Source organism: Lolium perenne, chromosome 6, assembly GCF_019359855.2.
Source record: "Lolium perenne isolate Kyuss_39 chromosome 6, Kyuss_2.0, whole genome shotgun sequence".
In the NCBI taxonomy this organism is placed as follows: Eukaryota; Viridiplantae; Streptophyta; class Magnoliopsida; order Poales; family Poaceae; genus Lolium; species Lolium perenne.
Window position 1 is genome coordinate 139,705,537 of NC_067249.2, and position 71,257 is coordinate 139,776,793.

General features: G+C 44.0%; 2 protein-coding genes and 3 long non-coding RNA genes across 50 annotated transcripts; 3 read left to right on the forward strand and 2 right to left on the reverse strand.

Moving 5' to 3' along the window:
• Positions 1–4,783: 4,783 nt before the first annotated feature.
• On the reverse strand, positions 4,784–10,809 carry LOC127326505 (uncharacterized). Of its 23 annotated transcripts, XM_071822705.1 has the most exons (10): positions 10,310–10,807; positions 10,110–10,218; positions 9,959–10,022; positions 9,715–9,775; positions 8,775–9,207; positions 8,100–8,421; positions 6,054–6,476; positions 5,822–5,964; positions 5,644–5,720; positions 4,784–5,176 (listed from the first exon to the last, which is right to left on the reverse strand). In XM_071822705.1, exons 1-5 carry the CDS (start codon positions 10,614–10,616, stop codon positions 9,167–9,169), a joined length of 582 nt encoding a protein of 193 aa, XP_071678806.1. In that variant the 5' UTR covers positions 10,617–10,807; the 3' UTR covers positions 4,784–5,176; positions 5,644–5,720; positions 5,822–5,964; positions 6,054–6,476; positions 8,100–8,421; positions 8,775–9,166. The 23 variants fall into 23 exon arrangements, 22 of the variants coding, with proteins under 22 accessions (XP_071678806.1, XP_071678811.1, XP_071678813.1 ...); XM_071822710.1 differs by having other exon boundaries at positions 4,784–5,964; positions 8,775–9,057; positions 9,144–9,202; positions 9,963–10,022; XM_071822712.1 differs by having other exon boundaries at positions 4,784–5,964; positions 8,775–9,057; positions 9,144–9,207; positions 9,963–10,022.
• An 11,376-nt stretch (positions 10,810–22,185) lies between these two features.
• Positions 22,186–26,963, forward strand: LOC127326487 (uncharacterized). Of its 4 annotated transcripts, XR_011747287.1 has the most exons (8): positions 22,186–22,479; positions 22,569–22,665; positions 22,831–22,907; positions 23,791–23,866; positions 24,033–24,149; positions 25,911–26,076; positions 26,301–26,403; positions 26,513–26,963. It is a non-coding gene; the product is annotated as an uncharacterized lncRNA (long non-coding RNA). The 4 variants fall into 4 exon arrangements; XR_011747286.1 differs by having other exon boundaries at positions 26,301–26,963; XR_011747285.1 differs by lacking the exons at positions 26,301–26,403; positions 26,513–26,963 and having other exon boundaries at positions 25,911–26,158.
• A 56-nt stretch (positions 26,964–27,019) lies between these two features.
• On the forward strand, positions 27,020–27,639 carry LOC127326488 (uncharacterized). The gene is made up of 2 exons (XR_007867899.2): positions 27,020–27,164; positions 27,382–27,639. It is a non-coding gene; the product is annotated as an uncharacterized lncRNA (long non-coding RNA).
• An 11,238-nt stretch (positions 27,640–38,877) lies between these two features.
• Positions 38,878–42,552, reverse strand: LOC127326410 (uncharacterized). Of its 2 annotated transcripts, none has more exons than XM_051353269.2 (8): positions 42,435–42,552; positions 41,976–42,207; positions 41,257–41,328; positions 40,627–40,691; positions 40,337–40,493; positions 40,008–40,088; positions 39,764–39,853; positions 38,878–39,173 (listed from the first exon to the last, which is right to left on the reverse strand). In XM_051353269.2, the coding sequence occupies exons 2-8, from the start codon at positions 42,159–42,161 to the stop codon at positions 39,057–39,059; spliced, it is 768 nt and encodes a 255-aa protein (XP_051209229.1). In that variant the 5' UTR covers positions 42,162–42,207; positions 42,435–42,552; the 3' UTR covers positions 38,878–39,056. The 2 variants fall into 2 exon arrangements, with proteins under 2 accessions (XP_051209229.1, XP_051209230.1); XM_051353270.2 differs by having other exon boundaries at positions 42,387–42,446.
• Positions 42,553–43,770: 1,218 nt separating this feature from the next.
• On the forward strand, positions 43,771–51,298 carry LOC127326417 (uncharacterized). 20 transcript variants are annotated; one of them, XR_007867809.2, is made up of 7 exons: positions 43,771–44,246; positions 45,531–46,411; positions 46,537–46,607; positions 47,873–47,935; positions 48,039–48,130; positions 48,500–49,087; positions 49,246–51,293. It is a non-coding gene; the product is annotated as an uncharacterized lncRNA (long non-coding RNA). The 20 variants fall into 20 exon arrangements; XR_007867805.2 differs by having other exon boundaries at positions 45,531–45,637; positions 45,848–45,961; positions 46,295–47,935; XR_007867810.2 differs by having other exon boundaries at positions 45,531–45,637; positions 46,295–46,411; positions 46,537–47,935.
• Positions 51,299–71,257: the final 19,959 nt, after the last annotated feature.

Sequence of the window (71,257 nt, forward strand, 5' to 3'; positions counted from 1 at the left end):
GGTTTTTAATGAGGCGGGCTCGCAGTGCTGCAATATAGTAAAAGATATTGGTGATATACATCTTTTTCGTCGACAGGCTCGGGGGCTCATAACCCATGACAGCAAAATATATATATTCTCGCAAAAACAGTAAATTCATCGAGACGAAAAAACAAGTATAAAGCTCCGGCCAAAGGCTCAGGGGCTTTACAATATAGATTATACTTCACAATATAGACAACTTCATTAATACAAAGACTTCGACAAAAAATACAGACATGAATTTTCGCAATATAGTACAACTCAGTCAATGCCTAATCTATACCTAATAATAAAAGCAAAAGGGTTTCTCCCTCGGTCGTTCGTCTAATTTAAAACTACCCTAAAAATTGATATAAATTACCCACCACTGCCACCCGTAAGTTAGTACAAATTTCGTCAGTCCCTCAATACCCCGGAAGCCGCACGTAGTCGCTCGCGAAGTTCCAATCCTATACGTTATCCACCAGTGCGTTCTGTTCGACTCGTACACGTTAGGTGTGGTGGCTCCTTTATTTATAGGTGGTGGCTCTACGCATACAGGCGTAATAGGAGTTGTCTCATACTGAAGAGGCCAGGAGAGCCGGCTCTAGAATATCGATCAATTGATCCATCGATCATGCAGACGAAAGGACGAAAGAATTAATCGGCCGCGCGTGGTTGACTGGTGTAGTCGACGCGACGGCGCCTTAGATCCAGTCATCTCCGTCATACGTCGGCTATACGGGTCCTTCTGGAAGAAAAAGAAGGTGCAGCCCAGTGCTCCGCCATTGCTATCTCGTGCCGCCGATCCAATCTGGTCGAACGTATCCCTGGCCTCATGTTCCTCCCTATCTAAGAGCATCTCCACTCGTCCCCCCGAACAAGCCTCCGGCGAGCGTTTTTTCCATCCGGACGGCGTAATTCGGCCCAGTCGCGTCCCCGGTTCCTCGTTTTCGTCCGGATTTGGCCCTCCATCCATCCGGCGAGCCCACGCCATCCCCGGCCCCCCGGGGAGCGCTCGGGGACTCTGGACGAAACGAAAGCGCGGGAAACACCGAGGAAACTTCCCGCGCGTCTGGTGGCCCCAACTTGTCGGCGAGAGAAACCAATCGTCGTCCTCATCGCATCGTCTTCCGCGCGCTGTAAAAGCCTGCCGCCGGTCTGCATTCGCCGGCCACGCGGCGAGTTAATGTCGTCGTCTTCCGCGCACGCATCGTCTTCCGCGCGCACTAAAGGCTGCCGCCGGTCAGCTCGCCGCGGACGCGTCGCATTCCACGCGGCATTAATCACCAGCACCAGCCGCGCCTATATACGCCGGTCCGCTCGCCGCGAGGCGTACCCCGTGCTCCACTCTCCCTCCACTCTCCCTCTACTCTCCCGATGGCGTTCTACGACGACGACGGCGCAGCCAACAACGGCTTCCCCCGCCGGTCGCTCCACGCGTGGGAGGGGCACCTCCTCCACCAGGCGGGGTACCCCTGCCCGCCGGACACGAGGCCTCCCGGCGGCGGATGGCGGCTTAGTGCTGGCGGCGTACCAATCCCGCCGCCGCCTCATGGCCACGCCCTCGACGTCGCCATCGAGGAGGCGCGGATGACCTTGACGGATGAGGAGCGCGCCGAGCCACGCCACCACCCCGACAACTACACGGCATGGAACTCGTACTTCCTGCGGCGGTGGGAGCGGGAGCTCGCCTCCTACGACGGCCCGCCGCCTCCGCCTCCGCGCAACAACGCCGCGGGCCGCCGACGTTGGTGGAGCGCGCCGGGCCGGACACTCGAGGCCGTCCTCGATGACATCGAGGGCGGAAACTTCCCGGTGCTCACGATGCCCCCTCCATCGAGGGCATCGGCGAGCCGCCGCTGGAAACGTCTGGCAGCCACGGCGCATGGCTGCCAGCTCGTCGTCTTCCGGATCGGCGCCGAGGTCATCCTTGGCACCGGTGAAGAGGGAGGAGGCGACGTCGCCTTCGACGCCGGTGCGCGTCAAGAAGGAGCCGGCGTCTCCGCCGCCGACCAGAGGGCGCAGCAGCGGCGCCCTCGTCATCCGCGACCAACCCTCCCGGCTGGGCGGAAGAGGAAGGCGGCGAAAAGGAGGACGCCGCGGCCGCCGCCGCAAACAGGCTCGCCGAGGAGGAGGCGAAGCGCGCGGAGGACGCCGCCGTGGCGGAGGCGATCGCCAGGTCGCTCAACGACCTGGTGCCCGCCGACAACGCCCTCCCCGAGGACGCCGCCCTGGCGTGGTCCAGGCGCGAGTGGGAGCGCGAGAGGCGGAGCGGCGGCGGCGGCCGATGGACCCGGCAGCCGCACGCCGACTCGCCGCGCGCGCCGCTCCAACCGCCGCCGCCGCCGACGCCGCGCGCTACCGCCGTCCTGCGACGCCTCCATCCGGCATCGTTGCCCCCGTCGTCGACCTCGAGTCCTCGGACGACGAATGGTACAAGCCATCCCCGGGGTGGGGAGACGCCGGCCGGGCGACAAAGGCCGGGCGCGCCGCCGAAGGTGCCGAAGGTCGAGGACGACGGCTCCGACGACGGCGGCGACGACTACACGGTGTTCTACCGCCGTTTGGGCATGTAGAGCGCCGTGTTTTAAAATTAGCATTTGAATTCCCCTAGCCGAATTCGAAATATAGTCGAATTCGGCCTCTATGTATTAACTCCGCCCGTTTTAGTCTAAATATCATTAAATTTAGTCTATATTTGCCCGAAATTAGCCGAAGTTTATCAAGTTTTCGTTTTTCAAACTCGCATCGTCGTCTTCGCCTGGGCACGCGGCTGGGAAACTACTCCTCCCCACGCCAAATGTTTCTCCAATCCGGACGAAAATTTCGCCGGATTTGGGCGTGGAGAGCGCCAACGAGTGGGGATGCTCTAACTCCCTGGCCGGCAACGCTTAATAAAATACAATCGGTTCCAAAACACGGGAGTACAGAGTTTCATACGAACTCTAGCCAGGTCTTGTCTGTACTAGATTTAGATGTGCGCCTTGGCGCACGATCCCGTGGAGATCATGCCAATGTTCATTTCGTATAACAACGATAAAAAAATAGCGGCCAATATGACAACACATTTCTTAGATTTCACTGGAAGCAATTAAGATAGAAATCATGAATCTCATACTCTTAGTTATTGAAAACAATAAAAAAGTTCTTATGATGTAAGTTGGAACATTTTTTGATCTCCTGATACTCAATTATTTGTTTCGTTGTTGGTCTCGCTGCTTCTGGTGTTGGTTGCTGATAGAAGAAGAGAAATTGAGGAGTCGGAGATGGAAGGGGCTGACAGGAAGGTTGCGCATTGGCGCACGATCATGGAACTCGTGCCGATAAACAATATGTATAACGACAATAAAATTAAGTGAAAATTTGATAATGTGGTCCTAATGTTTCACAAAATGAAGTCAATAGGATGAAGTTAGGATAAAGCACATGAAATTACAGACATAGTAGGAAACACATATTATAGTAGCAAACACTCGATCGCTATGCAAAGAGCAATAAAAGTAAGCAAGGAACAACAAAAGCATCTTCTACATATGCATAATCCAGATGTGGTACGTGCTCGAGGGTGTCGCTAGCAACCCGAGCAATGTGTTTCTCGTTCTAGTAGGGTATTTAGTTGTACAATGTAAACGTAAGCTCTAACAGACGTATGCGGAAGCAATATTGCAATAAGCTGTCTCAGCCGTACCTATATTCGGCATTTTCAATTGCTATGTTGTCCGATGGGCCTCATGTTGGACGGGCTAGCCCACGAATGTTTTCCCATGCGTGTGATATGCATTCCGAGCGCTTAATCGTTTTTCTCTCCAAGCTTTCCTTTGTTTTTTAACTAAGAGTGACCAAGACGCAACATAGAACTGAGAGAAAGAGTCAATGCAAAGCAAGCTATAGATGAAAGGTATTCCATCGATGTCTGTAACTTCACATCGAAGTAAAATCAGAGATTTCAACGTAGCAGATGATGAAGGTCCGGACGCTAGCTAACCGACACACAATTATATGAAAAGTCAGCCTTGGAATCAACCATTCAAGTCAAAAATGCGAGCTGACCTTCTGCTAAAAGGTATGTTCCTCTTCAATGAGTAAGAAAAGGCATATTTTATCTACATGCCCCAGTTAATTATATCAGTTAACTCAAAATTCTTATTTCTGAGTAAAAGAAAATAACTATGATGTTTCCAATTTGATGGAGAACGTTTTTATCTCTGACACAATTTTCTAGCACACATTTCCTCCTATGTCTCCCTGTAGAATTTACCCTAGCCGTATTGGCAAGAAAGTCGTGCCAAAATACACCCCCCTGCAGCCTTCCTCTAGTATGCAATTTCTAAATATATACATGAATCATCCCATGATAGGTTTACATGGGATTACCAGTTTCTCAATCCAAATTTATTTATGCATCAGAAAACTTTGACTGTTGAAGAATGACAGACACGGGCAAAATCTCCTGATTGACAATGGTACAATCAATCTATCCTTTTGCGGGTCTTCAAGCCAGGACAACTATTCTTCCAGACGCGATTGTCTTCATAAAGTCAGGCCTGCATCATCAAGGAGCAACCAGAAGGGCCATTCCAATTTTCTAAGCAAATAGATAAAATCTTTGAATAGATTATAGTTTAAAATTTATTGAGAACAGTCATGCATTAATTTTATTTTCAGAAGATCCTGGGGAGAAAAGATACCTGGAATTTGTGGTCTGAGTAATTCAAACTTTCAAACTTCAAATTCACAAAAGCAGGCAGTGCAATCCATTGAGATTTTCTGTATGCTCTCATATAACTAAGTCAAACAGTTAATTTCTTCTGAAGCAGGAAATCAATCCATTGAGATTTTCTGTATGCGCTCATATAACTAAATCAAAACCACCAAAAGAAAGCAGAAATTTAGCACATAGAGGTCATGGCTTATTACTAAGTGAGCCGGTCACAGCCATCAGATGTAACATAAAGGTGCGCAAGACTTAGGGTGCCATTCAGGACATTGATTGCAACAATACAGAGTGACAAACTGACAACACAGAGCCTAACATGATATAGCAGTAGTTGAGTCTAATTCGCAAAAGCATCTCTGCACTTCATTGACTGTTGTAGGAGGTAGAAAACTAAATATCTACAGTCAAACGTCTGCAAATATAATTGAATCAAATTCTCTCGGCTCAACCTTGTACCTGCAATGCAGATTAGACGATTAGGCAGTATAGTGTCCAAAGTAGAAGAATCAGTTTTCTAAAAAGTTTATACGTAAGCAGAATTAGTCTATACTCACTGTAGTGCAGAATAAGAAATCTGAATACAGAAAAAAATCATTTACTGTACAATATACTTACAAAGGTGCAAAGCACAAATAAGACTAAAGAAAACTACCTACATATTATATGATCCAGAGAAACACTGACATATACATCACTTAGATGTGGCTAACTTGACATAACAGCAGTAGCATATATATTGCATCAAAGAACAAAAAGAACATCAAGCAGCACATTTCAGTTTCTTCACAGCCTGATTACAAAATCGCATTTCTAGGACCTTGCTTAACATTTAATAAAAGAAAAGTTGGCCAATTTAATTTAATGATCATGAATAATAAACAAGTAGCTATAAATACAGAGGTTATGAATAATTTAGACCTCACCTCAGCTTTCTGACACTTGAACTGCACCCTAGATACATATCATTAGTCATAAGGCAAGAAATCATCACTTCTTAGTCCTTGTAGATAATCGCAAGGGTAAAGTAGAAATAAAGAGGGGACCTATGAGTAGATAATCCCAATGGTAAAGTAGAAATAAAAAGGGGACGTGTGAGCATACCTATGAACAAGAAAATAACCATATAGAAATCTTAGACATAAAAAATACACCACTGGGGGTTGGCATCAAGGAGGACAAAGGACATAGGGTCCACCATTTCTATTGATTCAAAACACCTTAATGAAGGATAGCGAATACGTAAACTGCAAAAGCGAGAATATCCGGGTTCAGTTAAAGCTAAACAAACGATTGTACAACCCTGCTTATCTACCTAAATGCTAAGTAGTTGTACCTCTGAGAAAAATGATGATGCAAGGCAGAGACCGTATCTTTTTCATACGAAGGACATGAAGCATAATAAGGATGCAGAAACCATTATCACCCTCTTAAAGGAACTATTTTTTCAGATCCAACCTGCAATACAAATTCAGCCTGTACAATTCCTAGGATTCTTTATCCTTAACTAATCATGTTCCTATTCCTATAAAAACATAGACCTGTTAATCCTAACAAACAAACAAAAAAGTGAAAATCCTATATCTAAAGGTTGTTACTTGAGGCCCTAGCTAGGCTGGATAATTTTAAATTGAGATAAATCTAGAGTTCTATTATTAACAGAACAATAGTAAAAATAAAGCACATACCATGAGTTCTTTGCCATCAAGGACGGATGCTCTTTCTCCGTGTACACAATATTGCATTGTTGTACTTCCCACTGGTCAAAGCAAAACAAAATAAATTAAAATAATACATGAAGGAAAATAATAGAGCTGAAAAGTCACCACCATGGCAATAGTTAGGAAATAATTCTCTTTGTACAGTTATATGTTAATTCTCTCAATACAGTTATATGTCTAGCCCAACGGCATCCTTTGAAAGGTCTTTATTTTTCTCCTTTGCAAGTAGCCAAGTAGACTTTCTATTGGCCTGATTGTGAAACCAGTCCAAATGAATTGTATGGATTGCTTCTAGCCTAGATCCAGCGTTGTAAAATAGGACTTGCAGAGATGTCCTTACAACTGAGGCTGCTAGCCCCATTTACAGTATAGAGTAATAGCTGCTCTGTTTCACCGGCTGAACAAACGATTGGAAAGGTTAATAATTATTCTCGTTATATATTTAAAATTATGCCAAAGTTCACAGGAAATGAGGCGGTTAGCCCAATTTACAGTATAGAGTAATAGCTGCTCTGCTTCACCGGCTGAACAAACGATCGAGAAGGATAATAATTATGCTCATTATATATTTAAAATTATGCCAAAGTTCACAGGCAAAGTATAAGCATTTTCCATAATGCAAAATTTACAGGATTACACTTTCCAGGATGGACAATAATTGGTGATCCTCTCAGATTATTGTCTGACTTCCTCTAAGACAAACTAAGACATTCATCACAACTATCAATAGAGGAATCCTTCAATTCTAGGCTTTCCCATTGTCCATTTTATTTTATGAACAATGCATATGTAAGAACAGCATGGAGGTGTAGATAAACCAACGTGGAAAGAACATCAGTATAACTATTTTTTGAAGGAAAATATCAGTTAACCAAAGAACACCAAAGACTTAAAGAAGCAACTGTTTTTAGAGGAAAGAAGTAACAAATGTATGCCATGGAAATGGTAAAGAAACTACTAACAAAACTGTCATATATGGCTGGCCAGTAGGATTGAAGCATTCAAGTTCAGGAAATTCACATGCCTGCCTAATAATCAGCGCAATTTGCCCAGGCTCAGATCCTTCCATATATCCAGGATCCAGCCCCAGTTCCCATAAACTTAACCTAGGGTACCAATCTCTATTCAGTGTAAAAAAACTAAAATACACACCATTCACTTCCCTTTATACGTCCTAGACAATGCATAATGCTCTCCATACTCTAAGTTACGTTTATCTTGTTTTAAGCACATAATTTATGGGTTACCACCTTGTTAGCTTTGTTGTTTGCATTAAATAACAGTGTCTCTCAAAATAACCTTGTTTTATAAGATTAGTATTCGATAACCTTACATGATATATAGAGATTTATCATCTTCAATACAAGAAGTACATTCAGCCATAACACCTGGGCGAACCAGTGAGTTTACGTAAAAGAATTAGCAGATAAAATATTAACAGATGTCAAAACTGCATTAAGTGAGATGTTATAACATGTGAATGAACGAAAAAAGACAGGTACAGAATAAACATGCTTAGGTGTGCCATCCTTAGTCAACTCAAATAGGCTGACATGCCTTACTATCCAATGAGAGGCTATCTTGATACACGTAACTGTTCAATAAAAGATAATAAAAGCTAAAAACAAAGCTGCAAAAAATAACAGGTAACCATTGCTTACCTGCATCTTTAGTGGAGGAGTGGGCGTTGAGCCATGCCACAAACGCAGAGCCGCAGATGAAGGCGCAATCCATGGCTGTGCTCGAGCAGTAAGCTCATGATGCTGCATCCATACACAAGTTTAGAGTCGTGTTATTACCTCATCAAGACTCTGAAGCGTATTACACTCCCACGAGCAACGAAGCATCCTAAATGACACATCCACGTCTTCTAGAGGGTTCCCAGTAAATCATGGATGTGTCGTTCAATTTACCAGGAACCCTCTAGAAGCTCCAGGTCAAGGCCAATGTGTTTTACATCTCTTGTAGCTATAATATGAGCATCTGAAATTTAAAATCAAGCAACACGTTAACATAAATATCCAGATGTTTCAGCCATGGGCCTTGACTGACATGGTATATAAGCAAAACATAAGTGGGCCAAGACAATGAACACATTCAGATGTAAAAATTCTAATCTTCAGAATAGACAAATTGGAATATAACATTTAAGATAGCATGTACAATCTCCAGAAAATAGCCGTTTATTCATATATCTGAGTTGAGATAAAAGGTCCTACTCAAACACCAACACATATTAGATTTGGTTGCGATCTCACAAAAAGCAATTTAGATGAAGTGGATACAGGGATAATAAATACTGAGGAAGCACATGTGAGAGACATTTATAAACTAACCTTAACTGTCTGAATTTTCTGTAGTGGAAAATATTCAGTGTCCAAAATATTTGAGCCAGTCCAGTCCTGCAATTTTCCAATTGTGTGCTTGGAGTCACCGCCAAGAGCTTTTGTGTACTTGGAGTCACCGCAAAGAGCAAACCATCAAACCCAATCATGTAGGTATAAACAAAAGAATCTGACATGCACAAATTAATTTATGTACGGAACTGTTGTCTCTGGCATCACTAGGAGAGGCAAGAAGAAACCTGAATCTTTATTAAATGCAAGGACCTCTTCACCTCTGCTCAATACAAATATCAAAAGCATCACTGTCATCAGGTAGAAGAAAGCGCCAGTGTCATTAGGTACAAAAAATGTGTGCCTTACTCTCCCTTGCTCTGCATCCTCTTCTACATCTTTCTTAATCGTTTCTTGTACCTAGAACACTGCACTAAATCCAGATTAGTGAGACAAAATAAAATAGACCAAACCTACAGAGAAGGCACAACCAGCGGCAAACATTCACCTAAATAAAATTAGAGAACAATAATTGATTTAAGTTGTATTTTTTAAACCATATCTACTTGGAATCTATTCGAAAGACAAGAACGCACGCCAACAAACTATGACAGGTCAAGAAAACCAAGAATCATGAAATAATTTTCATCTTCCCTGTTTAACAGGCCTAGGGAGTAAATCCAAAAGAAAACTTCTTCTGTTTGAAAAATACATGATCCCCGAACCAATTACTAAGAAACCCTTACATATATGATAGGAGCAGACACTACATAATTAGGAGAGATTTGTGGTTACTCTGCTTTACCTCCATTAAGGTATTTTTTGTATTGTTGTCATATGCATTATATGATCTTAATCTCTCTCACACTCGCTAAAATCTTGTATGTCGACAGAAGTAAGAACAAATGATGTATGTCGACAGAATATCAAGTGAGCCTACCTGTGGGGAAATAACGGAATGCAAACGGATAGAATTTCTGGAAATTAGAAGGCCTTGTAACCTGGATTGTGAAGATCACATTATTAGCAAGCAGTTACAGTACAACTGAATATCATCATTTAGTTGTAGCTTGTTGTTCCATTCAATCACAAGACTTTGGCAATTGAATTCTGTTCAAGTGAGGGTTCACCACAGGTTATTTCACCCTTGACAAATACGATCATTTCAAATATAATTAACTTACATACTCAATTCTTCTTCCCCTTCCAATCTCCCTCACTATCAGCAGCCAATCACCCGAACAAGAACTGGATGCACAAGCTAAAAAGGTAAGAGAAATTTGCCTCAAAATCTAGGAAAAAATGTCCCAAAAAATTATTCGGGAAAGGAAATACCTCACAAGGTGCAGTGGCCATGCTTCTCTTGTTGGATTAGATCTGAGTTCTTTCTTGCATCCTCTTCCATCTCCCTGACCCTTTGTTTTTTCCTTTTCCATCTCCCTCACTAGCAACAACAAAGAACCCAGACAACTAAATTCACAAGGAGAAAAAGCAAGAGAGGCAGAGAAAGGGAGAGGCAGAGAAACCTGGCTCACCTCGTCTCACTCTGGTAGGGGTTTGGCGGCTGCTCGTTTTCCTCCCGTTGAGCAAGGAGATGAGGAAGAAGCAGAGTGGGGTGAGCAGCGTGATGTGCTCTCCCGTCGGCCAACAACCAGTCCTATTGGCGAGGGCACGGCGCATGGTCGTGGGCTGCGCTGCTCTTGAGGCCTGCTCCTGGTCTCCGCCCCACCGCTGCACCTCCATCCGCAACCAGCTCTGGTTGCCAAGGGACGAGCACTGCCTGCCTTCTCCGTCCCTCCGCCTCCCGCATACCAACGAACAAGGACGGGGACGCTGTGCCATGGAGTGGTAGGAGAGAGCACGGAGCTGCCGACGCAAAGAGGGAGGAGAGCATGAGCGATTGGTGGAGCGGAAGGAGGGGGATTGGGGAGGACGAAGCGTGCGAGGTGATTGGGGTCTGGCGCCGCCATTGGCCAGGACCAAGCTCGCGTGGGGATTGGGGGAAATGGGCTAGGGTTTCTGTCCCTGGGATGTCCCTTTTTATACCCCCACGGTAAAAAAACGAACGGCCAAGATGCACATCAGACAAGATCCGACGGCCCACAAGCGTTAATCGCTGTGAGGCCCCCTATGGGGGGCATCTATTATATCTCTTAATAGATGTGCCCGGCGTCCCGTCCCTAATCAGCTGGTTTTCCAGCCGAAATAGATCTCGACAGAATCGATAACAGCTCTTTGCGGAATTCATTTATTAGGTTTTTACCATGAGATAACTTTCGATGCAGCGACAATCGAGGCGCAGGTGAGGATCGCTGGCTCCCGCAGTGTGCAGGTTGGCGCTGCAAGGTCACCATGCCTGGTGGCGGGAGCTTGGGGCCACGTCCATGGTAGTCCAGGACGAGCAAGCGCTAGCTCCGGGAGGGGCCATGACGGGAGTCGGCGCACTGCCAGATCTGCTCAAGTTCGATGTGACTGTGGCTCAGGTTGGCACGTATAATTGATGACGATCAATCTAGCAGTGGCAAAAATTTGCGCCTCCCGAATCTTTTTGCAATTGTTTCATGATACACAGCGCAAGGAACTCCCATTGCCATCTTTGCAGGCGAGGAGTAGCTGGTGCCAGACAAAATCGAAGGATGCGGTGCCAGCAATACCCTCGAGGGCGGCAGCAACAATCGCTGCGAAAAACATGTGGTTGTGCATTCCCTTTGAAAGATGGGGTACTCGTAATCGCAGTTTAATCTAGAGCGTGGTGTTACGTGAACTGAACGGCCACACCGGTAGACTGTTCTCATCATACGTTCTTTCGTAAATAGATTCGCATCTTCATCCTACAGGTTCTATGAAGAAAGTACACTTGGCCAGGAGCCGAATGCCGGCTAGCTTCTACCTTACTAATACAACCCAAGAATCATATTTTGGAGCATAAGGGCTTAGTATACCCTTTGCATAACTATCCCCACGTTAATGTGTACACTTACAGCTAATTTTGGTATGCAATAAAAATCTTTGGCTTATTCAGATTTCTCGTCAAAAAATTGAAGTCTTCATACTTCTTCCATTGATCAACGTAGAGAACTTCAGATATCTTGGTTAGGCTATATGCCTTCTTCGGTTCCATTGGATGGATAAAAGTATTTTAAAAAATTAACCCTATGCATGGATTGTATTTTCAAATACTTTACTAAGATGGATGTCTTCAATATTTATTTTGGTTCGAGTTATGCATGAGCTTACTTAATACGCATTTAAATTTCTCTACAATGTTATTCTTATAATGGAATACATTATAAGATCCGCTAAACACAAATTGTATTGTTGGATTAATATTTTAATAATTTATGGGTGACACCCACCTTTATTACAAGCTGGTACATCGAGGGCTTAAAATCTTACCTTCTTAGAACTAATTATGTTTATGAATAAGAGAAATGTGACCACCATTACTGATGGTGACAAAGGGAGGTGTTAACACGGGTGATTTATGGAGTGTATTTATTTCTCCCGGTGCAAGGCACGGGCACTTTTGCTAGTATACTATCTATGGATAGACCTTTGTTATTTGCAGCAGTCGTCGTATGCTCAACATAGCTCCCCTTGACAAAGAATTCGGACTCCATCCGAAGAAGTTCATCCATCATTTCTTCGGCTACAGGAGTCACAACGTCATTGATTTTATCAACATTACTTTTTCGCTTCGATTGCTTGGCCAGGCATTTGGAGACAATTGTCGTCAGATCTAATTTTGGATGACAGATCTGTATCATGATCATGGAGAATCTTGCTCCAGCAGACAACTGAGCTCGTAGAAAGTTATGAATACGAGGGGCATCCCAAAATTTTTCCATCAACCCGAGAAGAGTGTCGGGAGCCTCATCTCGAGGAAACATCGTCTTGTAAATAAGGGACAATGTTCTAGTGCAGAAATCAAGGAACTCGCGAACCTGACAGGCGCGGTCTTGAAACCTGACAATTTGTCGGGTCCGCTCTGGAGTGGCCCAGAATAGAGAACCACGGTCAAGAGAAAGGTTAACGAGAAGATTTGTCCTCACGTTTACCCTTTCATCTTCAGCAGCAGCGTCGAGAAAGGAACCTATTCGGCGGCGGCACGAGAAATTCAAAAAAGGATACAGCACAAAGATGGAAGAAGCTTTTGGTTGAAAAAACATACCTGACATATCCACACTGGCTTCATTCATTAGCTCGAGCATACTATTCTCTCGAGTGGTTGCCTTTTCAGCTTCAGAAACAGCAGCTTCCTTGGCAGCTATGGCTTCTCGAGCTTGTTGAAGGGCAATTTTCTCTCTTTCGGATGCTTTGCGGGATTGTTCCATCATCACAAGTGTTTGCTTCTTCGCATGTTGAAGTTGTTGACGAAGTTCTTTCAAGTCTTGCGATAATGTTTTACTCAAGGAATCTTCATTAGGGACATTAGTCACCAGCGCTTTCTTCGAGCGAGGAGAAGTGGGCAAAACGTCGGAAGGACCAGGAGTTGGAGTATAGTTATCGAACGTCAACTGAAAGAAAAGGCTCGACATCAATCATCAAGCAAGATAGAATTCCATTGATTTTTTGGAGTGCTTACAAGATATTACAATGGAGAAAGCCCTAACAAACTAATGTGGTAGGCGTCGCCAAAGCTACTTTGGCGACAGCATCAAAAGAAACAAGAAAAGAAAGAAAGGATGGTCTACTTGACCTTCGGCTTCGATGCGCTTGGAGCAGGAGTTGGTTTAACGCCAAGATAGGCGAGGATCGGCTTTGAGGAAGGTTTTGGAGCTCTAATGAGAGATTGCCACTTCTTCGTTTCCATCTGCCCTATGTCGCCAACCTTGGTCCAGTCGACATTTTCCTTGCTATCAGCAATCAGCGCGATGGTGCCCTCTACGCCAACCTTCAGGCCTTCTTGACGAAGTTTAAGCCCAAGATCTTTTGGCACGTTGAAGCTTTTGGCAAGAGCAACAAAAGTGTCGGGCTCCTCTTTCTTCGGGAAGAAGTAGGGGAAAAGCTTCGACAGACCTGCTTCAGCATCAGCAAGGCCTTCGCGTGCTTCATCCCCATGGATTTCGAGAAGGCTCAGCGCGTCAAGAAGCTCGTCGCCTTCAGGACCATCCACCACGTACTCTTGATGAGTTCTCCCTGAAAATAAGTAAAGGGTAGTTCGTCGATAAGGAATGCTTGGAAAATGTGAAGTAACCCGAGGATATGCACAAGGATTCGAGTACTTACTAACAAAACGTCGACTCTGTGACTCCAAGCGATTAAGGATCTTTCCCTCTCGAGCAGCTTGCTCAGCTATTTTGTCGCTTAAAGCAGTTTCGGCGTCGTGAAGCCTCTTCCGAAGATCTTCAACACCAGCAGCATCTGCCTTGGCCTTGTTAGCATCTGATTCGGCCTTCTTACGAGCCTTTTCACTTTGCTCCAATTTTTGAGCAAGTGTATCGGCACGTTTGTTGGCTTCCGCCAGTTTTTCTGCCAAAATAGTCAAACCAGTCAAAAACACGACGAGAAAGGACTGAGAAATCATGGGCTAGGAGAAGCAGAAAAATATTACCTTCAACTTTGCTAGCATATTCACGGTACCCGATGAATTGGGCACCGAAGCGGATGAATTCTTTAATCAAAGGCTGATAAAGAAAGATAAAGAAAGAAGGCATCAATATAATCAAAAGTTCGACAGCGCAGAGGAAAAAAGAAGCAAACAATGAAAAAAAATCGACAGCATTGGAAAGGACTTACATCATCTAAAAGAGGAGTCGAGGAACTACTCAATTGTAAGGTAGGCTCCGCGATTGACTCCACCCTTGTCCTCTTTGGCGAAGGGGCAAGGGGGCTTGCAGGAGGAGTTGGCTGATCGGTGTTTTGCTGAGGAGGCGATGATTCTTCTCCTTCAACTTGCACCTCAGACACAACTAGAGTACGCGACGTACTCGTTCGAGCAGTCGCGTCAATAGCTTGCGCCTCTTCCTCATCATCACTGCAGTAAAAATGATGACAATATAAGAATCAATATGGACAAAAATGTCAAGAGCAAAACAGTATGAAGCAAGAGATAACTTACGAGCTGATGAGGGCGTCATCGTATGGGTTAAAAGTTGTCTTCTTATCCGAAGGATCAACTTCTTCGGCTTTGGAGGTGCCGGAATCTTCGACTTCATTCCTCTTCCTCTTGTTCCTTGGAGAAACAGCAGGAGGAAGGGAGTGTGTTGAAGCGGTGGCCTCAGAATCAGCATCTTTCTCAGAAGAAGCCGCGGATTTGTGAGAACCCGCGACTTCACTTTGAGGATGCGAAGTGCCTTGGTTGTCATCGTCGACAACAGCACGGTCTTCAACTTCTCCACCCTCAGGAAGAGGAGGAAGAGAAGCGAGAACAGGGTGGTTCTGAGAAAAGTGTCGATAAAAAAAGAAGTTATGCAAAAGTAGCAAGACAGTGGTCGATAAAATATTAAAACTTGACGAGACAATATAGCAACTAAAGAGGAAAAAATACCTCGGGAAGAGGATTGGCGCTACTATATGGCGTAATGCGGCAAGAAGATGGAATTGGATCCTTCTTGTTGAGCGATGAGATTTTGCGGATAAGCTTCTCAAAATCCTTCAAAGGAAGGTCTTTTGAGAGCCTGTCGACATCTTCTTCACCAGCATACTTCCAGAGGGGATTTTTGCGAGCCTGAAGAGGCTGCACTCTAATCCTAAGGAAATAGGCAGTAATCTCAATGCCCGAAAGTTCCTTGCCGCGGGTGTTCTGGAGCTCGTGGATGCGAGTCATCAGCGCTTCTGTCACCAACTTCTCAGCTTCAGTGGCTTCAGCATCCCAAGAACGGCGGCGAAGGATCTTGGCTTCTCCGTCAAAAGGGGCGATGTTGTCCTCCACTGGATTGGAGCTTTCTTCTTGGATATACAGCCACTTCTTTCGCCAACCTTGGACAGATTCGGGGAATTTGACGTCGAAATACTCGACGTCAGAACGAACACAGATAACAACGCCGCCAATATTGTAGGCGACGTTGTGGGAGCCATTACGGTGGAGGCAAAAGATGCGCTTCCACAGAGCCCAGTTAGGTTGGACCCCGAGGAAGCACTCACACAATGTGATAAAAATAGATACATGGAGGATGGAATTGGGCGTCAACTGATGCAGTTGAAGCCCATAGACAAACAAAAGACCCCGAAGAAACTCGTGGATTGGGGGAGAAAGACCTCGGATGAGGTGGTCAACGAAACTGACCCGATACTCGATTGGAGGCTTGGGATAGCTCTCCTCCTTGGGGAAGTGGAGCGAGCTCTCCTTCTTGTTGAACCCCATCTTCTTCAGAAGATTGATGTCTTGGGCAGAGATCTTGGATCTTTCCCACTCCGCGCTTCCCAGATCTGCCGTCGCCATTCTTGACTCTGGAGTGCTGTGTCTTGTCAAACGGATGCGAGGCGGCATCAATGAACTTGGCGACGAAAGGTGTGAGTGTGGTTGCGAGCTTGAAGCAATGGGAGCAATGGAGGATTTGGCAGAGGAGAAGCAGAGGTGCGGCGCGTGCGAAAAGACTGAAGGAGGAAGATGATACCTTTATATAGAGGTGCGGTGAATCGATGCGCCGTTGGATTGAGAGATTACGGGACAGGTGGTATACACGTGGACAAGGGGTAAAAGGTAATTTCATACAGACGAGAAAGAACAGGAGCTACAGTACGTGCGCCAGAAAAAGCGGAGGACGTGTGTCCCCCACTTGCACGATGTGTCAATACGGTGAGTAATTTGGGCCCGCAAGGCAGCGAGAGAGAACTTCTCGCGTTTTCCAGGAACAGCGGTCGTGGTTATCGTCAGCAGTGATGTCACCTTAGCAAGAGAAAATTTCGACTCAGCAGTTGCATAAAAATGATGACAGCAGAAGATTATGGAGCCTTTGATCAAATACAAGTTTTTGATCAAATGCTCGGGGGCTACTTTGGAAAAATGAAAAAATCCGAGAAAGATAAAATAGAAATGGTGAGAGCCTATGATCAAATACAAGTATTTGCTCATAGCCTCGGGGGCTACTCCCATCAGGAGCGCTGTTCGCGCACCCGAGAGATTTGAAAAATTATTCGACAGGTGAAAAATATAGCGACATAAGGCGTGGAGCCTACACCCAAGCACAAGTCCTTGGCTGTAGCCTCGGGGGCTACTCCCATCGGGAACGCTGTTCGCGTGCCCGATGAAATTATAATAAAGAGAGAGAAAAAGAAGAATAAAAAGTGAGCATATTTCGAGTTATATAAATAACTCGACATATACTCCCATCGGGAAAGCAATATAAGTCATCCGTTGACTCAATAAAATGTGCTATTCCAACAGCCGAATAAGCACTCGACAATATATTCTCAGAACGCCAAAGTTGCGAACAATTTCTGAATGCCGCAAAACTTTACGAAGGTAAGACCCCAGATCCGTTCTGTGTGGCGTGGCGCCGTCTCTGACGTCGGTTTGCTACTTTTATCCGTATCAACAGATACGAAGAAAAATCCTAACGGACGCGTTAGGTACCCGATAAATATGACTGGGACTCGACAGAATGGTAAGACCTTAAGCGGCACCTGTCGAAGTTTACACCAGTATCCCGTGATCATGTACAGGGACGTGATCTTGAAGTAGGTTTTTGCGGATTGCCACTAGAGCAGTTAACTAGTACATGATCCGTCAGATGAACTAGCCCCAATTACCATTATCCCTGTACAATATAGAAATTCGTATGCAAACATATGTGGTAAAGTTCAGAGTTATCGAATAAATATAAAGGTAGAGATTTTCCTTGACTCTGCGATTCAAGCAAAATCTCGGGGGCTACTGACATAGGCATCCCCAATGGGCCTGCCGAAGATGATACCCGGAGTTTACTGAAAGCCCACGACCCGAAGGATAAGAAGAATCAGAAGCCCAAGTTGCTAGTTAAGGAAAGCTAGAGTTGTATTAGGAGAGAACACTTGTAATATTGCGGGATGAGTTGGAAACCCTCCCGAACTCTGTAACTTGTGTATCACGAATCCCTCGGCTCCACCTCCTATATAAGGGGGAGCCGAGGGACAAAGAAAGCATCGAATCATTGTCTCACAAACCCTAGTTTTCATATCGTCGAGTACTTTTTGGCTGAAACCTTCGAGATCTACTTGCCCTCTACTTCTAACTAAACCCTAGTCTACAACCCGTAGGCATTGATAAGTTAATCCCTTGTCAACATGTCCTTCGAGTCATCTGCGGACTCCAGTATAAGCAGCGACTCAGACAGCATCGACAGCCTCGACTTCATCGACAAGTCTACTTCTGTTCGGGAGGTCTTCGCCGATCTATACGATGGTGTCACCAACCTCGACAAAAGTCAAACTCTAAAAAATCACCAAGTCTGTGTAATTGGAGAAACAAGTCGCCCACAAGAGGAGACATCAGAGGCTTTCGATGATGTGGGTAATCCATACATCGATCCCGCTGATCTTACGCGAGGTTTAGGCACCAAGTATGTGGGACCTGCAACACGGCAGGTGGTGCAGCTTCCGCAAGCAGCTTGGGATAGAGCTGCAAAAGCTATCGATGGCACGGAGCCAATAACTACGACTGCCACAGCTGAAGAGTTGCAAGCATACCAATATAAACTCGCCCGTGCTAGACGAGAACTTGAAAAACAGAGAGCCGAGCTTGATAGGAGAAGGGTCGCAGCTTCCGCGTCAAGCAGGCGAAGAGCTGAGCTAAGTCAACAATCAGGTGCTTTGGGAGGAGATAGTCACAGAGCAGCTTGCAACAGGGCAAGATCTCGATTGCAGCATATACCTGAAGCCGAGAGGGAGAATCTAGTCCAGAACCTCGACATGTCATTTATGTCGATAAACACAAGGGGAAATATTATTCCCAAAACACCGGAGGCAGGATATATGGCGACTCAAGCTTTCATACTAGCATCCAGGCCACCTCCTGGAGATCCGAGAGAAGCATTGTACAATATGGCTATGGCAGGAGTTGGAGCCATGGGAACAGCGTTTGCAAGTACAAGCACACCTCCCGAAGGTGCGCCAAGACAAAATAGTCCACGACCCACAGTGGTAGTACAAGATCCTCCGAGAACAAGTGGGGCAAGAGATACAACAACATAGGCGCGAGTCGATAGAGCGCGACAAGAAAGGAGGGAACGTCGCCATTCACCTGAGGTTGAGGAGGAGGATATGTGCGGACTCCCTTGCTTTACCCGGCGAGTTCGTAAGGGTTCCATCTGGGTTTAAATTGCCTGACAACTACAAGAAGTTTGACGGCCTGCAAGATCCCGAAGATTGGCTAGTCGATTACCTGGAGACGGTGAAGTTGATAGGTGGAACTAAATCAACGGCAATGCAAAGCATCCAGGTGCACTTGAGTGGATCAGCAAGATCATGGATAAAAAATCTGCCACCTGGATCCATCGACAACTGGGAAACTTTCGAGGAGATATTTGTGAAGAATTTTCTATCCACATGCAAGAAACCTGCATCATTGGAGCAACTAAGGGCTTGCAGACAGAAGTATGATGAATCTATGAGGACATATATCCAGAGGTGGAACATCATCAAAAACTCGGCAGAAAACATATCTGACGAGAGAGCAATAGATGTGTTTGTTGACGGAATCTGAAGAAAGGACTTAGTCGAAGATTTGGAAAGGACCAATCCAAAAACAATAGCAGCACTTATGAAAATAGTGAATCGCTTGGCGGATGGAGAAGATGATGTTCATAACAAGCGGCATAGGTCGCGTGAGGAGGACCGCAACCGAAATAATCAAAATAGACGATGTTTCTCTCGATAGTTTTCTGACTATGACGCTCCTGGCCAAATATCGGCTGGTTTCCGAACAACTGGTGGAAATAACAATAGAGATGATTACCAGCGAAGTAATGAGCAATGAAGCGATCAGCGGGACGGTCCCTGTCCAAATAGACAAAATAATGGGCCTAGGTTCCAGAGGCCATATGTATCACCCGAGGATCTCCTAAACGGACCATGCCAAATGCACTTTTTCCTTGATAATAACGGGAAGAGGCAGTCAGGACATCTGCAGAAGGACTGTCGAACTTTCTTAGCATTACATAGACATGCAGGGCATACCAGCACGCAGGCAGTACACAGGAACCCTCAAGGGCCGAGGAGTGAAATTCACCTTCCACCTCCATCCGCATTTACGGACGAAAATCGACACCAGTTGTAAATAGCGGCACCTCCAAGCAAATCCTAATAGAGTTTGGATCATAATCAAGTAGACAAAGGGGATCGTCGATGGAGACGTTGTTGTTTATGATGATGATAATGAAGGAGACCGATGCGTTGCCCTTCAAGATCCTCGCCCCCTCTTCCTCTTGTGTGTTGGTGGAGCTGGTGATGGAGGTGGCGGCTGAGGAGAGGCGGCAACTATGGAGGCGACGGTAGGGCTCCGCCTGTAACACCCCAACTTTTGCAACCTTGATTAGTTGTCCTTATTGCAAAAATTAGGGGGAACAAAAACTTTTTCTAAAGACTAATTAGATGAATTGCCTTGATCTGTCTGTTAATATGAATTGCTTTGATCTGTTGGTAGATGTATTGTCTTGTTTTGCTTGTTGAGTTTTGTCTTGAGCTACTTCAAAGAACAACACCTCTAGTGGTAAAACAAACAACTCACCTAATAAAACACATGTGTGTCCTAGGAAAAGTTGTTTTCCTTTTTTCTACATCAAACTCTTCTCCTCATGGCTACATGAGTGTGCCATCTTGATTTTTCTCTTGGTGGTACAAGATAGCTCAATCATCCTTAATTCAAAACTTGGGATCATCTACCCCTAGCTACATCCCTCTCTTATACCCACTCATCCTTGATGGTTTTGAGGCCATGTCGACCATCTGTGTTGACAAGCTTAAAATGTCTAGACTTTGGCAGTTAATCTCTATGCAACCACAACTGTTATTGGTGATCTCAAAGCATGGATCCCATCTATGCAACACCTTCTTTGACCTCCACGTCCTGCATATCTCATTAAATCCTTGCAACTCATATATTCAACTTGATCTTGTACCCTATTCAATGATTCAACACTAGATCACTTCCTTCAATTTTACCTCTTGTTTTTATTCAAGTTTAATCTTCACAAAACCAAGAGTGGGAATGGTGGGTACATTTTGTAGCCATCATCTACCCTTGAGAACACTTCTCCCTAAATTAGTTTTCTCTCTCAAAAATCCTATTGATTTTCCTTCTCTAGTTTTGATCACAAAACTACTTCTAGTTTTACTAGAGCTTTTCAAAATATTTCTTCAAGGAAAACAAGGAACTGGAATGGGTTTTGTTTTCTCATCCCATTTCTACCTAGTACTGATTTCTAAAAACATTATTTTCTATCTTGCCTTCTTTTTAACAAAAGGCTTGTTTAGGGTACCTATACCATTTCTTGTTTGCTTTAAATTTGAGAAAACTCTACTTCACTTGAGAAAGTAAGTAGAACATTTTGAACTCCTATGTTCCAACTAGTTCTCTCAACATTTTCAAACTCCATTCCACTTGAGTTCATTCCCTATTGTCCCTAGACAATTGAGGTGTTTCAAATACTTTTCAATTGAGTTCTATTTCAAATGGAAACTCTTGCACATCTTGTGTATCTCTCTGATCTACCACATTGTATTCCCTCATCCTCCAATTCTTGGTCATATAGATGATCATTTGATACTTTCAAATCACTTCCCAATTGACCTCTTATTTGAAGAGCAACTTATATTCAATCATACCCATCCCAATCCTCTATTCTTTTCCATCATCACCTTGACCTCATAAGTTGATGATTTATGTCAATATATTCATCTTTGTGAATGTATGAATACTTCACTCACCATCTCTCTTAATCTGGCTCTATCATTGACTAAGCCACCATCACCATTCCCTCTATCTTGACATACTCATGCATTGTTGCATGTGGTCAAGCTCAATCTTTTCAATTCTAAATTCAAATGAGAACTTTTATTCATCAACTATACCTTGGGAACTCTCTTCATCATAAGTTGGTCTCAACCAAAGTGGTGGAGACTATTCTCATGGCACATGGCACATGCCACCCTCATACCCCTTTCTATCTTTAGATATTTACTCCTAATCTTATCATCATCAAAATCACTCATTGACATTACCTCCTCAACATCATGCCTTGATCTATTCACATGAATGTTGTGCATCTCTCTCACATTTCTCACTTGCTCATGACAAGAAAGGAGCCGGCCATGACTTGAAATTCGGCCAGCCCCTCCTCCTAATTTCCTTCTCTTGCAAGCATTGCCTCCCAACTACCCCAACAATTAAATGGGCAGCCACCCACCTTAGCCAATCAAAATGGAGGCAGCCACCATCCTCCCTCTATATAAGAGCTTGGCCGGCCACCTCCACTCCTCTTGCCTCATTTCTTTCACACTCCACTCCCTCATACCTTCCTCCCCCTTCCTCCCCACGAGCTGCTGCTTCTCCTTAGCTCCATGGCCGGCCATGTCCATGGAAAGCCACCAAGATGAAGCTCCCCTCCTTCCTCAAGCTTCCCCTCACCATGAGAGCTTCCCTCTCACTCTCTTCTCCCCTAATCTTTGATGAATCCAGCTCTCTTTCTCCTTTCTCCTCTCACTAGATTGGATCTTGATGCAGGTGCATGTTGGTCCAAGCATGGAGAAGGTTGAGCTATCCTCAGATCTGAAGTTCTTGAGCAAAGTTCGTCCAAAACCTTGCAGTAATTTCTGTAATCTTGCTGTTTCAGATTCTGGTACGAACTTGTAAAATCCGCCAAATCTCGTGTGCAGATCCAAATCGAGTGATTCAAAGTTCCACAGATAGGTATTGAAAAGATCTACAACTTGGCGCTGGTCTCATGCTCAAATTCTTTAAGGATTTTGCATGGTAAATAAAGTTCTGCAAACATGCAGAATCACTGTTTGTTAGATTTCTTCCATTTTACAAATCCTTTTTGAGCAAACTCAACTGTGGGTGAAAGCCCTCTCCAGTACCTTCATTTTGGCGTTGGTTTCAATTCAAATGACTTCCTGAAATTGAAATGGTTCACAGATCAAGATCTGGTCAGATCTGACTTTGTTGAATTAAACCAGGAGCTTGGAAACGAATTTTTCGATGAAACCAAGTGGGTAAGAAACACCTATTCTATACCTTTCAGATGCAGCTGACCTCATATTTTTATGACTTATGTACGATTTGTGGTGAATTAAACTTATTCTATGTGTTCTGCAGACATGGCTGTTGGCTTTTAATTCATCAAAAATCCATTTTTGAACCTAATTGAGTGATTCCAATTCTGTAGGATTACTGATTGTTTTCTTAACCATCTAAAACAAGTTTCAAACTTTTATCTGTTCTTCAACTCCATAGTTAAAGCAAATGGTGAAAACATGCAGTAAACTTGTCAATCCATTTGTGAGAGTTTCAGAAACAATTTGAACCCAAATCCAATTGTGTATGCTTCTCTGTTTTAATATCTTTCAAATGCCGGTGGTCCCATATTTTTAGGATTTTTCTACGATTTATGGCTTACAGATCTTGTTTTCTGTACAGTCAGATTCAAAGAAATTCCTAAAATAGTAGGATTAACCTTTTTGGGTGATTCCAATTGGGTTAGTCTTGTATTAGTACTGGCCATCTAGGAAAAATATTATTAGCCTCTGTTCATACATATTTGTTGCTGTTAGTAATGTATATGTGTGACATGCATTGTTGAAGCAAAACTTTTCGGTTTATTTAAAACCCTTGACCAACTCTTTTTAGTAGAGATGGGCAACCTTTGTTTTATGCTTGCAAAACAAAACCTCTGCCATTTAACATTAGCTCTTTTGTTTTGCTTAAGTCTTCAAATGGTGGGGCATATCATTTGCTCATATTCTTGTGTAGTGTTATGTAAGCTTTTTAAAATAGGGAGAATGATTGCCCGCTTTTCCAAAAATGTTTCAAATTATATTGTGAATGTTTTTGATGCCAAACTAATGCACTTGTCATCTTTATGATGTTATCTACCAGGGGATATTTGGTTTATACCATGGTGATAACCGAGAGAGGCAATTGCTAAGTTGTGATGCACTCATACCTTTACTAGGTAAATAAATGGGGTTTTCTAAATTAAAACTCTTAAACTTGTTTTGTGGTATCTATAGGCCCTTAGCATGTTATACCTTGGATGCATGGTTAGTTTTTGATTGTTGAATGTTGTCTTGTTGATGCAATGTGATTGATTGTGTTCCTTTTATATTTTCCGGCGATAGATGCGAACAATTCCGGAGAAGAAGAAGAAGAAGTGGAATCGGATGAGAAGATTATTTATATTGTTGGAATTCTTATAATTGATGGAGTTGAAGAAGTACATGGACAAATAAGCCAAGGCAAGCCATCTTTTGATCTCTGATTCGGTGTCTAGTTGGATGTCATTTGTTGATATCCAAAGCACCTTGATTCTATGTGTGTTGTTCTCTTTATTATTGTCATCTATGTATGGTTGCTAGTGGGGTACTCCCTAGTGGTGATACTCCACTATTGTCTTTATGATTATGGGATGCATGGTATCATGGCCGTGCTATTCCTCTTGGTTATCTTGTATGCTCGACTTGAGCATGTTCCATCTCAAGATAATGACTTACGCCACACCCACCACTTTTGTAGTATAGAGGTATCAATGCCATGATCTTGGTGTATTCTCAACTTGATAGGAGTATGCCGTGTACCCATTGGAGAGTATGTTTGATAGTGTTACTCCACTATCTAAGTTGTATTTTTTTTGCACCACAAATATGAAAGAATAATCCTCCTTATGTTGTCCCTATACATGCTTATCCTAAGCATGTATGATCCCCTTAACACCTCAATTATCATCCCCTTGTGGTATGATGGCTAGCATCATGTCATTGTGACTCTTAGTCCTTCATAAAACTATAGGTTGGGAACCCCCTTGGAAAAATACCTTGTTGAAAAGAATTTTTGAAAACCTTGAGTGAGTTGGACTTACCCAAGCGTGTGTTTATGAAAGGAAAGGATCTTGGCAAAGATGGTTGGAAAGAAAATCTTGTTTTCGAAAACTTTGGCGCCTAAGTATTCACCCGTGACAATTAACCCGCGCAACCATATTACCCTGGGGTGGGACGGGGCTTAGCTCGTAGTTTGTTCTTCTTAACATGGGACACCGCACAACTATATAAGGGTAAGGTTACCCCTGAATCCGGATTGTCGTTGGTGGAGACAATATTATAACGGGAGGCCTTCGGGGCTGACCCGTCCGGAAGACACTATGGGTCTCCTGGCTTGGCGATGGAGCCACGCTCAAAGTGAGGTGAGCTGCCACGGTGCCGGGGAGGTACATACTCCATAGGGTAGGATCCCGTGCTAAGACGAATAGGCGAAAGGCTATGTCCGAGTTTTTGTCATGGCATAGTTGATATGCAGGGATGATGCCCACATGATAAACTCGCGGATCTTGTGGGGAAAGTGTGCAAACTCTGCAGAGTCAAATCTATTCGAATAGCCGTGTCCGCAGTCATGGACGGTTGAAATGGCTGTTGCTTAGCCTGATGAGTTTTGTTTGAGAAAGTGTTTACCAAAGGAAAAAGGAACTTGTTTTCGGAGTACCGGAAGGGTACTAGAATGGTTGGGTTGACCATATGGATATGGTCGGAAAGGAAATAAACTGGGTTACTCCCTTCCTAGTGTTTTATGTTGTAGAACTCTTTTGAAGTATCTTCTTTAACAAAGATATAGAGATGTCATAAGTATCTTTTGAAGTATCTTCTTCAATAAAGATATAGGTATGTCATAGGAATCCTCTAGCATTTCCATCAACTGAGATGGACTTATGCTACCTCATCTCCAATAAAGATATAGATATGTCATAGAACTTCCTTAGCGTCCCCATCAATTGAGATGGCGGCATGCTATATCCACGAGAGAAACTATGTCTCTTCCACATGCTATATCCACAAGAGAAACTGATTCTCTTCCCCCTGCTATTTCCACTAGTGAAATTAGCTCTTCCCTCTTGTCATCGTAGATTAGCACTTGTTATCTTGCACTCTTGCAAAGTACCTTTCTTGATGGTTTGCGAGTACAATTCCAAATGTACTCATGGCTTTGTCCCTGGCTATTTACTTGGCCAGACTTGGAGGAACACGACGGATGAAGAAGGAGTTGGCGACGTCTATGCGAGCTAGGAACGTCTTCCCAGTCAGTTGCCTGTAGGGTTATGGCAGATGACTTGGGTACTGCGCTGCTGAAGTGATGATGCTACTCTGATGTTTAGTTTAGGCCCTTCGAGGCTATTATGTAAGTATTGGTCATGTGACCATGTTGTAATTTTCTTATTCCGCTTTGTAATGGATGGTGTAATTTGATATCAGTTCGGTTATGTGTTCACGGCGCACTGATCATGGGATCGTGAACTGTATGCATAACAGGGAATTTCGGACAGCTGGTCCGGGGTCCCCACACCGCCCTTAAGGACGTGTATGGATGTTGTCTCCTCATTGGCTTCTCCCCTCTTTATATAGGCACTCTGGAGGTCGGTTTCGCAAATCGACGGAGCTCAGGGCCGAATATGCACATCGGACCTTCACAAATGTTGTTCCGTTTGAAGAAACAGAGTCGACGGAGGTTCGTACGGCCGTACGGTACGGGCGGGGTCTGTCCGTACCGATGGTCGCTATTCCCTCTGATGCTTTCATATTTTGTTAGTCGTTTCTTCATACATACTATGATTTAGGTGTTCTTCGGCTCATTGGGATCGTATGGACGAGGGCTATAATACCATGGCCTTGGATATTAAATATAAGATGTTGGAAAAATATCACTTTTCCCACACCTCATATGGCTAAGTTAGGTTCTTGTAACTCTCCCATATTGTATCCTCTTTGTACCTTTTGCCTTTCTTTATCCATGATTGACCATAACACCTACACACATGTCAAAGACAAGGGCAACATAGTAAAATCCTACTAAAACTACTAAATGTGCAAAGCTCATATGAAAGTGAACAAGAACTCGTAAGTACACAAAATAGGCATGGTTGTAGCTAGATGGAGCATGTAATGAGTGACAATATGAGTAATTGTATACTTTAAAACCTCTGTAGAAAGTGTTAAAAATTGGAGCTATCACAGCCATATCTTGAATTTTTCTACTCCACAGATGTTTGGGCCATATATCATCTATGCTTATGTATGTTTTTGAAATTTCCTTATTTCTCTTAACATTTCTGTCTATGGAGACATTTAATCTCCATGATGATTCTATTTTTGTGGAATTATTCATGTTTTCTATTTTCTACTGATTTGTTCAAGAATTATAATTATAGGCATTTTCTGTCGGGATTATGGCGAGGAAAAAATCCAGTCTAAGATATCTACTTTTCCTTGGTAAGAATTATCAAAGAGTTCCAACTTTGATGAGTTCCCAAATTTACTAATAAGAAAGAAGGGCATGCCATCAAGGCTAGGGGCTCCATAGAATAAGAGTAAAAAAACTTTTTTTACTTATTTTTCATTGAAAGGGGCTTGAAGGATATCATTTTGTGCATTAGAAACTTTGTTCTCCTTGCAAAATGAAATCTTGATTAAGAGTTGTTATCACCAGAATTTGACCGAGTCAGAGGTGGGCCGCGATCAAGATGGACTTGAAGAATATACATGGAAGAAATACGTGAATCGGCCTGTTATGCAAAGTTTGGGCTAGTTTGCCCGTGTATCTGTAACATAGTAGATCGCATCTTAGATTGAAAGATAGAGTTTAACCCGTGCACGGTTAGGTGCACGCCTAAATTAGAAAGTCCCCCGGACTATAAATATGTACCTAGGGTTTATGAAATAAACAACAATCATCGTTCACCACAAATCAATCTAGGCGCATCGCCAACTCCTTCGTCTCGAGGGTTTCTTCCGGGTAAGCATCATGCTGCCTAGATCGCATCTTGCGATCTAGGCAGTACAAGTTTATTCGTTGCCATGTGTTGCTCGTACTGAAGCCTTTTTGATGGCGAGCAACGTAGTTATCTTAGATGTGTTAGGGTTAGCATTGTTCTTCGTATCATATGCTGTCGTAGTGCAACCCTTAGACATCTAGCCGCCCTTACACCTATCTTAGGTGTAGGGGCGGCACCCCGCTTGATCATTATTTAGTAGATCCGATCCGTTACGGTTGCTCCTTGTTCTTCAAGGATTAGTTTAATATCTGCAATAGTTAGGCCTTACAAAGGGTTGGAGGATCCAGCGACGCGTAGGGTGTAGTTTGCTAGCCCTAGACAGGACGTTCCGGGGATCAACCTCGTGTTGGTTTTTAGGCCTTGTCTAGGATCGGCTTACGATCACCGTACGTGACCGCGAGGCCCAATCGTGAGTAGGATGATCCGATTATGCGGTGAAAACCCTAAATCGTCGTAGATCGTTTTAGCTTTATCTTGATCAAGCAGGACCACCATATATTCGTACACCTCGTACGAATCATGGGTGGATCGGCTCTTTGGGCCGATTCACAGGATAACCTGAGAGCCGATCGAGGCTCGTATTTAATGTTTACGTGTATGCCATGCAGGAAACTAAGCGAGGCATCTCCATCACCTTCCCCGACCAGGTATAGGTCGTGGCACGCCTGCACCAGCATCGGACGTGCGTGCCGGAGGCTTTGCGGGCCGTCGCTCGGAGGGACCAGGGCCAGCCGCAGCCCTAAGTTGTTCCCGGCTCTATCGTGTTGCCCGTCGCTGCTCGCCGGTGGGTTTCGACCGCAACACATTCTGGCACGCCCGGTGGGACAATCTTCGACATCAACCACATCGCCATCTACATCTGAGATGGCGGACGGCACTCCAGTCACGTACGAGGATCTGACCGACGAGCTCAAGAAGAAGTATGATGAGGTCAAAGCTATCCTCGAAGCCGACCTTATCGGCTCTTTTCACAGGACCCGTTCACATGGCATCAGGTGGAAAGGGTTCTCGCCTGATGGTGCGCTCGATGGAATAGACCTGTCCGCCCCGTCAGAAGAACGCACCAGGTCCCTGCGTCAGGAGATTAACTACCTGGTGGCTCACTCGCTGCACCGCCACTCTGAGAACCTGGTGAACACTTTGGAGCGTGTCGCTCTTCGGGTGATCCAGGAGATCATGAGGCACCAGTACTCTCCATCAGGACCAGCTCTCGGGACACACCAAGGAGAGATGCCACTCCAGTCCCGTCCACCGCTGCCATTTGCGTTGGCAGCACCAGAAGTGCCGAATTCACCGGCATTCGTCGTCTACAAGATCGGTGGTGACCCTAGTGACTGCCAGTTCTTGCATGAGGCGCCTAAGGAGATCCCTCACGGGTACATGTGCACATACGTGCCAGACTGCGGTAACTGGGCGCTCACAAACCAGCCGCAACAGCAGGGACTTCTGGGAAAGCAGGAGGAACTTCAGCGACAGATCTTGAGAAGCAGACGTGGCTAGCTAAGTACGCCACTCCAACAAACCTCCAGAGCGCAGCTCCTGCAGTTGGCTCAGAGCTGGAAAAGCAAGCATGGCTGGCTAAGTATGCCACTCCGGCGAATCTTCAGAGTTCGACTCCTGCAGCCAGCACCGCGGATCAAATCAGTACGATCCTGAGGGACCAGTTCGGCATGGTGCCGAAAAGGAGGACAATCGGCTATTCCAAGCCGTACCCCGATGAATACGAGTTGGTCCCGCTACCACCCAAATATCGGCTCCCTGACTTCTCCAAGTTCAGTGGATCAGATGGTTCCAGCTCCATCGAGCATGTGAGCCGATATTTGGCACAGCTAGGAACGGCCTCAGCGTCGGATCCACTACGCGTGAGGTTCTTCGCACAGTCCCTCACGGGATCGGCTTTCGGGTGGTACACTTCGTTGCCACCGGACTCGATCCGGACTTGGAAGCAGTTGGAAGAACAGTTCCACATGCAGTTTCACTCAGAAGCTTCCGAGGCCGGCATTGCCGATCTAGCTCAAATACGTCAGAAGCGTGGAGAAACTGTGGCGGAATACATCCAGCGCTTCAGAAATCTGAGGAACCGATGTTATTCGGCTCGTGTGACTGAAAAAGAAGCAGTCGAGTTGGCAGTGGTGGGCCTTGCATCACCAATCAAGGACATGGCCTCCCAAGCAGACTACCCTTCACTGGCGCACATGGTTCAGAAACTGTCAGCATATGAACAGCGCCATCCGGACTTGTACCAGGACAAATTCAAGCGTGCGGTAGTCCTGGTTGAGGCAGATGAAGACGAAGGCTCTGCGGGAGATCAAGAGGTAGCAGTGGCTGAATGGACTCGGGGGGCAACCCCCGTGTCCTGCAAATGGGTTAAGCCACCAGGTCCGCCCAGAGGGTTTGATTTTGACGTGACCAAAACTGAGCAAATCTTCGACCTCTTACTCAAGGAGAAGCAGTTGAAGATACCCGAAGGCCTCAAAATCCCCACGGTAGAGGAGCTGAACGGAAAGCCATACTGCAAATGGCATAACTCGCTCTCCCATGCCACCAACGACTGCAGGGTGTGGCGTCAGCAGATCCAAATGGCGATAGAACAAGGACGTCTGATTTTTAACCAGTACGCCATGAAAGTCGACACCCACCCCTTCCCCGCCGTTAACATGGTGGAGTACACTTACCCTGAAGGTTGCCAGCCAGGATCCTCGTTCAGCATCAACATGGTAGGACCTGGACACCACGCTGGCAAGGACGGAGACGAGGGCAGCTGCTCTCGTAGCAAGGACACAGAGGAGGCCGCTCCACGCGATCGGCTCCGCCATGATGGCAAGCGCTACGTTACAGAGGGAGAGGTAAAGAACATAAGATATCAGCGACCCCTCTCTGATCACCTCCTCAATAAGTATGTGAGTCAATACAGCCAACGCCGACGATCCAGCGACGATGATGATAGAGACCGTCTGGCTAGGGACGCCAGGAGACATCGTCGGCATGATCGCAATGAGGAGGAGTACGAGCGCCATGCCAAGGAGGAATCGAGGAAGCAAGACGACGAGGATAGGCACTGGGACTGCCCCTTCTTCAGACACTGCTGGGATTCAGGAACGAGCCGATTGCCTACAATCGGCAATTGCCCAGAATGTAACCAGAAGAAGAAGGAGACAGCTAACGTGTCCGTGTTCCAACGCTTAGGGCCTCTCCCACCTCGAAGCAAACACGCTGAGTCCCCTCGGGTAGAAGATCTCGAGGATTTGGAAGACGAAAAAGAAGAAGAAGACAGGTACCACCGGCCAAGGTGGTGCCCTGATGGACTCAACCGTTCCCAAAAGCGTAGGGTTCAGCGGCTGCGCGGCTTGGAAGAAGCCGAAAGGTTGTACCTGCACACGCTAAGGAAGGCGCGGCCTAATCTGGCCGCGAAAATTCAGCGAACCCTGGATGAAGAGGGTCGACCACAAAAAATGGTGTGGCGCCCCAAGCAAAGGAAAGCCGATGATGAAACATCGGCTGGCACGAACATGGTGCTCATCCTTCCAACGGAGTTTAGTGCTCCAGGATTAAATGATGCACTCAATTTAGACGACGGCGAGCGCATCGACGTGACAAAGGATGGGGTTAGGCTGGTTCTATCCACAGGCCTGACCGTGTAGCAAGAACAAACCGATGAGCAAACGTGGCGAGGCCGATCCTTGGGATCGGCCCCAAAGATCTATGAAGGAACATTACAAAACCTTCATTGAGCGCTTCGATTAATATGGAGGCCGATTCCAGCAATCGGCCAAAATTATCCTCACCACATGGTCTGCTTGTATGCAACGTCGATCTACTGGGCAGCGGTTTACGTCTGCTGATGAGTCAGGGAAAATCAACATTGGTCCTACCGAAGCCGACGTGCAAATACAGTGCCTTGGCTAAACTACAGAGCCGATATCTGCAGTTACCTGACAGATTCGGCTCGGGGGGCACCTAAATCAGATGAACATGTGCAGGTGAACATGTGTGCAGTGAAATATTGGGGGCCGATAGAAAAAATCGGCCAGTAAAAAAAAATTTCATGATACGAAGCCGATGCGCAGCCATCGACTCTAGTACAATTACACAAGACCTACCGGCTATGTTCTCAAGGCTCAGATTTTCGCCAAGATGGTTTTCAGTTCGGCTTCAAGAGCTTCTGTTTCCTTGAAGGGAATGTACAATGAGAGCAGCCTCGACTGCAATGAGCCGACAACCCTTTGCGCCGGTTCAGCAGTAACATCAGTTTGGCATGCAAGGCAGCCTCTTTCTCATTAAGCTGTTGGTGTTTCATCTACAACATCGGCGTTCAGTGGAAGGAAGCTGATCAATGGGGGCAAGTTTGGCTGACTCTTCATGGTGGCTATCTCGGATTACCAGATTACCTGAGGTCAAAGCCTTTTTGTTTGACCTGTGCATCCTCACCGGTATTCTCGCCTTGATTAAGGCTCGGGGGGCAACTAACTTGGTAGATGCTCTGTTTTTGGGAGCCGATTGGAGTTGCATCGGCTGACCCTGCATCATAACCTTCTCCGAAAGCGGTGAGTTGTTCCAGAAGAAGACTGCTAAAGCTACAGAGAGGAGCCGGAAAGGGGAGCCGTCGTCTTTTACAGGGTTTGGACCGACCTGTTGCTGCAAGGAAAGGAAGGAGACTGGATTCTCAAAATAGCCGATGAACAGTCATCGGCTATAGGATTGCGAGATATTATGGTCAGGTACCAAATCACAGCCTGATTTTGAGAAGTGCTTGACTGACGGTCTGATCGATATCTGAGTCCGGCTTCATGGGCGTCTAAAGGAAAAAATCCGATACGTTGCTATCGGTCTTGGTGTGGCGAGCGGAAGGATTGAAATTGGATTAATTGAAAGATAAATTGGAAGAACAATTCTTATTAATTCAAAGGAGCGGCTTTACAGGAAAGAGCCGATGGCTCTCAAAAGGGGGATCTGGTGCCTAGTGCACTGCTACTACTAGTCCTACTCTACTAGTCGTCGCTGTCCTCATCGTCGCCGTTGTCGATGCCGTCGGCGCTGCTCCCAGGAAGTTCCTCGTCGCTGCTGCCCCAGCCCTCGGCCGGAGCTTCTTCTTCCTCGTCATCATCATCATCCTCGCTGTCCGCCCAAGAGCGGAAGCGCTTTGTCGGCGGGTATCCGATGGAGGAGGAGGATTCATCCTCCTCCTGTCCCTCCTCGTCATCATCATCGTCTTTGCTGTCCGCCCAAGCGCGGAATCGCTTTGCCGACGGATGCTTAGCGGGGGAGGAGGAATCATCCTCCTCCTTTTCCTCTTCTTCCTCTACTTCTTCTTCTTCCTCCTTCCCGTTGGAGGAGGTGGGTTTCACCCAGGGATGGAGGTCGTCTTCGCTTTCGCTTATCAGCTCCCCTTCAATGAGGAACTTGAGGTCGTCTTCCCCATCGGTCAGAGGCAGGTCGCCATCTGACCCGACGAATGCTTCGGGTGGACCATCTGGCACATGGTCGAAGTTCCACTCCGGCTCGCTCGAGGAGAAAGACTGGAGGGAGAGGCCGGAGGAGACGGAGGAAGAGGAAGACATTGCTACAGGGAAAGAGGGTTTTTTGGCGCCGATAGCTAGAACAGAGGAAGGGGATGAAGAGGGCTAATCAATCGGCACGGATAAATAATGAGGAGCCTAGTGGAGATTTAATGCCATTGCAGTTTCCGAGGAAGTGATGCTAAAGCTATAGAATTTTGCAGAGAAGTTGAGAAGACAAGGCATCATGATGAAGGATACTGCAACGTTTCCGCTCTGCCACGACATGACCCGACGAAGAAAAAGCAGAGTGATTTTGGAATTATCAATTCCAAAACCAGGGGGGCATGTGTTATCACCAGAATTTGACCGAGTCAGAGGTGGGCCGCGATCAAGATGGACTTGAAGAATATACATGGAAGAAATACGTGAATCGGCCTGTTATGCAAAGTTTGGGCTAGTTTGTCCGTGTATCTGTAACATAGTAGATCGCATCTTAGATTGAAAGATAGAGTTTAACCCGTGCACGGTTAGGTGCATGCCTAAATTAGAAAGTCCCCCGGACTATAAATATGTACCTAGGGATTATGAAATAAACAACAATCATCGTTCACCACAAATCAATCTAGGCGCATCGCCAACTCCTTCGTCTCGAGGGTTTCTTCCGGGTAAGCATCATGCTGCCTAGATCGCATCTTGCGATCTAGGCAGTACAAGTTTATTCGTTGCCATGCGTTGCTCGTACTGAAGCCTTTTTGATGGCGAGCAACGTAGTTATCTTAGATGTGTTAGGGTTAGCATTGTTCTTCGTATCATATGCTGTCGTAGTGCAACCCTTAGATATCTAGCCGCCCTTACACCTATCTTAGGTGTAGGGGCGGCACCCCGCTTGATCATTATTTAGTAGATCCGATCCGTTACGGTTGCTCCTTGTTCTTCAAGGATTAGTTTAATATCTGCAATAGTTAGGCCTTACAAAGGGTTGGAGGATCCAGCGACGCGTAGGGTGTAGTTTGCTAGCCCTAGACAGGACGTTCCGGGGATCAACCTCGTGTTGGTTTTTAGGCCTTGTCTAGGATCGGCTTACGATCACCGTACGTGACCGCGAGGCCCAATCGTGAGTAGGATGATCCGATTATGCGGTGAAAACCCTAAATCGTCGTAGATCGTTTTAGCTTTATCTTGATCAAGCAGGACCACCATATATTCGTACACCTCGTACGAATCATGGGTGGATCGGCTCTTTGGGCCAATTCACAGGATAACCTGAGAGCCGATCGAGGCTCGTATTTAATGTTTACGTGTATGCCATGCAGGAAACTAAGCGAGGCATCTCCATCACCTTCCTGACCAGGTATAGGTCAGGTGGCACGCCCTTGCACCAGCATCAGACGTGCGTGCCGGAGGCTTTGCGGGCCGTCGCTCGGAGGGACCAGGGCCAGCCGCAGCCCTAAGTTGTTCCCGGCTCTACTGTGTTGCCCGTCGCTGCTCGCCGGTGGGTTTCTGACCGCAACAAGAGTACACTGTTGGGTATATTATTTTTTAGGGAAGCGGCGGATTTTGCTGCAGCCCTTGGCTTTCCTCTAGTTTTAACAGGCCATGATAAAAGTTTTTGTCGACCTCTAGCATGTCACTTGTTTCCATAACTTCTCTTGTTGGGCCCCCTCAAGAGAATGCATGAAACATGGTCTTCCTCCTTCTCATGTTAGCAACTACATGGAAATATGTGGTGTTCCTTTTACCTTCTTTAGTTTCTCTATCTCTAGATTTTTGTTTTGCTTTTGTTCCTATTTATGTTAAATTCTATTTATTTCAACATAAATATGTTTCATCCTATCTATCTCTCCTTGGGAGAATTATTCTATTTCAAACTTAATTGACCAAATTTATGAAAACTTATCAAGATCATGCTAGTTTTTGTACAAGGACGGGTTGTCATGTTTGTTGTTGCCATTCTGCTCCACCGATGGTTGGGCCATGTATCCTCTACGCTTATGTATGTTTTTGCAATTTCCTAGTTTTCTCTCTTAACATTTCTTTCTATGTATACTTTTAAATATCCATGACGATTCTATTTTTTTGGGAATTATTCATGTTTTGTTTTTGTTTTCTTCTGATTTGTTCAGGGATTATAACTATAGATATTTTGTTTGGGGATCAGGGCAAGGAAAGAAAAAAACAGTCTAAGATATCTACTTTTCTGTGATAAGAATTATCAAAGAGTTCCAACTTTGATGAGTTCCCAAATTTAATGGTAAAAAAGAAGGGCATGCAATCAGGGCTAGGGCCTCCATCAGAGTAATAGTAAATAAGAACTTTTTTTACTTCTTTTTCCTGTCGAAGGGGCTTAAGGGATATCATTTTCTGCATTGGAAACTTTGTTCTCCTCACAAAATGAGATCTTGATTGATACACCCTTGGCTATATTGTTTTTGAGGGAAGCAGTGCTTCCTTCCATTGTTATCTTGTAGTTTGAACAAGTCCTTCTAAAAGTTTGTGGTTACCTCTAGCATGTTGGTGCCCCTCAACAGAATGAAACAGGGTCTTCCTCCTTCTCATGTTACCAACTGCATGGAAGTATGTGGTGTTCCTATTACCTTCTTTAGTTTCTCTATCTCTAGGTCTTTGCTTTGCTTTTGTTCCTATTTATGTTAAATTATATTTACTTCAACATGAATGTGTTTCATCCTATCTCTCTCTCCTTCAGAGAGTTATTCTGTTTCAAACCTAATTAAGCAAATTTATGGAAACTTATGAAGATCAATGCTAGTTTTGTACAAGGACGGGTTGTCATCTTTGTTGTTGCCATTCTGCTCCACGGATGGTTGGGCCATACATCCTCTAGGCTTATGTATGTTTTCAAAATTTCCTGATACTCTTAACATTTTTGTCTATGGAGACTTTTTAATCTCCATGACAATTCTAGCTTTTTAGAATTTTTTTTCTGTTTTCTTCCGATTTGTTCAGGAACTATAATTATAGACTATGCCCCTGAAGATCCTATCTTTGTGTTTGCTTCGCTGGGTTTTCTTACCCGACCAACAAAATGTGCCCTGAGAGGATTATCTTGCTCACAAATCAAGACTACACAAATATTCTCTAACCATTCATATGTTCAAGTATTTGTTGTATATTAGATAGAGTAGAAGATATAATATTATAGAATCCAAATAATGATACTTTTAAGTTGAAGTTAAATGAAATAAATGAAGGGGATATCCAAGTTCAGAAGTTCTGAATGTTGTTTGGATTAGTAGGATCCTTTTGGTGTAGGTGTTGCACTGCCACTGCTCTTTGGCTCTTTGAATGGGGACTGCTTTAGGACCCACCAAATCCACAGCAAAAGGAGACACATCCCAGAACAAGCCAAGAATGATGAAAGAGTAAAGGAGAATAAAGCAACAGCTCCAGCACAAGAAACTGCTCTTAAAGAAAGCACAAGACGATGTGTTCTCCTGTGTTGTTCTGCATTGAGAAGTGTGTTAAAAGAGAAGCTTCTGGTGTGCACTGTACACAAACAAAGTTGAAACCCTATTGATGCAGCATAAAGCATTATACTAGTAGTTTGGCCTGGAGGATTTCCTTGCCTATCCCCAAGAAGAAGAAAAACATCTAGGTAATTGGGCCTCCGTAGGCCAGTTTCATGTTTTACTTTTCACCAGAATCTACATAAACAGCCTTTAGTCAGCAGAGTGCAATTTATTTCACTTCGAAGGATAAGTATCTGTTGTTTGTATCAATGGGCTTGGTGGTATAAAGTGATCACTTGGGGCTTATCACTTTGAGCTTTACTCTTTTGGACCAAGATCTTCTTACCCGTCACTTTGGTGGATGCAATTTAAGAGGACCTATATCAACAGACACATACAGCTTCCGCTCTCCAGATTTCTGTCTCAAGTTCAGACAGGCACGTCGTCACACACTCACACAAACACGAACTACCACCACCTTCTACCACCATTAGATCCACTGCAAGTTCAAGGAGAATGGGGGTTCACTGCCATCACCTGGCCATTTTCGTTGTGCTTGTTCTTTTGGCCTCTGCATCAGAGACTCTTGCCCTTCGAAGCCTGGGATTTTTTGCCCAAACAGAGGGTGCGAATGTCTCACCAGCAGGGCAACCACGAGAGCTTGCAGAGGGAGAAGCTGCCGCTACTGCTAAAAGATTTGATGTGCCGGAGAAGCACACTCCAACCACGAGCTCCTCCCCCCCTACGGTGTTCGACCCCGACAGAATGAGCAAGCGGCGTGTCCGAAGAGGTTCCGATCCGATTCACAACAAATGCTAAGGTTACATGATCTTCAGACTAACATCCTTTGGAGTGTTTTGACTTCTTCTAGTGCTTTTTGTGTTTCTTGTATGGATCTGAGTTGTTCCACGAAATGTCCAGTCCTCTTACCATACGAACGGATTACCTGTATAGTCATGGGGAGAACCTGCAAGGGTGTGGCAATGTGTATACATCGCGATGTAAATCATACAAATGAAGAGAGGTTTTGTATTAATGCAAGGAATTTTTTTTTTTTTTGAAAAGAGGGCAAAAGCCTTGCCCAATTCCATTAATTAAGGGAGAGTTTACAAAGAGAACAACCCCAAAAGGCCCAAAAGGAAATGAAAAGGTTGCAGTGATATGGCTCGTCTGGTTCTCCGTAACTATGGCAAACAGATATCAACTACAGGGTACTATGTGCTGAGTAATCATGTTGAGTTCATAAGTACAGTTCTTGCCGTTGGCAGGGAAAGTGAGTTTTCTTGAATATCGAACGCATCTCTCACTGCTGAGCTTTCATTGTTTGTTTTTACGGTGAAACTTTCTGAGTGTACACTGAATAAGTTTTCATGTCATCGGGTACTATTTTCATGTTTTTGCGATAGTTCTTAACAAGGAAACATTCACTACCACATGTTTATTTTGCAATGGAATATTTATGCCGAAACCATGCCTAAGTTGGCAGGGGTCCCTTTATCTCCTCTTTCAAGGTCCATTCCAGGAGGCTCACGTTGTAGTTCCGGAAACAGACAGTAGCAAGGGGAGCTCACCAACAATGCTTCAGCACCCGTAAGCTGCTTCTGGTCCGTTTGAGGGACTTCTTTCAACCGTCCGTCCAGCTAGGCAAGGGGCGTCCGCAAACCGTCTGTCCAGCTAGGGCAGCCCTAGATCTACATTAGTCCTCAACCTCTAGATCCTTTACGAGTCTACAGGAAGGTCACAACTCACAAGGAGGCCTGGAGCTTTCACTCGGAGCTGGTGACTGCCGCAGGGTCAAGCTCTTTCAATAGTCCATCACATGTCCATCTCCGGTGCCTTCCGTGCCAAATCAGTCCTCAACCTCTAGATCCTCTACGGTGAGGGTCACAAGGAGGCCTGGAGCTTTTACTCAAAGCTTGTGACTTCCGTAGGGTCAAGCTCAGTAGGGATGGTGGTTGCTAGCCGGCAGAGTTCCAAAACCGCAGTCATCATGTTCAAATTAGAATCAAAACCACAATAAGATCTATGGAACGGACGGAGTACTACTTTGCATGTTACATTGCCGTTTGAAGTACATCTACTATACTACGCCAATTTCTGTATTTGATAAGCAGCAGCATTATTTTTCTTAAACTTGATCAGGAGTATTAGGGACATGACGAACCTAATCTTAAACCATTTGGGCTAACACGATATAACTCTAGTTAATTCAGCCTGTATTCAGTTACTGAAAGAGAACACTATATCTTTATGTACAAGGGATTCTGAAATCCCATCACAGAAACAGCTTGATTCCGTCCACCTGAACCGCAGATGCTAAGGCCCATCATATCTTGTACAAAATGAGCCTGCTCTGATAAATTTCTACTGGGCTGGTTCCAGACGAGGTGAGGCAGGAATTTCAGGTGAGACGGTGAACTGCATCGTCCCATTCGGATGGAGAATGATTGCCACTTCTGTTGGTAATAGCATTTCTTCTTCCTATTCACCAAACAATGTAAACCGTTAATAACCATATTGAAAACAAGGACAATCAAGAGTTTCCAGATAATGGTGTTGACTATTTTTTTAAAAAAAACATAGTATTCCAGTTTCAAACCTATGCAATCGCGGGTACTGAACTACTCGTAAGCTAACCAGCTAGGTAACATATTTGTTTCCTGACATAGCAACATCAAGTATGTTTGGATGGTGGCCAAAACTCACTCTGCCAAATTTTTGGCTATGATAAAAAAATTGCTCGTTGTTTGGATGGTTGCCAAATTTTTGGTATGCCAATGGTTCTTTGCCCACTTTGCTCCATTTTTTCCCAATGTGGGCCAACTCATGGGCAACCAAAACCTCAACCAAGTTTTGGCCAGCCAAATATTTGGTACGGAACCAAACATGCCAGATATCATGTCTGATTAGTAAGGATCAAACTGCACCAAGTCCCAACTTCAAAGTAGAGTATGTGCGTAGTCAAAGGAACAACAGTAAATACACGTCCACGTGATTTTATAGATACTAAGAAACCAAAGCTTAATTTATGAACCTTCTATAGAACAAAAGCATTTGCATCAGCCACCAACCTGTCTTTGTCTCTGACGCTGCATGATACTAATAGCCCAAGCCATGATGTAGCATGGTAAAAGAAATCCAGCCGCCCTCAAAAGGAATAACTGTCAAAGATCAACAATTAGACAAATGTACAGCTAAGGACTAAACACACAACATCCGATGTGAGCCAAATGCTAGCCACAAAGATTAGAACTAGTCTAAATTGATAACAGCAACAGGCAATAGTAAGTAGTGCATTAAAAATCTAATATATACCGAGAAAATAGCAGACGCATCATCTTCATCATCGCTGCTAGTGATGGTTAGTGTGTGCCTCAAGAGCAGAAGAGCCATTAGCTGGATAAACAGATCAAGGAAATATCAACTATCACCCAATATAACATTGTGCCAATGCAACATTAATAAAAGGAAGGACAACATACTGAACATTACAAAGAAATAAGCAAGAAAAAGATCTTTCTGAGTTGTCTGGTTGACCAGGTAAGGCCAGGTCAAGGGACTCAACTGCATATCACAGATTTACAAAAATAGAAAAAAAAGTGCACATTTTCAAAGCAAAAATTGTCATCTTATGAAATACTTACAATCAGAAATATTGAGCGGCAAAAGGCAGCAGCGTTATTGTTTGTTGTGGTATATTGATCATACTCATCTTCAAGTAAATGGTGCTGAGCAGCCGCCATGGCCAAGATTCGAGGATCATGTAATTCCAGATGATTGCCAGAGATGGACCAATTGCCACTAGTACAAAAAAAAAATATAGAAATGACACATACGATATCAAAATAACTTTATGCTTTAGGAATAAATTGCAAACTGCTGACAAAATATTAAGAAGATGACAAAAGATCAGTTCAAGAATGATTATACCAACCTTATCTCTATAGTAGTCTCATCGTGCTGTATCCGGGGTGGGGCGGTGTAACCAGGCTTGTACGACTGACCAACAAAGAATAAAAACTTATAATCTGATTCCCAGCAACAAAGTTGACGGTAAATCCACAAAGGAAACATGAATACTGAATAGTACTACTATGCAAAGACATTTGGAAAAAGAAATCTTTAAAAGAATCACTAAATTCTCTAGAAAAATCTTTAACGCCATTTTTTTTAGAATGAGTCATGATGCATATGCAGATATGGATGATCACACTTGTATTAATGGTAGTTTTTCTGTACTAGTTACGAATGCCTGGTGTGCAAATAATAATTAGAAATAAAATATACGAATTCCCAGCTTGCTAAACTTTTGCTGAAATAAAAAAGTAGGGGGAGAAGGCCAAAGATCTGATTTAGAGCGACAGAGTTAAAATACTACGCTAAGGGATCACATAGGATATAGCACATAATGTATGCTAGATGAACCAATTTTACATGCAAAGAGAACTCGTACAAAATACGTGTGAACCTAGCATGAGGGCTTGGGGAACAGGAATGGCAAAATAGGAAATGTATTATTATCATTGCACCCACAAAAGGAACTAAAGATGCAACAGTGGCTTACCTCATGGCATATTTCACAGATTATGTCCCCCTTTTCATTACACCATCGCTGCACACACTCCCTGTGAGCATACTGCGCAATAAAATGTTGTAAACAACATTTAGCCAACATATGTAACTGAATGTAAAGGCCCTCATAAACACACACTGCATCCTTCACATAAATGCTAGCAAGGATATGGGATACATTTAGGTGAGCAGTTATATCATTTGTCCACTGAGAATGACTAAAAGTGCCTTCAGTTAAAGGCTACTCACACAAGATAGCTAGTCATTATGACTTCATCCATAAGCTTGTTGCAAGTAGCTATCAACATGCAGAAAAAAGGATGCCCGACTCTTTAAGCAACAATATGACAACCCAAACATGCACCTATTCAGCCATACCATCATTACTTCACCTAACTACTTTGCCCTGCAACTATGAGGAGGCAAAGCAACAACGAAGATTATATCATAAAAACTCAAGAGGCACCCCACCTAACATATAGATGCATCTAAAAGGCACGCCACAATATACCAATGGCGTGTTCATATGGCATGAGCTACCAATTAGCTTTAAATCCAACTGCATTGGTATTCATTTCTTGTGAACATTTCACATTGTTTGACAGCCTAAATTCATTATTATGTACCAAGATCAATAGAATTTTGAAGAGAAAACAACATTAGCAAGCTGAACTGCAAGCAGAAGCCTAGTTCAGAGCAGGAAGCATGCACCTTTAGGCTGCCGTTGCAAGCACAGGGACTCTCAAGATTCTTGGGCAGGTCCTCCTCTTGGCAGATGCGGCACTCCACCATCCCAATCAGCGCCGCCACTTCCTTCCCGCAGGACGGCAGCCCCACTGCCTCACCGGCGCGGGACGCTATGAGCCCCCCGACATCCACCGCAACATGATCCCCCATCCGAGTAAACTACTCCAAAGCTCCAATTTCTGGAGGAATTCGATACCTGCAATCCACCAAACCCTCAGAATCGTCAAAAATAGGCAGTCTTGCCGCAGATCAGACGAATTGCAGGAAGAACCGAGGGCTAAAACCCTAGAAACTCCGATGGGGACTGAACCAAGGCCAAATCCAGGCGGACGACTCTTGGAAAATCGAGAAAAAAGAAAGATATGCGGAGATTACCAGCGAACAGAAAGGAAATGGAGAGGATACTACAAAGGGGGCTTTTACCTCAGTGTCTCCAGTCACTGCTCTTCCAAATATCCCCAGGTTTTCTTGGCGAGCAGACGCGCGGTGTTTTATCCCTCGCCCAGTGACGGCGCCGGCCGTTCGCCGTTTAGCCCTCACGGGGTGCCCCCAACGCAAGAAAGAAAACGGCGTAATCTCCGTTACTGACTTGTGGTTCCCACAAAGGTGGGCTAGGTTCTTTTATCAGTCTGTGGAGGATTAACGAGCTGCTCGGATCGTTAAAACTTGGCTCGTTAAGCTCGTGATCGTTAAGGCTCGAATCGTTAAGCTCGTTAAGAATAACGAGCTGAAATCATTATTCGGCTCGACTCGTTATGTTCTTACGATCGCGAGCAACTCATTAAGGATCGTTAAGGATGCAATGCAGAGAAAATATGTGTGCATTGCCTGGGGCGGAAGAGCGGAAGCATAGGTTTTTAGATCCTACTATAGGAGTTTCAAGCATGGTTAAAGAGCACTATTTTGCTTGGTCCCTTACTGCTAAATATTTGAGATAACTAAAGTGACTCGCAGTCAATACTGGTGAAGCCTAGCTTGTTACTGATCTTAACGAGTAGCTCACGAACATAGCCGGTTCGATTGTTTAGCTCGTTAATCTTAACGAGCAAAAACTACTGCTCAGCTCGGCTCGTTAACAAAACGAGCGAGTTCAAACGAGTCGAGCAAACGAGCACTCGTTTAACTCGCCGAGTTTCGAGCTTTTTGTCCAGCCCTAATGCCACTCGGTATAGTGAGCATGGGCGCATGGCCATTTAGCATCTCAAGCCCGTCATTTTGGTTGTCAATTTTTTTTGCTTATTTCTTGAGAAGCGTACAACTCAATTGTTACTTGAATTTTTTTTGAGAAATGTACAACTTATTTCGGGAACCACCTGATACTTGCATTTTCTTGAGAAAATTTTAACTTGTAAAGGAAAAAAAAAGCGATTGAAGTTGCACATTTCATTTCGTGAGAAAAGTTTAACTTGTTCTGAAAAAATTAAATCGGCTGCTAGTTGCATATTTCTTGGAAAATGTGCAACTCATCTAAAGGTATAAACGATGCCCCCCATAGGGGGATTTACAGCGAATGAAGCACGTGAACCGTCGGATTTTTACTGTGCCTGGCCAGCATTCGATCTCAGTCGTCCATATCTGGCAGCAGCGTGCTAGCGAAAGCCATGCACTGGCCGTTGTCTACCCGCATCTGGCTGCGTTTGGGTCCTACGGTTCGGGCAGGTCCACACGTCAGTGTCTACGGCTTCGTTGGTGGCGAGCTAGCGTGCAAAATATCTTCGCCGCGCCGGCCGAAACCCTATCTCACCCAATCCCGTGCGCCTCCCTCTCCCCAATCCCCTCTCGTTCCCACGCCCCATCTCCAACCGGGAAGAACATGGCAGCAGCGGCGGCGGCGACCACGCGCCTAGGCGCGCCTGGGCGACGGCGAGCTCGTGCCTGAAGACGGCGGCGGCGAAGGTGCGCCTGGGCGACGACGGCGAGGGCGAGCGCGCGCCTGGGCGACGGCGGCGACTGCGGCGGCGAGCGCGCGACTGGAAACAGCGGCGGCAAGCGTGTGCCTGGGCGACGGCAGCGACTACGGCGGCGACATCGAGCGCGCGACTGCAGACGGCGCGCGCGTGGGTGATGCGGCAACGACGGCAGCGAAGGCGCGCCTGGACGACGGCATCAAAGGCGCGCCTGGACGTCATCGGCGGTGAGCACGCCTGGACGCTGCACAACCCCATCTCCAGCTGCCTCAAGTACCACGCCGGCGTCCACCCCAAGTTCCGCGGACTCATCACCGGCCTCGCACAGGTGACCCTCGCCTTTGTAATTTATCTGCGTATGAACTCGTCCGTACGCACTCGATCCCCTTTTCCTTTGCGATGTTTGGCGTACGTAGGGGTTCTACCGGCTGGTTCTTGTTGCTGCCCTCAAGATTGGACTGCTATAGTTCATATCCAGTACGATTTGGGACATTAAAGTACGATTTGGGACATTCGAGTGGGCGTTTCTTCCTTGCTTGTTGGGCATCTTTGTTTAGAACTTAAAAGCAGGGGACGTGTTTGATTAAATGCTTAAGAGGAAAGTATGCGGGCCTAGATAGGTTCTTGTTGGTTTGTTGTTGATATATAGCATTCGGCAAATCTGTGTGGAATTAGTGATTTAGTTCTCCGTGTTCTATGATGAGGGCATCAGATCATGAAGTATGTTGTGGAAGGAATATACTTTGGTGATTTTTTTTTTGTGAAATATGATAATAGATGTTGTGTGCACACAAATGCTGCTGTTTTGCATCAATCACTTGCCATGTATTTTTGCAAATTTTGATTCCTGCGACTGCAAATGTACATTGATCCAAATTGTTGCCACAGCCTTATCTGGCAAGAGTTCTTTTGTTCTGGGAATATTAATTAATAGTACAGTATTAGTAGTTATTTGAGCTATCAAAAAACCCCAGTTAAGGAACGGTAATTCTATTCTGACGGTGCCCTGAGAGTAGGCAAACCAGGCGAACCAATCAGGGCTCGCTTCGCCCGACAACACACTAGCTATCCCGATTTCCATCTCTCCTCATCGACGCCGCTTGCATTGTACCTCCGCATCTCTCGCGTGCTCTATCCTTGTACTCCTATCCTCTCTCTCTTCCTCTCTTATGACATTGTTTGACATTGTTTAATTTCTCCGGGTTTGTATATTTGGCCATATAAACGAGCATATGGCTGGATAACATTGTTGGCATGTGAGGAAAGACTATCTGTTATGTAAATTGCACAATACTGTCACTTTTCTTTTACATTCAGTTGCCGCTGATTCAGCGTTTTTTGTACTGAATATTAGGACAAGATTTGTAGATTCTATAGTGACACTATGAATTTATTTGTTATCTTAGCTAGAACCTCTTACTTTTTTATCTAAATCAAGAAGGTCTTAAGAAACAATAACACATTCACTTATTTTCCCCATTGTCTTTTCACTGATGACACTCTTTTATTTGTACTTCAGCTCATGGTCGGTTTTCTCAATATTATTTGCCTCCTTAATTCTTGTGATTTCTTGTAGATACTATATCTCATTGCAATGTGCTTAACTCTACAGATTCTGTGGTAGGAGCAAAACAAGACATGATTGACCTCACCGTGCGCTCTAAAAGGAATCATCACAAAGATTGGAGAAGCTGCTAGGACACTTCATATAAACTAAAGGTACGTATGGCCATGACTTATTGGCTTATAGTTTATGAGGCAATTATGGTTCAAAGTTGGGCTTCTCTTTTTAGGCTTTTTAGATGTAGTTTCTTAATCTATCTCAGGTCTCAAAAAGTTATCCTTCATTTATTTTGATGTAATATTTTATATTCTTGCAGTCTTGAAACATTTTCTTTAGTGAGGTTGTTCACTTTTTTATTCTTGCAGTCTTGAAAATGAGAAAGTGAACAACTTGCATGAAAAGGTTTTATCTCTCTCCCTCATCTAAGCCAACCGTGCGGCGACAGGTCGCCCAATGTTGGAAACATTTTCTTTAGTAAGGTTGTTCACTTTTTCATGCAAGTTTCTACTTGAAAACCTTTTTTTCTAATGTATGAAAGCCTCGGTGTTGCTCCCTCACCTATCACTATCTGCAATGTTTCTTCTGTTTTATATCCAAGCTATGTGTTTAATATTGTGTATTCAACTCTTGATAACTGAACACGAGGCTTTAAATGCAGCTTGTAGATAGAAATTTTGAACGGCAAGGACATGCAAGGTTTAAGTTTTGTGATATTGATAGTAATCCAATGCATTTACTTCTAGCAAATCTGCACTACATGGAAAACATTCTATGCTTTTGATATGATACTAACATTTTCCTGTCAATAACAGATTCAAGTTTTCATGTTCGGTAACAGTACACCAGTTGGGCAATTTGGATCATGTTATGCTCAGTGAATTTTGTCTATGCGCAGGTTAAAGACTCTCAAATTGATTTTAAACTTCTACGTAAGTATTTATAGCTTTATTTTCTTTACTGCAACTGGTTTTGATCTGTTGTAGAACACACTGCAGAAATTTGGCGTTAGAGCTCACCAAAAATATTTGTTCTCACCTACAACAATATGTTTCAGCCAAACTTCGAATTATTTCATTATTGGATGTTTTCATCTGCATAAATCGAAGCAAGGGGGAGATGAAGGAGGTTATTGGCTTCTTTTAACTTTCAATATGATCTTTCGTATATTTGATGGCAGATCAGTGTATAGGTAGAAGAATGTACTGTTTCTTTCAGTCTATGTTTGTCCTATCGTTGTTTTGGGCATATGCTCCAAGATTGCCATTACTCCCTGTCAAACTTATGGGCTCAGGACACATTATCCTATGTTGTTGCCCCTCAGTCTTCTAATTGTGTTTCTCTTCATGTTTCATTAGTCAAACTATAATTTGTGTACCAAGACTATAACTATTCTCCTCCATATGCTATTCTAATTTCTCTTTCCTCTTCATTTGTTTTCTATTAGATTTGTATATTCTCCTAAGCCATGTTTCTGCAGTTATCTGCATTTAAGCCCCACTACTGCATTTCGTCTTTTAGTTATACCATACTGATTCCCTTTTCATTTGCATAGTATGTATGTTCAATTGGTGTTGTAAAAATATGCTAAATGTTTACAAGCTTGGTCTCCTAGAAAATGTGATGCTACTATCTGAGAAAGTTACTTACTTATTCTCTATTGCACCATATTTGTTACTGGTCGGGCATACATATCAGTGTTTAGTCCATAGAGTTGTTGGATATCTTTATTGCCAGTATGTTTTCCGGGCTTCCGGCATACACAGAACATTTTTCTGACAAGGTCAGAAAGAAACTAGCAATAGATGCCATCGGGCTGAATTATGTATCACACATACGGCAACTAAGTTTGATGCATTTCAAATGATTAAATATGCAAAGTTGTTACGCGTAGTGTTTATCGCCACATTATCCGTTAGAGTTTTTTATCAGGGCTTGGGGGCTTCCGGCATACGCAGAACATTTTTCTGACAAGGTCAGAAAGAAAGTAGCAATAGATGCCATCGGGCTGAATTATGTATCACACATACGGCAACTAAGTTTGATGCATTTCAAATGATTAAATATGCAAAGTTGTTACACGTAGTGTTTATCTCCACATTATCCGTTAGAGTTTTTTATCAGGGCTTGGTGTTTTTATCTTCAAGCCAATAAATGTTAAATGTGTCCAGTCTAAAGACTGATTGTTTTACATAACTATGCTTCCGTCAATGCAAAATAAAATGCTGACTTGATGTAATCTATTGCCATGCAACTGTTATTGTTTTGTTATTTTTTAGGAGAGGGAGACCTACCAGACTGCACATGTACTTGATAATGAAAATGTATTGCAGCACCTACTTAGCATTTATTTTGTCTGTTCTTCATGGAATTTAGTTTCTGAATCGTTTCAGGTTCAGTTACAAAGCGCTTGGTTTTGTCTCACCAAAAAAGGCAGCCATGCAAGTTGTTTCGAGGTTGTTATTTACTCATATTAATCCTGATTTGTTTTGAAATTTTCGCAGAGGCATAAAACATTCCTCTAGACATATAAGTAGCCTACAAATCCAATTGTTGCAGGTCCAGAGAATGGCAGGACCACATTAATGCGCTTGGCTGAAGATCATGGCGATGTGCGTAGCCATAGGAGATTATGGCGAGGTGCTGGCAAGGTATGGCCGTAGGAGATCAGGCTGGTTTCTTTTTATTTTGATCTTATTTTCCTTTTTCGTAGGATGGCAGTGAAAGAACTATAACTGAAAAATTGAACATGGCCACACTAAAGTTACTGAATATTGATGTTCCAATTGCAGATAGCATGTGATTTCTTCCCCTTCCCAAGATTATAGAAATATAGTATATCTAATATATATATATATATGTATGCTTTATTAGCTCTGTAAATTAGCACGAGGAGCAATATATTTCTCGATATGATTCTGCTACTTACATATGTTTTAACAATCATCTTTTCTATTATGCATGTTCTAGGTAGATCTCACTACTAACTACTACTAACTACTTACATATTTTTTATGCAGAGGTGGAGATGAGCATGAAGCTATTGTTGCTCAAACCATGGGAAAGGAGCAAAGATCAACGCCAAAACATGTATGTTTTCTCACTGGATTGTACTTGCCTCAAGAGGATTCTCTTATTCCAATCTCAAACATTGGTTTATATGCATTGGTACAATCTCAAAGATGTATGTTGTGAATAATTTATCATGTTCCAATCTCCATGCCCTCCTCCTCCCACGCCAAGTTTCTTCCCTTCCTGCATCCTCTCCCAACCATGGCGCTTTTGCCGTGGACCTGGTCGTTGCCGCCATCGTCCTGGAGCAGGGGAGGAGTGTTGGCTACCAGAGGCCATCCAAGGCGCCATCGCCGCCATCCTTCGGGTCCTCTCGCCGCTTCCTCTGCCTTCCTAGATGAGTTGTTGCTTGGTCCTCTCTCCCTCATGGAAGTGCTGATGCTCCTTTTGTCTCTAATTTATCACAAGCCGCTCTCCTTTTTTATGTGTATGTGTGTGTTCTGATGTAGATATATTGTTGCAGACAAACTGTTCGATGATATGCTTATGAGACATGGAAACGTTCATCCTTATGGATCTATGGTTACATCAGCAAGGTGAGCTCTTTTTCTTCACATGTTTGCAGCAGGAAGTGATTGTCCACAGTTTTATCCTCTTGCAAAGTTTGGTTATTTGTGATTTTAATGAATAAACTGATATTTTCTTACCCTATCGAGAGAAAGTTGTGACAGAAAAGAGGTTTTATTGTCTACAGGAAGATATGCATAGATTTTCCTATAAATTTCCTTTCTGATGGATAATGAAAAATGGCAATCGGAAACGTTCCATGCCGCGCACAGGACCAGTAACCTCCACACCTATCAATTGGTTTCCTCTAGCCCCTGATGTTTTTTATACTACAGAGCATGAATATATTTTATCATTGTTTTGTAGTACATCATATTATCAGCAAAATAGTTTGTTTGATGGCTTATATATGCACTTCTTCTTTTCAGGTTCAGTTTAGAGCCATTGATCTATCATAAAGCATGATGATAAGTGTATTGCGGCATGCAGGTTACTGTTGTTTGGACCATGGCATCACAGATTGCGGACTCTGATCTTGCTGCCAATTGATGGACATGAGTTTAAGGTAAAATCCTTCTTTGCATTTGCTACCTTTTCTACCAGAATATGCATATTACAAGGAAGTATCTGTATTTTTGTCCTCTGAACTCACATAGGGGGTACTCGTGGCTTATTACAAACATAACTGATCTTATGTATTTGTGTAAGTACATACAAATGGTTGCTTTACAGTATTGAATTATCTATTGTAATCTTAATAATCATGTATTATTTCATTTGCCTTGACTAGGGAAACTACCATCTTCCAAGATTCAATGCGTGTTGGACGCCTATATATAGTGCAGATTTCTGCTTAATTAATTATTCTCTTGCACATTCTTGGTAAGCTTTAAGATCCGATTTCATCAAATATTCAGCTGGGGGGCCAGTTTGCTCATAATCCGGGAACACAGAAGGTTAAGCTCTTCTATTGATATTTCAGGCTATGGTATGTCTACTGTGAGAATTTCTTTGCCGGTTGTTATTTTGAATCTCTATGTATTTTATCTTGCATGTTTTTGGTGCTGCCGTAGACTTCTCTTTCAAATTTCATTCGCATATATGTGCTGGCATTCTCATAAGATTCACACCTGTATCATGCAAGTTATTGAGATTCTAAAAAAAATCATCCTTGAGGTGATGATGAAGCCCAACCATAAGTACGAGACGTACTCACATGGTTGAGAGGTAAAATAGTGGCCACCATCACATGGCTGCGTCGAGGACTATCCAGGAAAAGCGACGGACTGATGCAAGACTGCAAGATACATGATATGTTGTGTTATGTTGCTCTCTTCGTTAGCTGATAATTTTTCTCTAGCTCCTCTTCGTCAACTGATAATTCTTCCCTGTTAAAAAAATGCATAATTATTCACTCTTTATTTAGTTCTTGCTTATTATCGATGTTCACAAATGTATATAAATGAACATTGGCATAAGTTTTACGGGGTCGTGCGCCAAGGCGCACATCAAAATCTAGTTTCAAAAATAGGCTACTAGTTGCAGGTTTCTAAGAAAAGTTCAACTCATAACATGAAAAACCATTTTTTTTAATAAGTAAAGGGCCTAGAAGGCCCCACAGGATTTCATTCAACACACACGTGGCGGGTACAAATTACATAGAGGCCCTTTGGCATCCCTCGCACTGAGAAACTAGAAATTTGAAGAAAGGCCCTCTAAAGTTACAAAGAGCACCCTGGAACAAAAAGTAGAAACGCAATTAGGTCCCTGGACTCCGCCGCCACCAGTCGTCGGCATCCTCAAGGCGTCGCCGCCGAGGAACTGGGCGCAAATGCTTGAACGCCCGAATCCGATGAAGCTTCGTCGCCGCTGGACACTAAGGAACCACCGGGGACAAACCACTTGGTGGAAGCTTGGCGGCGAGCTCCAGCCGCTTGGAGGAGAGGCCTCCACACCGGAGGTTGAGTTGATGCCACCATGCCGGCAGAAGAGCGCGGGGGCAAGAAAGTCATCCTCGTGATTGAGCTCGAAGAAACACATGTAGCACCTCACATGTAGCTGCCGTCGATCCTGACCTTGGATAGTAGCAGGTCCGCCACCGCTTTCCTCCTCGCCACCACGACAGGCCGGGAGAGCGTGCAGCAGAGACCTCCACCACCTTGAACAGCTCCGGCGATAGGGACTGAAGGAGATATGCCCTAGAGGCAATAATAAAGTGGTTATTATTTATATCTTTATGTTTATGATAAATGTTTATATATCATGCTATAATTGTATTAACCGAAACATTAGTACATGTGTGATATGTAGACAACAAGAAGTCCCTAGTATGCCTCTTAAACTAGCTTGTTGATTAATGGATGATTAGTTTCATAATCATGAACATTGGATGTTATTAATAACAAGGTTATATCATTATATGAATGATGTAATGGACACACCCAATTAAGCGTAGCATAAGATCTCGTCATTAAGTTATTTGCTATAAGCTTTCGATACATAGTTACCTAGTCCTTATGACCATGAGATCATGTAAATCACTTATACCGGAAAGGTACTTTGATTACACCAAACGCCACTGCGTAAATGGGTGGTTATAAAGGTGGGATTAAGTATCCGGAAAGTATGAGTTGAGGCATATGGATCAACAGTGGGATTTGTCCATCCCGATGACGGATAGATATACTGGGGCCCTCTCTTTGGAATGTCGTCTAATGTCTTGCAAGCATATGAATAAGTTCATAAGAGACCACATACCACGGTACGAGTAAAGAGTACTTGTCAGGAGACGAGGTTGAACAAGGTATAGAGTGATACCGAAGATCAAACCTCGGATAAGTAAAATATCGCGTGACAAAGGGAATTGGTATTGTATGTGAATGGTTCATTCGATCACTAAAGTCATCGTTGAATATGTGGGAGCCATTATGGATCTCCAGATCCCGCTATTGGTTATTGTTAGTAGTGAGTACTCAACCATGTCCGCTTAGTTCACGAACCGTAGGGTGACACACTTAAAGTTGGATGTTGAAATGGTAGAACTTGAATATGGAATGAAGTTCGAATATTTGTTCTGAGTCCCGAGATGAGATCCCTGACATCACGAGGAGTTACGAAATGGTCCTGAGAATAAGATTCATATATCGGATGTCATTTTATGTGAATTAAAATGACGGACGGTTCTATGGAAGGTTCTAGATGGGTCTAGAAAAGTCCTGAAGACACCAGCAAGGATGGTGGAGTCCCCGTGGGACACCACCTCCATGGCCGGCCAACCCTAGTGGGGGTGGAGTCCCAAGTGGACTCCCCCTTAGGGGGCCGGCCACCCCCCCATATGGGAGGTGGAACTCCCACCTCTAGTGGGAGTCCTAGCTTGGGTAGGTTTCCCCACCATATGGAAGGTTTTTGGTTCGGGTCTTATTCGAAGACTTGGAGACCAACACTTGGGGTTCCACCTATATAATGAGGGGCCAAGGGGAGGGGGCCGGCCACCCAAGAACCACAAGGTGGCCGCACCCCTATAGTGGCCGGCGCCCCCTCTCCCCAAACCCTAGCGGCCTCTCTCCTACACCACGTCCCGCACGCTTAGCGAAGCTCCGCCGGACTTCTCCACCACCACCGACACCACGCCGTCGTGCTGTCGGATTCAAGAGGAGCTACTACTTCCGCTGCCCGCTGGAACGGGGAGGTGGACTTCGTCTTCATCAACAACCGAACGTGTGACCGAGTACGGAGGTGCTGCCCGTTCGTGGCGCGGGAAGCGATCGTGATCAAGATCTTCTACGCGCTTTTGCAAGCGGCAAGTGAACGTCTACCGCAACAACAAGAGCCTCATCTTGTAGGCTTTGGAATCTCTTCAAGGGTGAGACTCGATACCCCCTCGTTGCTACCGTCTTCTAGATTGCATCTTGGCTTGGATTGCGTGTTCGCGGTAGGAAATTTTTGTTTTCTATGCAATGTTATCCTACAGTGGTATCAGAGCCGCGTCTATGCATAGATGGTTGCACGAGTAGAACACAATGGTTTTGTGGGCGTTGATGATCTTGTTATCTTTAGTTTGAGTACTTTGCATCTTCGTGGCATAGTGGGATGAAGCGGCTCGGACTAACTTTACATGAACGCGTTCATGAGACTTGTTTCTCGTTCGACATGCAACTTGTATTGCATAAGAGGCTTTGCGGGTGTCTGTCTCTCCTACTATAGTGAAGATTCAATTTACTCTTCTATTGAAAACATTAGTGTCAACGTTGTGGTTCATGTTCGTAGGTAGATTAGATCTCTCTCGAAAACCCTAAACCACGTAAAATATGCAAACCAAATTAGAGACGTCTAACTTGTTTTTGCAGGGTTTGGTGATGTGATATGGCCATAATGTGATGATGAATATGTATGAGATGATCATTATTGTACTGTGGCAACCTAGCAGAGCCTTATGGTTGTCTTTAAATTTCATGTTGAGTAGTATTTCAAAGTAGTTGTAATAGTTGCTACATGGAGGACAATCATGAAGACGGCGCCATTGACCTTGACGCTACGCCGACGATGATGGAGATCATGCCCGAAGATGATGGAGATCATGTCCGTGCTTTGGAGATGAAGATCAAAGGCGCAAAGACAAAAGGGCCATATCATATCACATATGAACTGCATGTGATGTTAATCCTTTTATGCATCTTATTTTGCTTAGATCGCGATGGTAGCATTATAAGATGATCCCTCACTAAAATCTCAAGATAATAAAGTGTTCATCCTTAGTAGCACTGTTACCAAGTCTTGTCGTTTCGAAGCATCTCGTGATGATCGGGTGTGATAGAATCAATAAGTACATACAACGGGTGCAAGATAGTTTTGCACATGCGGATACTAAGGTGGCCTTGACGAGCCTAGCATGTACAGACATGATCTCGGAACACGTGATACCGAAAGGTAGAGCATGAATCATATGGTTGATATGATGAACACTTTGAGTGTTCGCCATTGAAATCACACCTTATCTCGTGATGATTGGGCTTAGGTGCGGTGGATTTGGTTCGTGTGATCACTAAGACAATGCGAGGGATATTGTTTTGAGTGGGTGTTCACCTAGATTTTTAATTATGTTGAATTAAAATTTGAACTCTATTTGTCATAAACTTAGTCTAAACTTTTGCAAATATATGTTGTAGAGATGGCGTCCCCAATCAATTTTAACCAGTTCCTAGAGAAAGAAAAACTTAAGAGCAACGGTAGCAACTTCACCGACTGGTTCCGTCATGTGAGGATCTTCCTCTCTGGCGGAAATCTGCAATATGTGCTTGATGCACCGCTAGGTGACCCTCCTGCAGAAACTGAAACTGATGAAGTAAAAGCTGTTTACGAGACTCGGAAAACTCGGTACTCTCAAGTTCAGTGTGCCATCCTGTGCAGTCTGGAATCCGATCTTCAAAAACGTTTTGAGCACCATGATCCTCATGAGTTGATGAATGAGCTGAAAGCTATATTCGAGACTCATGCGGCCGTGGAATGCTATGAAGCATCGAAACAATTCTTCAGTTGTATGATGGAAGAAGGCAGCTCTGTTAGTGAGCACATGCTCGCCATGACCGGGCATGCGAAGAAACTCAGTGACTTGGGAATAGTGATTCCTAACAGACTGGGGATTAATCGTGTCCTTCAATCACTGCCACCAAGTTACAAGAACTTCGTGATGAACTACAATATGCGTAACATGAACAAGGAGTTACCGAACTCTTTGGTATGCTAGAAGCTGCTGAGATTGAGATCAAGAAAGAGCACCAAGTGTTGATGGTCAACAAGACCACCAGTTTCAAGAAACAGGGCAAGTCTAAGGGAAAATTCAAGAAGGGTGGCAAGAAAGCTGCCACGCCTCCTGTGAAACCTAAGAACGGCCCTAAGCCTGATGCTGAGTGCTATTACTGCAAGGAGAAGGGACACTGGAAGCGTAATTGCTCCAAGTATCTAGCTGATCTGAAGAGCGGGCTTGTCAAAAAGAAGAAAGAAGGTATATTTGATATACATGTTATAGATGTTCATCTCACTGGTTCTCGTTCTAGTACCTGGGTATTTGATACTGGTTCGGTTGCTCACATTTGTAACTCGAAACAGGAACTAAAGAATAAACGACAACTGCTGAAAGATGAAGTGACGATGCGCGTTGGAAATGGATCCAAGGTCAATGTGATCGCAGTCGGCACACTTCCTCTACATCTACCTTCGGGATTAGTTTTAAGCCTAAATAATTGTTATTATGTACCTGCGTTGAGCATGAACATTATATCTGGATCTTGTTTAATGCAAGACGGTTATTCATTCAAGTCTGAGAATAATGGTTGTTCTATTTTTATGAATAATATCTTTTATGGTCGAGCACCACAAAAGAATGGCTTATTTCTGTTAGATCTCGATAGTAGTGATACGCATATACATAACGTTAATGCTAAGCGAATTAAATTGAATGATAATTCTACTTATATGTGGCACTCGCTGCCTTGGTCATATTGGAGTGAAACGCATGAAGAAACTCCATACTGATGGATTACTTAAATCACTTGACTTTGAGTCACTTGATAGATGCGAAGCATGTCTAATGGGAAAAATGACTAAGACTCCATTTTCTGGTATGATGGAGCGAGCTACTGACTTATTGAAAATCATACATACCGATGTATGCGGACCAATGAGCGTAGCATCGCGCGGTGGTTATCGTTATGTTCTAACCTTCACAGATGATCTGAGTAGATATGGGTATATCTATTTCATGAAACATAAATCCGTAACTTTCGAGAAGTTTAAGGAATTCCAAAGTGAAGTAGAAAATCAACATAACAAGAAGATTAAATTTCTACGATCTGATCGTGGAGGTGAATATCTGAGTTATGAGTTTGGCATGCATTTAAAGAAATGCGGAATACTTTCACAATTGACACCGCCGGGAACACCTCAACGTAACGGTGTGTCCGAACGTCGTAATCGAACTCTCTTAGATATGGTTCGTTCTATGATGTCTCTTACTGATTTGCCGTTATCATTTTGGAGTTATGCATTAGAGACAGCCGCATTCACTTTAAATAGAGCACCATCAAAATCCGTAGAAACGACACCGTATGAATTATGGTTTAATAAAAAACCTAAGCTGTCGTTCCTGAAAGTTTGGGGTTGCGAAGCCTATGTAAAGAAGTTACAACCAGACAAGCTAGAACCCAAAGCGGAGAAATGCGTCTTCATAGGATACCCTAAGGAAACTATAGAGTACACTTTCTATCACAGATCCGAAGGCAAAATCTTTGTTGCTAAGAACGGAACCTTTCTTGAGAAAGAATTTCTCACTAAAGAAGTGACTAGAAGAAAAGTAGAACTCGATGAGATTGATGAATCTATACTCGTTGATCAGAGTAGCGCGATCGAAATTGTACCTGTACCGCCTACACCGGCAACAGAGGAAGCTAATGATAATGATCATGAAACTTCGAACGAGGAAACTACTGAACCTCGCAGATCGATAAGGGAACGTACCACTCCTGATTGGTATGATCCTTGTCTAAATGTAATGATTGTGGATAACAATGATGAGGACCCTGCGACGTATGAAGAAGCAATGATGAGCCCAGATTCCAACAAATGGCAAGAAGCCATGAAATCCAAAATGGGATCCATGTATGATAACAAAGTATGGACTTTGGTAGACTTACCTGATAGCCGAAAGGCTGTCGAAAATAAATGGATCTTGAAGAGAAAAACAGATGCTGATGGTAATATTACTGTCTATAAAGCTCGACTTGTCGCAAAGGGTTTCCGACAAATTCAAGGAGTTGACTACAATGAGACTTTCTCACCTGTAGCGAAGCTAAAATCTGTGAGGATTTTGTTAGCAATAGCTGCATTTTTCGATTATGAGATTTGGCAGATGGATGTCAAAACGGCGTTCCTTAATGGAGACATTGAGGAAGAGTTGTATATGGTATAACCCAAAGGTTTTGTCGATCCTAAAAATGCTGACAAAGTATGTAAACTTCAGCGTTCAATCTATGGACTGAAGCAAGCATCGAGAAGTTGGAACCGACGCTTTGATAAGGTGATCAAAGACTTCGGGTTTATACAGTGTCATGGAGAGGCCTGTATTTACAAGAAAGTGAGTGGGAGCTCTGTAGCATTCCTGATATTATATGTGGATGACATATTATTGATCGGGAATGATATAGAACTATTAAGCAGTGTTAAAGGTTATTTAAATAATAGTTTTTCAATGAAAGACCTTGGTGAAGCATCGTATATATTAGGCATCAAGATTTATAGAGATAGATCAAGACGCCTAATAGGGCTATCATAGAGTACATATCTGGACAAGATTCTAAAGAAGTTTAGAATGGACGAAAGTAAGAAAGGGTTCTTACCTATGTTACCAGGCAAGGTCTTGAGTAAGACTCAAGGACCGGCTACGGTAGAAGAAAGAGAAAGGATGAGTAATATCCCCTATGCCTCGGCAGTAGGATCTATCATGTATGCCATGCTATGTACTAGACCGGATATAGCACATGCTGTTAGTTTAACTAGCAGATATCAAAGTGATCCAGGAATGGAACACTGGACAGCGGTCAAGAATATCCTGAAGTACTCGAAAAGAACTAAGGATATGTTTCTTTGTTATGGAGGTGACCAAGAGCTCGTTGTAAACGGTTACACCGATGCAAGTTGGAACACTGATCCTGATGACTCTAAGTCATAGTCTGGGTACGTGTTTATATTGAATGGTGCTGCAGTAAGCTGGGCAAGCTCGAAACAGTGCACGGTGGCGAAGTCTTCAACAGAATCAGAGTACATAGCGGCTTCAGAAGCTTCATCAGAAGCGGTATGGATGAAGAGGTTCATTGTAGAGCTCGGTGTGGTTCCTAGTGCATTGGATCCATTAATCATTTACTGTGATAACATGGGTGCCATCGCCAATGCACAAGAGCCAAGGTCACACAAGAGGCTGAAGCATATCAAGCTGCGTTACCACTCGATTCGCGAATACATCGAAGATGGAGAAGTAAAGATTTGCAAAGTACACACTGATCTGAATGTAGCAGATCCGTTGACTAAAGCTCTCCCTATGGCAAAGCATGACCAACACCAGAATGCCATGGGTGTTAGGTATATTACAATGTAATCTAGATTATTGACTCTAGTGCAAGTGGGAGACTGAAGGAGATATGCCCTAGAGGCAATAATAAAGTGGTTATTATTTATATCTTTATGTTTATGATAAATGTTTATATGTCATGCTATAATTGTATTAACCGAAACATTAGTACATGTGTGATATGTAGACAACAAGAAGTCCCTAGTATGCCTCTTAAACCAGCTTGTTGATTAATGGATGATTAGTTTCATAATCATGAACATTGGATGTTATTAATAACAAGGTTATATCATTATATGAATGATGTAATGGACACACCCAATTAAGCGTAGCATAAGATCTCGTCATTAAGTTATTTGCTATAAGCTTTCGATACATAGTTACCTAGTCCTTATGACCATGAGATCATGTAAATCACTTATACCGGAAAGGTACTTTGATTACACCAAACGCCACTGCGTAAATGGGTGGTTATAAAGGTGGGATTAAGTATCCGGAAAGTATGAGTTGAGGCATATGGATCAACAGTGGGATTTGTCCATCCCGATGACGGATAGATATACTCTGGGCCCTCTCGGTGGAATGTCGTCTAATGTCTTGCAAGCATATGAATAAGTTCATAAGAGACCACATACCACGGTACGAGTAAAGAGTACTTGTCAGGAGACGAGGTTGAACAAGGTATAGAGTGATACCGAAGATCAAACCTCGGACAAGTAAAATATCGCGTGACAAAGGGAATTGGTATTGTATGTGAATGGTTCATTCGATCACTAAAGTCATCGTTGAATATGTGGGAGCCATTATGGATCTCCAGATCCCGCTATTGGTTATTGGTCAGAGTGAGTACTCAACCATGTCCGCATAGTTCACGAACCGTAGGGTGACACACTTAAAGTTGGATGTTGAAATGGTAGAACTTGAATATGGAATGGAGTTCGAATATTTGTTCGGAGTCCCAGATGAGATCCCGGACATCACGAGGAGTTCCGGAATGGTCCGGAGAATAAGATTCATATATAGGATGTCATTTTATGTGAATTAAAATGACGCGGAAGGTTCTATGGAAGGTTCTAGAAGGTTCTAGAAAAGTCCGGAAGAAACCACCAAGGAAGGTTGAGTCTGATACGTCTCCGACGTATCGATAATTTCTTATGTTCCATGCCACATTATTGATGATTTCTACATGTTTTATGCACACTTTATGTCATATTTGTGCATTTTCTGGAACTAACCTATTGACAAGATGCCGAAGTGCGAGTTCCTGTTTTCTGTTGTTTTTGGTTTCAGAAATCCTAGTAACGAAATATTCTCGGAATCGGACGAAATCAACGCCCAGGTTCCTATTTTGCCCGGAAGCATCCAGAACACACGAGAACCGCCAGAGAGGGGGCATAGGCCCACCAAACCCTAGGCCGGCGCGGCCAAGGGGGGGCCCGCGCCGCCCTATAGTGTCATCGCCCCTTCGACCTTCTGACGCCGCCTCTTCACCTATATAAAGCCCCTGGACCAAAAACCTCGACACCGAGAACCACGATACGGAAAACCTTCCAGAGACGCCGCCGCCGCCAATCCCATCTCGGGGGATTCAGGAGATCGCCTCCGGCACCCTGCCGGAGAGGGGAATCATCTCCCGGAGAACTCTACGCCGCCATGGTCGCCTCCGGAGTGATGTGTGAGTAGTCTACCCCTGGACTATGGGTCCATAGCAGTAGCTAGATGGTTGTCTTCTCCTCATTGTGCTTCATTGTCGGATCTTGTGAGCTGCCGAACATGATCAAGATCATCTATCTGTAATTCTATATGTTGCGTTTGTTGGGATCCGATGAATAGAGAATACTTGTTATGTTGATTATCAAAGTTATGTCTATGTGTTGTTTATGATCTTGCATGCTCTCCGTTACTAGTAGATGCTCTGGCCAAGTAGATGCTTGTAACTCCAAGAGGGAGTATTTATGCTCGATAGTGGGTTCATGTCTCCGTGAAACTGCGGGAGTGACAAACCTCTAAGATTATGGATGTGCTGTTGCCACTAGGGATAAAACATTGGTGCTATGTTCGAGGATGTAGTTACTGATTACATTACACGCAATACTTAATGCAATTGTCTGTTGTTAGCAACTTAATACTGGAGGGGGTTCGGATGATAACCTGAAGGTGGACTTTTTAGGCATAGATGCATGCTGGATAGCGGTCTATGTACTTTGTCGTAATGCCCAATTAAATCTCACAGTACTCATCATAATATGTATGTGCATGGTCATGCCCTCTCTATTTGTCAATTGCCCAACTGTAATTTGTTCACCCAACATGCTGTTTATCTTATGGGAGAGACACCTCTAGTGAACTGTGGACCCCGGTCCAATTCTCTATACTGAAATACAATCTACTGCAATATTGTTCTACTGTTTTCTGCAAACAATCATCATCCACACTATACATCTAATCCTTTGTTACAGCAAGCCGGTGAGATTGACAACCTCGCTGTTTCGTTGGGGCAAAGTACTTGGTTTGTGTTGTGCAGGTTCCACGTTGGCGCCGGAATCCCTGGTGTTGCGCCGCACTACATCTCGCCGCCATCAACCTTCAACGTGCTTCTTGGCTCCTACTGGTTCGATAAACCTTGGTTTCATACTGAGGGAAAACTTGCCGCTGTACGCATCACACCTTCCTCTTGGGGTTCCCAACGGACGCGTGCTGTACGCGTATCAGAGTCCACGTGGGACTCCACCTCCATGGCCGGCCAACCCTAGTGGGGGTGGAGTCCCAAGTGGACTCCCCCTTAGGGGGCCGGCCACCCCCCCATATGGGAGGTGGAACTCCCACCTCTAGTGGGAGTCCTAGCTTGGGTAGGTTTCCCCACCATATGGAAGGTTTTTGGTTCGGGTCTTATTCGAAGACTTGGAGACCAACACTTGGGGTTCCACCTATATAATGAGGGGCCAAGGGGAGGGGGCCGGCCACCCAAGAACCACAAGGTGGCCGCACCCCTATAGTGGCCGGCGCCCCCTCTCCCCAAACCCTAGCGGCCTCTCTCCTCCACCACGTCCCTCACGCTTAGCGAAGCTCCGCCGGACTTCTCCACCACCACCGACACCACGCCGTCGTGTTGTCGGATTCAAGAGGAGCTACTACTTCCGCTTCCCGCTGGAACGGGGAGGTGGACGTCGTCTTCATCAACAACCGAACGTGTGACCGAGTACGGAGGTGCTGCCCGTTCGTGGCGCCGGAAGCGATCGTGATCAAGATCTTCTACGCGCTTTTGCAAGCGGCAAGTGAACGTCTACCGCAGCAACAAGAGCCTCATCTTGTAGGCTTTGGAATCTCTTCAAGGGCGAGACTCGATACCCCCTCGTTGCTACCGTCTTCTAGATTGCATCTTGGCTTGGATTGCGTGTTCGCGGTAGGAAATTTTTTGTTTTCTATGCAACGTTATCCTACAGGGACATCCACCTCCCAGATCCAAAACCAGCGGATCTTGCCCCCACTCCTCCAGACCACCATGGCCAGCAAGGAGAGGAACCAAAGCCCGCTTCACCGCATCAGATCTGCCCTCCCCCTCGCCACCACGGCCGGACAGGATAGCTTCACCAATGCCGAGAGATCGAGGAAGATTAGAGTTAGGAGCCACCAATTTATTGGGGAAGGCGGTGTTGCCATCGCCCCTGCTTCCCTCCACCCGCAGGAGCATAAGAGCGGGTAGCAGCAACCCTAGAAGCTCCATGGATCCAGCGGCCGGGATCCAGAGCTCCGCCTCCAACTACGGGCAGATCGCCCAGAACACCGGCAGAGGCTGGAACACACCAAGAAACTACAGATCCTAACCCTAAACTACTCCGGTGCCCTACCTAGACACACTCCGGCCAGCTATTCCGGTAAAGAGGTCGTCGGCGGCCCGACCAGCGGTGAACGACCCTCAGAAAACTGTAGACGCGTGAGAGCCTATGAGGGGGAAAATGAGGGGTTCCCCTGAAAAACCGTTTGGAGATGCACAATTATTGACAAAAGTGCAGTTATATCAGAAAATCCACTGCTACATGCATATATTTCTTAACAAGAGTGGAACGTGTATCCACCACATGTGGCTACTTCCATGTTTTTCGGGAAAGTGCAACTTTTTTTGAAAACTACTTGCTAAGTGCATGTTCCCTTATAAAAATGCAACTCGTATAAAAAAAATCTGTTAGAGTTACACATTTATTAAAGAAAGACAACTCTTATTGAAATCCGAATGCTACTTGCACATTTCTTTACAAAGTGCAGCTCCTATAAAAAAAAAAGGTTGCTCCTTACATGTTCCTTGAGAAAAGTACAACTCGTATCAGAAAAACCTTTGGAGCTGCACATTTCTTGAGATAACTGTAATTCATATGAGAAACATGTGGCTAGTTGCACATTTCTTGAGAAAAAAGTGCAACTCGTGCTGAAAACTAGTTGGAGTTGTACATTCTTTTGAAAAGTGTGATTCATATCAAATACATGTTGCGCATATTCTTTAGGAAAAATGTAACTCGAATAGATTAATGGTTGCTAGTAGTTTCATTGTTTTTTGTGAAAAGTGCAACTTGTAAAATAATGACAAAAATAGAAAAATACATATGATACACTCGTAGCACTTTTAACTATGGAAATAAAAGGAAATAGAAAATTAAGCAAAAAATAATGGGAAAGGAAAAAGGTAAAACTAAACTAAAAACACAATCAAACAAAACTAAACAAAAAGGCACTATCAAACAAAATCCTTCTTAAATTCACCCTTTATAACAAAAATATCCCTTAGTTGCACATGAAAAAAATGGCGCACAACCTAATTATAGACAATTGCATATAAATTAAGTGATCAATAAGCAAAGAAAAAAATAATTTTTATTTAGTTTACACACAAATATTAAATACAAACTTAATTGAAAAATCTACTTCATTGATAGGAAATAATATTACTTCAGTATAACTTGTGGTTGGTGGCTGGTTGGCTAAGCATGAAGGCCTATGAGCGATATGTCCACGTGCGCTTGCGTGGTATTAAGAACAAGCAAGTGCGTGTATGTTTGCCCTCCTATGCCAGGGCTCTCCACGATAGCTGCGATGGCCTGGCTTTAGCTCCGCGGCCAACCCTAGCCGCCAACCCACGCGCTCCCTCGCTCGCGACCTCCTCCTCTCCGCCGCCGCCGCCGCCTCGCTAGCATGAAAAGATGGAAAAGAAATGAGTCACACAATTCTTTAGATATCTCGTTATTGCAAAAAAAAAAAGCAATCAAAAAATTAAAATTTAGCATAAAACATACAAAAAAAATTGACCACACAATGAACACATGATGGAAAAATGTATACATATAATTGAGTCATTTGACCATAACCATCTCACACACAATAGAAAATCCGAACCCACCTCGTAACCTCTTTACGCTTCTGCCTCTAGACTACAAAAGCTGTCGAGTGATGCATACACCTTCTGCATAGAGTAATGCATACAATTTTTATTGATGATTATTAAGTTTAAGTGTAAGGCAAGAATGATGTTTTCCATCTCCAAAATAAAAAAAAGGATATATGCATCACACGTTGGATTTGGCCCTCGATCCAAACAAACAAGGAAAAGAGCAACGATTTTTGATCGGCGGTTGACCCAAACAGATCAAAGTGGACATATTTTGTGTTCAAAATGGGTCCAACCACTAGGGATGTTCTAATAGCATATCTAGCAGATACCGCAAACGCCGAAACCCCGAACAACGTATGCGGTAAGCTCAGACACGTTTTTGAGTATTGAGAAATTCTCCCGCCGAATAGATATGCTAAACAAGAGTTGCAAATCGGGGAATCAAACACTCAGCGCCATATTTTTGAAGGTTTGTTGATTTTCATAGCATAATTTAAATGGGGATTTTGCAAAAATAGAAACCTAAACTAGTTCCTAAACCTAAAATAAGCTAGCCCGGTATTAAACTACTTCACCGGGACTTGTGGGAAACGGCGATGGCGGTGTAGCTTCACAAGTGAAGGCATCGGAGTTGTCGATGCTCTCGTCGGAGAGATCGGATTCATCATCGGAGTAGTCGACGATCACGTACCCACGACTAGCCATCTCCGACTGGATGGAGGCCTTTTTCGCCTTGCGCAGGTTTCACTCCTCCTGACCTCCTCCTCCTCGATGCCGGCGCTTGTCCTTCTCCCAAATGTTGGTGACGACCGGCATGAGGGAGTTGCGCTGGGCCATGGCGAAGTGGCGTAGCTCCTGTGACGCGTCCTCCTCCTCCTCGTCGTTGGTGCTCTCATCGATCTCGATGGACGGGAATGGAGGAGGTCATCGTGCCGTTGGGACAATCACCCAGCACGGCCCTGCCTCACCGTCATAAGCGCGTCACGGTAACACGCTTGCCCGGAGATGTGCACTCTGCGCTCGTCGGGGATCTCCGGCGCTAGCCTCGCTAATGCGGAACCATAGTCGTGCGCTGGAAAAGTACACCCTCCACGCAAGGAATCGGGCAGCGCCATCAAAGGAGGATGTAGAGTGGGCGGAGAGTAGGAGACCGGCAGCGGTGATTTCAAAATGGTGACCAAAATCGATGGCAAACGGACAGATTCGACCGGCAGCAGTTGGTGGTGGAAGAGGAGAAACTAATGGATGTACCGCATTCAAACCCTCGAATCATCCATATATAGTGGTTTTACGGGCCGCTATAGGTTCCTCACATCGAGTTTTCCGATGCAAGCCAGGATGCCGCTTCTGTTCAGGCCGTGTTTTGGCCAAAAACCCGAAAACATCGTGATGCGGGCTGGCTTACCATATCTGCTAGAGATCCTCTAAGGTAGGAGAGACTTCACCATAAAAAGAGGCACTAGCGAAATTATTGGTGGCCAAAGGGGAAAAGGTAAGCTCAAAGAAGAGGGATGGAGCGACACCAAGATGTTACATGAGCGTAAGTACTTAAAAAATAGTTTTCTTTTACCACCATCGAATTTCGTTGTAAAAGGGACCTTTCTTATCCCCAAATAATAGTTTACACTAGAATTCGTCTAGTGGTTGAATACGCGTAATATATAAATCTACCATGTATTTCGGTGATATGTGGTAAATGTGTTCGTATCAAACACGAAAATGGTAGCGTGGTAGATGTGATTCGCCATACCGTTGACTGCTCATGTCATGCTAACTGACATGTGGCTTAACTGGTTGGTCAAAGCGTCATCTCATCACAAGTGATGTCACCTTGTTTACCGCTGCCATAACCATACTGAAGTTACCTCTGATGTGGTGACTGTTGGAGATATGCCCAAGAGGCAATAATAAAGTGGTTGTTATAATATATCTTTGTGTTTATGATAAATATTTACACTCCATGCTATAATTGTATTAACCGGAAACATTGATACATGTGTGTTGTGTAAACAACAAGGAGTCCCTAGTAAGCCTCTTGTATAACTAGCTTGTTGATTAATAGATGATCATGGTTTCGTGATCATGAACATTGGATGTTATTAATAACAAGGTTATGTCATTGGATGAATGATATAATGGATACACACCCAATTAAGCGTAGCATAAGATCACGCCATTAAGTTCAATTTGCTATTTGCTTCCGATACATAATTACCTAGTCCTTCGACCATGAGATCATGTAAATCACTTATACCGGAAGGGTACTTTGATTACATCAAATGTCACTGCGTAAATGGGTGGTTATAAAGATGGGATTAAGCATTCCGAAAGTATGAGTTGAGGCATATGGATCAAGAGTGGGATTTGTCCATCCCGATGACAGATAGATATACTTTGGGCCCTCTCGGCGGAATGTCGTCTGATTAGCTTGCAAGCATGTGAATAGTTCACAAGAGATGATATACCACGGTACGAGTAAAGAGTACTTGTCGGTGACGAGGTTTAACAAGGTATGGAGATACCGATGATCGAACCTCGGACAAGTAAAATATCGCGTGACAAACGGAATCAGTATCGTATGTAAATGGTTCAATCGATCACTAAGTTATCGTTGAATATGTGGGAGCCATTATGGATCTCCAGATCCCTCTATTGGTTATTGGTTGGAGAGGAGTCTCGACCATGTCTGCATAGTTCACGAACCGTAGGGTGACACACTTAAGGTTTGATGTCGTTTTAAGTAGATATGGAATATGGAATGGAGTTCGAATGTTTGTTCGGAGTCTCGGATGGGATCCAAGACATCACGAGGAGGTCCGAAATGGTCCGGAGAATAAGATTCATATATAGGAAGTCACTTTCCAAGTTTGGAAATGATCTGGTGCATTTATGGAAGGCGCTAGAATGTTCTAGAACTTTCCGGAAGAAATCACAATGGAAGTGTTGGAGATATGCCCAAGAGGCAATCATAAAATGGTTATTATATATCTTTGTGTTTATGATAAATGTTTATATACCATGCTATAATTGTATTAACCGAAACATTGATACATGTGTGTTATGTAAACAACAAGGAGTCCCTAGTAAGCCTCTTATATAACTAGCTTGTTGATTAATAGATGATCATAGTTTCGTGATCATGAACATTGGATGTTATTAATAACAAGGTTATGTCATTATGTGAATGATGTAATGGACACACCCAATTAAGCGTAGCATAAGATCACGTTATTAAGTTCATTTGCTATAAGCTTTCGATACATAGTTACCTAGTCCTTTCAACCATGAGATCATGTAAATCACTTAGCCGGAAGGTTACTTTGATTACATCAAACACCACTGCGTAAATGGGTGGTTATAAAGGTGGGATTAAGTATCCGGAAAGTATGAGTTGAGGCATATGGATCAACAGTGGGATTTGCCCATCCCGATAACGGATAGATATACTCTGGGCCCTCTCGGTGGAATGTTGTCTAATTAGCTTGCAAACATATGAAAGGTTTATAAGAGACCACATACCACGGCACGAGTAAAGAGTACTTGTCATGAGACGAGGTTGAACGAGGTATAGAGATACCAATGATCAAACCTCGGACAAGTAAAATATCGCGTGACAAAGGGAATCGGTATCATATGTAAATGGTTCATTTGATCTCTAAGTCATCGTTGAATATGTGGGAGCCATTATGGATCTCCAGATCCCGCTATTGTTTATTGGTCGGAGAGAGGTCTCAACCATGTCTACATAGTTCGCGAACCGTAGGGTGACACGCTTAAGGTTTGATGTCGTTTAAGTAGATATGGAATATGGAATGGAGTTCGAAGTTTTGTTTGGAGTCTTGGATGGGATCCAGGACATCACGAGGAGTTCCGGAATGGTCCAGAGAATAAGATTCATATATAGGAAGTCATTTTATAAGTTTGAAAATGATCCAGTGCATTTATGGAAGGTTCTAGAAGGTTCTAGAAAAGTCCGGAAGAAATCACTATGGAGGGTGGAGTCCCGGAGGGACTCCACTAGCATGGCCGGCCAACCCTAAGGGGGAGGAGTCCCAGGTGGACTCCACCTAAGGTGGCCGGCCACCTCCCCTCAAGGAAAGGTGGGAGTCCCACCTTGAGTAGGACTCCCCCCTTGAGTAGGTTTCCCACCATATGGGAAGTTTTGGGTTGGGGTCTTATTCGAAGACTTGTAGTTCAACACTTGGGGCTTCCACCTATATAATGAGGAGCAAGGGGAGGGGCCCGGCCACTCAAGCCTCCCACCTTGGCCGCACCCCCTTGAGGCCGGCGCCCAAGACCCCCCTCTCCCCAAACCCTAGCGCCCCTCCTCCAGATACAACTCCCGCAGCACTTAGGCGAAGCCCTGCCGGAGTTCTCCACCGCCACCGCCACCACGCCGTCATGCTGCCGAGATTCCGAGGAGGATCTACTACTTCCGCTGCCCGCTGGAATGGGGAGAAGGACGTCATCTTCATCAACACCGAACGTGTGACCGAGTACGGAGGTGCTGCCCGATTGTGGCACCGTCAAGATCTTCTACGCGCTTTTGAAAGCGACAAGTGATCATCTTCTGCAACAACGAGATCTAATCTCGTAGGCTTTGGAAATCTTCAAGGGTTAGTCTCGTGATCCCCTCGTTGCTACCATCTTCTAGATTGCATCTTGGCTTGTTTTTCGTTCTTGCGGTAGGAATTTTTTTGTTTTCTATGCAAGTGGTATCAGAGCCGTGTCTATGCATAGATTGGTTGCACGAGTAGAACACAATTGTTTTGTGGGCGTTGATGCTTTGTTGTCTTTAGTTCGAGTACTTTGCATCTTTGTGGCATAGTGGGATGAAGCGGCTCGGGCTAACTTTACATGACCGCGTTCATGAGATTTGCTCCACGCTTGACATGCAACTTGTATTGCATAAGTGGCTTTGCGGGTGTCTGTCTCTCCTACTATAGTGAAGATCCAATTTACTCTTTCTATTGACAACACTAGTATCACCGTTGTCGTTCATGTTCGTAGGTAGATTGGATCTTACTCGAAAACCCTAAACCACTAAAATATGCAAACCAAATTAGAGACGTCTAACTTGTTTTTGCAGGGTTTGGTGATGTGATATGGCCATAATGTGATGATGAATATGTATGAGATGATCATTATTGTATTGTGGCAATCGGCAAGAGCCTTATGGTTGTCTTTAAATTTCATGTTGAGTAGTATTTCAAAGAAGTTGTAATAGTTGCTACATGGGAAGAACAATCATGAAGACGGCGCCATTGACCTTGACGCTACGCCGACGATGATGGAGATCATGCCCGTTGATGATGGAGATCATGTCCGTGCTTTGGAGATGAAGATCAAAGGCGCAAAGACAAAGGGGCCATATCATATCACATATGAATTGCATGTGATGTTAATCCTTTTATGCATCTTATTTTGCTTAGATCGCGACGGTAGCATTATAAGATGATCCCTCTCACTAAATATCAAGATAATAAAGTGTTCATCCTTAGTAGCACCGTTGCTAAGACTTGTCGTTTCGAAGCATCACGTGATGATCGGGTGTGATAGATTCAACATGTGCATACAACGGGTGCAAGCCAGATTTGCACACGCGGATACTAAGGTTGCCTTGACGAGCCTAGCATGTACAGACATGGTCTCGGAACACGGGATACCGAAAGGTAGAGCATGAGTCATATGATTGGTATGATGAATACTTTGAGTGTTCGCCATTGAAGTTACATCTTGTCTCGTGATGATCGGACTTGGTGTGGTGGATTTGGTTTGTGTGATCACTAAGACAGTGCGAGGGATATTGTTTTGAGTGGGAGTTTACCTAGTTTTTAATTTTGTTGAATTAAAATTTGAATTCAATTTTATTATAAACTTAGTCTAAACTATTGCAAATATATGTTGTAGATCATGGCGTCCCCATCAATCAATTTTAACCAGTTCCTAGAGAAAGAAAAGCTTAAGAGCAATGGTAGCAACTTCACTGACTGGTTCCGTCATGTGAGGATTTTCCTCGCTCGTGGAAACCTGCAATATGTGCTCGATGCACCGCTAGGTGCCCCACCTGCAGAAACTGAATCCGATGAAGTAAAGAATGTTTACGAGACTCGGAAAACTCGGTACTCTCAAGTTCAGTGTGCCATCCTATGCAGTCTGGAAGCCAATCTTCAAAAATGTTTTGAGCACCACGATCCGTATGAGCTGGTCAATGAGCTGAAAGCTATCTTTGAAACTCATGCGGCCGTGGAATGCTATGAAGCATCGAAACACTTCTTCAGTTGCATGATGGAAGAGGGCAGCTCTGTTAGTGAGCACATGCTCACCATGACCGGGCATGCGAAGAAACTCAGTGACTTGGGGATAGTGATTCCTAACAAGCTGGGGATTAATCATGTCCTCCAATCACTGCCACCTAGTTACAAGAACTTTGTGATGAACTACAATATGCAGAACATGAACAAGGAGTTACCAGAACTCTTCTCCAATGCTAAAATCTGCTGAGATTGAGATACAGAAAGAGCACCAAATGTTGATGGTCAACAAGACCACCAGTTTCAAGAAACAAGGAAAACCTAAGAAGGGCAACTTCAAGAAGGGTGGCAAGAAAGCTGCCGCGCCTCCTGAGAAGCCTAAGGGTGGCCCTAAACCTGATACTAAGTGCTATTACTGCAATGGGAAGGGGCACTGAAAGCGTAATTGCTCCAAGTACTTGGCAGATCTGAAGAGTGGCCTTGTCAAGAAGAAGAAAGATATATCTGATATACATGTTATAGATGTCTATCTTACTGGTTCTCGTAATAGTGCCTGGGTATTTGATACTGGTTCGGTTGCTCACATTTGTAACTCGAAACAGGAACTACAGAATAAACGAAGCCTATCGAGGGATGAAGTGATGATGCGCGTTGGAAATGGATCCAAGGTCGATGTGATCGCTGTCGGCATGCTCCCTCTACATCTACCTTCGGGATTAGTTTTAAACCTCAATAATTGTTATTTAGTGCCTGCGTTGAGCATGAACATTATATCTGGATCTTGTTTAATGCAAGATGGTTATTCATTCAAGTCTGAGAATAATGGTTGTTATTTTTATGAATAATATCTTTTATGGTCATGCGCCTGAGAAGAATGGTTTATTTCTATTAAGTCTCGATAGTAGTGATACACATGTTCATAACATTGATGCTAAGCGAATTAAATTGAATGATAATTCTACTTATATGTGGCACTGTCGTCTTGGTCATATTGGAGTGAAACGCATGAAGAAACTCCATTCCGATGGACTACTTGAGTCACTTGAATTTGAGTCACTTGATAAATGCGAAGCATGTCTAATGGGAAAAATGACTAAGACTCCATTCTCTGGTATTATGGAGCGAGCTACAGACTTATTGGAAATCATACATACCGATGTGTGCGGACCAATGAGTGTAGCCTTGCGTGGTGGTTATCGTTATGTTCTAACCTTCACAGATGATCTGAGTAGATATGGGTATATCTATTTCATGAAACATAAATCCGAAACTTTCCAGAAGTTTAAGGAATTCCAAAGTGAAGTAGAAAATCAACGTAACAAGAAGATCAAGTTTCTGCGTTCTGATCGCGGAGGCGAATATTTGAGTTATGAGTTTGGCATGCATTTAAAGAAATGCGGAATACTTTCACAGTTGACACCACCGGGAACACCACAGCGAAAGGGTG

What these genes read in the sequence shown, in the direction of transcription:
- LOC127326410 (XM_051353269.2), bottom strand. Translation starts at nt 42,161, where the DNA reads ATGGGGGATCATGTTGCGGTGGATGTCGGGGGGCTCATAGCGTCCCGC. An exon ending in CTTGCAACGGCAGCCTAAAG is followed by an intron (nt 41,329 to 41,975) that starts GTGCATGCTTCC and finishes TTTATTGCGCAG; the next exon opens with TATGCTCACAGGGAGTGTGT. An exon ending in GCCGCTCAATATTTCTGATT is followed by an intron (nt 40,089 to 40,336) that starts GTAAGTATTTCA and finishes CTGTTTATCCAG; the next exon opens with CTAATGGCTCTTCTGCTCTT.
- LOC127326505 (XM_071822694.1), bottom strand. Translation starts at nt 10,616, where the DNA reads ATGGCACAGCGTCCCCGTCCTTGTTCGTTGGTATGCGGGAGGCGGAGG. An exon ending in CCCTACCAGAGTGAGACGAG is followed by an intron (nt 10,219 to 10,309) that starts GTGAGCCAGGTT and finishes TGTTGTTGCTAG; the next exon opens with TGAGGGAGATGGAAAAGGAA. An exon ending in ATTCCGTTATTTCCCCACAG is followed by an intron (nt 9,208 to 9,714) that starts GTAGGCTCACTT and finishes ATCTGGATTTAG; the next exon opens with TGCAGTGTTCTAGGTACAAG.